This window comes from Canis lupus, chromosome 27 (genome assembly GCF_048164855.1).
Source record: "Canis lupus baileyi chromosome 27, mCanLup2.hap1, whole genome shotgun sequence".
Taxonomy (NCBI): domain Eukaryota; kingdom Metazoa; phylum Chordata; class Mammalia; order Carnivora; family Canidae; genus Canis; species Canis lupus.
Window position 1 is genome coordinate 39,070,524 of NC_132864.1, and position 68,039 is coordinate 39,138,562.

Below are 68,039 nucleotides of genomic sequence, written 5' to 3' on the forward strand. Positions count from 1 at the left end.
CCCTGGGGTGGGCAGGGCTGCGGAGAGGACGCCGAGGAGTCTCTGAGACACCATTTTTTCATTTGAGTACTGGTTACAGGAATGTGATCTGTTTGTAAAATTCATTTGTAAAATAAATTTTAGGCTGTACGCTTGCGATGCATATGATTTTCTGTAGGTTTATGTAAATAAAAGCTATTTTAAAAATAAAAGTCCACACATGCTTTTTCCCTGCCATCGCAGTAAACAGTAAACTGCGGGCTGCCAAGACGGTCTGGGTTTGATCTTGCTCAGAGAATGAGCCCTGATCCTTAGAAAAGAGTCCTGGCCAGATCCCATAGCCCTTTAACCAAGTAGAACCAAATAGACCAAAGAGATTATTTGAAATGTAATCAGTGGATTTTTTTCAGATTTCTAAAATGTTTGGGTTAAAATAAATAAACAGGATTTTCAACTAGAAAGCTTGTCCTGCCCTGACCTTTGTATTAATTTTCTGGTTAGCTGGATTTGGAGTTTCAAAATGTTGATGGGTTCCTCTGGGGGAAAATGTGTTTCTCTCCTGCGATGGTGTTTCGAGCTGCATAATGTGGAGCTTGCATCTTTTCTCAAATAAATAATGGATGCTTAGTTTCGTAAAATCCTAGAGCACTTGGGTCTTTTTCCAACCAAGAGAAGCATCACATGTTACTAAATAGCCCAGATGTCCTGTTCTCTTAGTTTCGTGACTCGCAGGCAACATTGCCACCAATGCTCAAGATGCAATGTCTCTTGCGAATTCAGATCCAAGCATCGGCTATTGGAAACGTCCTTTGCACAAGGTGCCATTTTGGATATTTCATGCCCCTCGTGTACATAATTGTAGCAACTAGGCCACATGGACGTTTATCCCCATTCTACAGAGAAGGAGCTGAGGCCATTGAGAGCGACTTGTCCAGCTGGAAGTCTGACTCCAGATCTAGGAACTCTCCATCACCTGGGGACCCCCAGAGACAGTCGTCCTCCAGGGACTGGAGACGCCAGGGAGGAGCCCCATGCTGTGCTCACCAGGGTACCGTAGGGTAGGCGTTAGGCTGGAAGAAGTGGGTGTAGTGAGGAGCTATGGGCTCAGGAAGGCCATGGACACTCAGAGAATGTTCCCGAAGCATTTCCATTCCCTTCTAATGAGGATGAGGGCGAGGCACACAAAATCCGGTCGAAATTTCTCTTTTTTTATTTTCCCCAAATCAGACTCAATCTTGACTACCTTAATAGAGGGAAACTTAACAACCCTTTTTCATCCACACAAAATGTTGATAAGAAGGAACAAACCACGGGGACCTTTTGTTCTATGATCTTGACCTCGGAACTGCTAAAGAATGCGTCCGTATTTCTCTGTCAGAAAGTCCGCAGGAACCGAAGGGAGAAGAAACTGAAGTCTGTAAACAAAGTTCAGAAAGACGCACTTCGGTTCCAGGAAAAGATTCTCTTTGGCTCTGTGCTCAATCTGGGTTGAATTGGCAGCTTGAGCGTCTCTGGGAAGCCCCTAAGTAGCTTGGAGAACTCGTGTTGCATCAAAGGGTAATTGCTGTCGTTTGAAAGGATTGATGTTTGGGTTCTTCGGGTGATATTGTGAGAAGAAAAATATTTATTAAAGACTGGCCTGTGCATGTATGGTAAAAACCGGACCCCAGAGACAATAACAAAAAGAATGGTGACCTCAACCGTCCTCCCATTAGGAAGGGGAAGGCGCTGTTGGCATGACCCACATCTTGTTTTCATTGGACCTTTCCCTTCAAAACACTCGGGGGAGCGGGACCCCTCCCCTCGGGCAGGTATGACGTCCCGCCCTCGGATCTCTCTTTGGCTCTTAGAACCTGCTGTTCTCACCTCCAAACTCCTTCCGCACAGGTCCCTCTTACTTAACCATTTGTGTCTAGTGCGCCTCCTCTCCATCCCGTTTCTCTATCTTGTATTTGGATTGAGCAATGGCAGGGTCGGAAGGTCAGCCTTCAGGGGCCTCTGGTTTCCTTCTGGACTCCACGACTGGCCCCTGGATGATCACCATGAAGGCTGATGCCAAGGAGTTTTCCCAGAGGGGGTCACGGTTCCTGAACCTTAAGTCCAGGCCTATCCTCCAACCAAAAGCTTCCTCGGTTTATGGGTTTGCTTGCATTCGGGGGTCCGTTGTTTGAAGTTAATTAAGTAAATCTAATCAGACCACGTTGACCCAAATTACATGTGGGGAGCAACTGCCCGGTGAATGTCCGTCGGGTGGACAACAAATTGGCTTCCCTTCCTCAATCCAGGCTCTGTCTCCGAAGCTGGGAAAAGTAGCTGACACTGTCCCTTCCTTGGTTGGTCCAAAGCGTGCACGCAGCCCCAGGGCTCTGGTTATTTCCATTGTAATGTTTCTCTAGAGTTTCTCTAAGGAGGGGATGAACTTGGTGAATAGGAGGGGCTGCAGACTGATGCTCCGTGGGCCAAATCCAGCAGCAAGCACTTTTGATCTGACTTTCGCGGTCTTTTACATTCTTTTAAATTAGAATTTACGAATCAGAAGATTTTAACCTAAAAATACCGGATCTCTCTCCCCGTACACCAGGTCTACATTTCTCCACAGCATCACGCGGGTGGACCAGAGTCTGCCTCTCGTAGAGGAGCGTGAGCCCGACTCCCCTACAGTGCATGTCTGCCCCAAGGGGCATTGCCATGAATGATTTTGTGGGCATGGCTCCCCCCCCATATGTAGAGTAAGTACATGTTTCCCTGTTTCTCAAATTTAGAGGGACAGTTGCATAATTTTAGAAAAAAATGGATGAGAACATATGTTTTTTTTCAATAGGAAACAATTTCAACATTTTTCATCTGCCTGGCCTCTTTGGACATTTCGGTGTTCAACTCTTGCCCTCCTACTGTCTTCTTTTATGTGATGGAGATCGTACACTTTTCATTTCTGGGAGGTTCACAAAGGCCAGATGGAAAGAGGAAATGGTTGTCTGCAAAATAAATCTTTTTTAAGAGTTTTAATTGGGGGGCTCCTGGGTGGTTCAGTCGGTGAAGCGTCTGCCTTCGGCTCAGGTCATGATCTTGGGGTCCTGGGATCGAGCCCTGCTCAGCAGGGAGTCTGCTTCTCCTGTTCCCTCTGTCCCTGCCCCATCCCTTGTGCTTGCGCTCTCTTTCTCTTTCTCTCCAATAAATAAATAAAATATTTTTTTTAAAAAAAGAGTTTTAATTTTCAGGGTTTATCTGGGTAGGGATTTTTTTCAACTCAGGCCGTAAATTATCAGAGTCAGCTGATACGAGGCACAAATGGAGGAGATGAAGTCATAGACTCAACACATAGCCAGTCCATGGGATGGGGATCTGGGGTCGGGCATGAGCTGGAGCCGAGCTGCAGTCGGGCAGGAAGCTGAGGACGGGAGCACCAAGATCAGAACCAAAGGAAGCCAAGTCAAGAACTTACTGGAAGAGCCAAATCAGAGCTCAGGAAACTAGAAGAGGAAAACATGTTTGGAATCCATGTCCTGCCTGGGTTTCAGGACTTCTACACACATAGAAGCTTAAGGCCAACTTGGGTTTTTTTGGCAACTAAGTTGACCCGTAATCTTTGTTTAAAAAATTACATTCTCACTCACCCTTCCACCAGAGAACTTACTATGACACACAAATGGTTTCTTTGTTTGGTTTAACTCTCCTTAAAACATACACTTTATCAAAATGTATCAAAGTGTATTAAAGTGTAACACATATATGTGTCCGATTTTGTTTTGTGTTTTTACAAGTGAATATACCAAGTAACCAGCACCCAAATAAAAAAATAAAACAAAATATCAGAAAGGGAGACAGACCAACTCTGGGAAACGAACTAGGGGTGGTGGAAGGGGAGGAGGGCGGGGGGTGGGGGTGACTGGGTGATGGGCACTGAGGGGGGCACTTGATGGGATGAGCACTGGGTGTTACTCTGTATGTTGGCAAATTGAACACCAATAAAAAATAAATTTATAAAAAAATTAAATAAAACATTACTCACATCTTTATCCTCATTATCAGGCATTTCCCTTCTAGGAATAAGCGCTATCCTGATACATCCCAGAGAGATTACTTTTTCTTGCATTTTTTTTTAACTTTACAGAAATGGAATAATACAGTCTTACGTTGGCTCTTTTTGTTCGGGACTATGTTTTTGAAAACCCCATACTTTGTTGCACACAGCGTTGTTTTGCTTACGTTGGATGAAAACGCTGTGCATCTCTCCATTCTACTCCTGACACACGTGTGAGTGGGTGGCCGCGTGGGGCTCTCTCGATAATTGTGTCACACACATTTCTGTATGTATTTCACGGTGACTCTGCGTGTGTTTCTTCTGGGAGTATTTTCACGAAAGAAAGCTCTGGGTCGTGGAGAAGGCTCCTGCCCTCGTCCGGGGCCCGAGCTGCTAACCCAACATCCGCCGCCTGTGGGTGGGGCTCCCGGGGGCCTCCCATCACCAGCCTGGGAACCGCTCGTCCCTGTCCCTGTCCCTGTCCCAGTCCCGGGAGGGGCATCCGATGCGTCCTGTGAGCGGCTCCCCAGCAACGCCCAAGGCCGAGAGCTTTCCTGTGACAACCGCTCATCTGAACGCTTCCTTCTGAAAAGGGTCTTTTCATGTCTTTCACTCACTTTTTTCTATTGTGTTCTCGGACTTTTTCTCCTTTCATGTCTATGAGCTTTCCACATATATGAATGAATACATATATTCTGCATATGAATGCTTTTGAGGTACCTGCTTTGCAAGTATTTTCTCCCATGCTATAGCTCGTTTTGATGAACTGATATTCTTTTTTTTTTTTTTAAAGATGTATTTACTTATTTGAGAGAGAAGGAGGGAGGGAGCAGGGGCGGGAGGGGCAGGGGGACCGAGAGCGATGCCCCAGCAGATTCCCCAGGCCGTGAGCCCGGTGCCCGGTGCAGGGCCAGACCCCAGGGCCCCGAGATCGTGACCTGAGCTGACATCGGGCATCGCCCGTCTAGTGGCCCGAGCCCTCCAGGCGCCCCGGTGAGCGGATAGTACAATGCAGGCCAAGGTATCTTTTCTTTCTTTCTTTCTTTCTTTCTTTCTTTCTTTCTTTCTTCTTTCTTTCTTTCATCTTCTTTCTTTTTTTTTTAAGATTTTATTTATTTATTCATGATAGACATAGAGGGAGAGAGAGAGGCAGAGACCTAGGCAGAGGGAGAAGCAGGCTCCATGCAGGGACCCGATGTGGGACTCGATCCCAGGACCCCGGGGTCATGCCCTGGGCTGAAGGCGGCGCCAAACCGCTGAGCCCCCCAGGGATCCCCCTAAGGTATCTTTTCTGTAGTTGCTGCTTGTCCACGGGCTTCATCGAGGATGTTTTTGCCTACGTCAAAGTCACAAAGACATTCTTCTATATTTTACCTTAGAAGCATTATTTTATCATCCCTCTGGGCATCTGGAGGCAGCGTGGCTTGCAGCGAGGCTGGGAGCGGGCCTCTGTGCCCGGGTAGGCCCTCGACGGCGGCACCCGAGAAGACAGCCCCTCCCGCTCCGCTTCCCGGCACTGCGGTCACCATGTGGCCACCCACGACGGCCGGAGGCTGGGGCTCCTCTCCGTGCCCCTGGCCTTGGCCCGGTTGCTCCGATGCGGCTCAGCCGCTCCGTAAGGGATCTTCACATCGGGGTGTACAACTGTCGCGCTTGTGCTTAGACGCCAATACTGTCTTAGTTACTCTTGGATCTTTGCATTTCTCACGGAAATGAAAGAAGCCTCTTGTTAAGCTCTACGTGGACACATGCACACAACATGCTCAGAACCTAACATGCTCGGGTTTGCATTGAGGTTACAGGTCAATTTGAGAAGTGAAATGTTTATGATTTACAGTATTGAGTCTTTTTGGCCGCTAGCATGGTTTTAGCACCTGCTTTATTAGGCTTTCAGCTTTCTCTCAAACTTGCTCTCATTTCTCAAAAGGCCCTCACCACCCTTCCCAGGAGATTTTTCCTAAAAATAATCACTATTTTATTAATTCACTCATTTTCTGATTGCACCAGTAATAATTATTTAATATACAAAAACCTTTTAATTATAAAAAGAGGAGATAAAAAATCAATAATTCATTCATGATCTTAACCATCTAAATATCATCCTTATATGTCATAAAATAGAGATGTCACATACATTCTTTGGTATCTTACATTGTCTCTTAATATTTCAATGAGATATTTTCTCACTTGAATAAATTTCCATTTGAATGTGATTTTTAAAATACCCAAGTAGTATTATTCCAACATATTGACATCAAATCAACTATTTAACAAAGCCCCTGTCATCGGTAATTCACACTTTTTGCAGATTATTTTTCATTCTGAGTCATACTGGAGCAAACTTTCTTGTAAATAAATATTTGCTTTTGTGCCTGATTTGCAAGATTCTCTGAAAAATATTGGGGTTCCTCTTGCCAGCTGTCCTCTTGGCAAGGACGTCATCTTTAAACCCTACGTGGCAACTCCTGATGTATCCCCAGGATGCCCAGGGAAGACACGCGACCTGGAGGTCCAGCCACTTCACCAGGGTCACAGCCTCTCGGGTGATTATCCAAAGTGCCTCCTTCTGGGTGAGGACAGGGCAGGTTCTGAGCAGACGCAGCAGGTCTACACCGCCCTCCATGGGAAGCCTGCCATTCCCGCCTGCGCCTGCGAGAACACCGAGCCGTACCGGGCCGGTGAGGTCATCTGGGAAACCCCAGCTCCCCATTTCTCCCGTCTGCACCAGCACCAGATGGTGGGACGGCCACTCGAAGTTTCCCCGGGAATATGCAGTGCACCCCCCCCCCCCAAGGCTCCTGGAAGCCTCAGGCGTCGTGTACACTGTTCCAGGGGGGCTTCTAGGGGGTAGCGCTTTACAGTAAGTTCTCTAGAGGGTCTCTCACATTATAGGAACACCCCTCCCCTTCTTTCTGCTTCTCCTCCTTTTTCAGTGAGGAGAAAGCACTGAAGGATCAGAGGGACTGGATGAACCGGAGACGTAGGGCAGCTGAGGTGAAGTGTGTCTGACTTTGGCATAGAATCTGGAGCTCAGCTCTGGGGGAGTTTGAGTCTTGATTTTAAAAGTTACAGTCTAAATAAATAAATAAATAAATAAATGTAACAGTCTGGTGGGGATCTGGGGGGCTCAGGGGTTCAGCGCCTGCCTGTGGCTCAGGGTGTGACCCCAGATCCAGGGATCGAATCCCCACAGGGAGCCTGCTTCTCCCTCTGCCTGGGTCTCTGCCTTTCTCTGTGTCTCATGAATAAATTTATAAAATCTTGAAAAAACGTTTTAAAAATAAAAGTTACAGTCTGGGGCGCCTGGGTGGCTCAGTTGGTTAAGTGTCTGACACTTGATTTCCAACCAGGTCACCATCTCAGGGTCCTGGGATCGAGACCCAAGCCAGGCTCCCTGCCCACTGGGGAGTCCATTTGAGGACGCTCCCTCTTCCTCTGCCCCTCCTCCTGCTCTCTCTCTCTCTCTTTCTCTCTTTAAAATACATAAATAATTTTTTTAAAAAGTTACTGTCTGAGTGCTCTTCTGCAGGGCCCCGTGAGTAGGCTTATCATCCATTTGGGGCTAGTCTTGGCGAGGGGACTCATCATTTATTTATATCTCATTCCAAAAAAGCTAATCCAGAAGGATTTGTCTGCAGTGATAACACCCGTAGCAACGTGCCTTGGTTGGTGATGGGCAACTAGAGGACTGGGTGCAGAAGCCACCACCTGGCTTGGAAGGGAAGAGAGGGAGGATATTTGATCAGTATCCATTAGGGATGTGTGTCGAGGGAAGCATATTCCTGATTTTGGGTCAAATGTTCTTTTTTTTTTTTTTTCTGGGGCGGGGGGGGGGGCGGGGGTCAAATGTTCTTATTGCTCCTGGAGCTAAGTTAGAGAAGACAAGGGAGGCTGATGATAATGACTGTTACGAGACGTCCAGAGGTGAAAGGCAGTTGGTGGATACGGGCAGGGAGTCCCGACGGGTGCTTGGGCTGGGCGGACCTAATAACGTTCCCTTGAACCACAAGGTCTCAGGCGGCAAGGGACAGACCTCTCTCCCAGCCCTAGATGCGCGTCCCTAAATGGCCGTTGATGTTTTCATGGCTTCACCCTCACCTTTTACCCTCCTGTTCTTTTCCCCTTGAAGATGTTTGCTTCCAACAAGGACGTGTGTGGGGGGGGGGAATTGCAAACAACAATACTCTGACCCCATGCCACTCGCTGAGCACTCAACTCAGTTCAGTTGAAGTCAACCAGATCCCTCTAATCATAAATTTTTAAATTTACGAACTGGCACGGAGTCACACAAGGCACATGCCCTAGAGAAGCCACATTAACTCTTCCCACCACGAACGGGCTGCCTGCCCTGCCAGCTAGGGTCACTTTAACTCTGCAGCTTGTACGCGAGCCTCTGAAGACTTCTGCAAGGAGAAGGCTTTGCCGTGCGCTGGGTCCTGGAAAAGCAAAGAGGAGTAGGGCACAGTCACGTCTCTTGAGGCCGATTATTTCAAAATAGGCAACGGGTAACACTCATAAAAGCCGTCAGTGGGGGCAGCTGATGGAGAACTGTGGGGGCCTGAGCTGTTGCCCTTCTTGCACGTGAACAAATAGCCCAACACAGTCTCATGGAAGCTTCCAGAAGACACCAGCCGCATGGGTCAGAGATAAGGGACCCTACACACATGCACAGCCATGAACGTCACGTCTGCCACGTTTCCCTCCGTCCAGCTATTATCTGGGCACGGCTGGGGTCCTTGAATTTAGGGCACCTAAACCCTTCCTACTTCACAGGAAGCAGTAAGCTCTGCAGGTGGATGCATTGTGTCCGTCTCCCAAGGCTGCTCACCGCACGTCTTTTTTTTTTTTAATAAAATTATTTTTTATTGGTGTTCAATTTGCCAGCATATAGAATAGCACCCAGTGCTCATCCCGTCAAGTCTTTGAAAAGTCAGCCAGAGACCAAAGGACAGTTGGTGCCTCCCTCACAGGACACGTGGAACCTCGTAGAGAATTAGCCCTGCTGGGAGATCAAGGAGGACTTCCCGGAGGAGTTGTCTAGCGTAGAGACTAAATCGGAGGCGACCAGGTGGAGACGTGGAAGGGAAGACGCTTGAGTGAGTGGAAACTGAGTAAAGACCTGGAGACGGAGGGAAGAGAGGTCAATAATTCGCAATTTCTCGGGAGGAAAGTATTATTCTCGGCTTCAATGATTTCAACACATTTTGATCATTTAAATGGATTGCTTCATGGGGCTGACCTGATGGTCGCAGTGATGTTTGTGACGGCTCAGGGAGCTGCGGGCCGCGGAGAAATGCATTTTGCCTTCTGGAGCCACATGGGACGGATCCCCGTCCACCCACCGAGTCATGAGGGAAGCACAGTGGCTCACGGGGGGGACACCCCCTTCCCGCGGCCCCAGGGCCTCGGGTCCTGGTTTCTAGGCCCTTCACCATCTGGAGCTGCTCGTCTCTGGGCCACCCCCCGGAACACTGAACCAGCGTCCTGCGGCACGGGTCGGAGTTCTGGGGCCTCGAGTGCACCCTGTGAGCTCCGAAGGGTCGAACTCACCGAGTCTACTGATCGCTTCTGGGTCTGCGAGAATTAGTGTCGCCGGAGCAGCCAGCTGAGCTGGGGAGCCTCAGCCCCAGCCCGACTGGGATTCGTGTGGCCCTCGGAGTGGCCCTCGGGGTGGCCCTTGGGGCCCAGGGAGGCGCTCCAGTGCGGAGACAAGAGCCCTTGGGGGCCTGAAGCTCTCCCCGCCTTGGGGCCAGAGGACAGGCTGCATCAACAGAATGGGGAGGGGGAGACTCAGGACAGGGAAATGCAGATTCCTGAGTCCCCCAGCCAGGAAATCACTGTCCCAGCAAGAAATCTGCATTTGTAACAGACCCCTTCTGTGAGTTTCTGCCCTCAAATACTCCTATGTGCTCAAATATTAGCACCCTCCTGCTTAAGAAGGTCCTTTAAGGGGCCCCCGGGGGGCTCCGTGCTTGAGCAGCTGAATTTGGCCCAGGGTTAGACCCCGGGGTCCCGGAATCGAGTCCCGCGTCGGGCTCCCTGCATGGAGCCTGCTTCTCCCTCTGCCTGTGTCCCTGCCTCTCTCTCTGTGTCTCTCATGAATAAATACATAAAATCTTACAAAAGAAACAGTGCTTTAGGAATGTGCTCTGTCCCAAAGGAGTTACTCGCTCTCCCCAGGCGCCAGCGCACTCTCTGCTTCCCGGGAGGAATTTCCCCCGTATTGTTGCCAGGGTCCCTTTAACACTGTGGTGGTGGTGGGGGGGGAGTCAATCTCCTTATCAGCATTACAAGGGCAGTGGGGGCAGGTGCATCCCTTTGTCCCCAGGGGGACTCACACAGGGGACTCAGGAGCCCAGCCTGCGCGTGCAGCTCCCATAGGCTAATTCTCAGAAAGGGCTGCAAAAGGGGTGCTGGGCTCCTGCGGGTGAACGATGGTCACGCTGACAATACACAGATGTGCCTGAGCGTCTAGGGGAGCAGAGCACCGGGCGGGGGGTGCACAAAAAAGTGGGTATCACGGTAAGAACCACGCAGGGAATACATGGCGTTGGGGGAAAGAGGGAGTAAGGACTGGACTGGGGGTTTTCTACCTTCAGAGGCAGAGAGAAACTGTCCCGGGAGAGCCCAGGCAATCCGCGGCAGATGGAAAGGCTGGCCAAGGCCAACAATGTGCCCTGGAATAGACATTTTGTATTATATACGATTGCATTTTTTAAATTTTATTTATTTATTCATGAGAGACACCGAGAGGGAGAGAGAGGCAGAGACACAGGCAGACGGAAAAGCAGGCCCCATGCAGGGAGCCTGACGCAGGACTCGATCTCGGGACCCCAGCATCACGCCCTGGGCCAAAGGCAGATGCTCCACCCCTGAGCCCCCGGGGGCCCCTTTCCAGTGCAATTTAAATGTAAGTGCAATGCACTCCATAAACCAGAATAGGACTTATCCCCCCAAAAGTCCCTGGTGAATTGGAAAAGTCCCAAATGAACTGTAGGGATTAGAACTGACAACGTCTATGGTTTGGAAGGTCAGAAAAGGCCTCTTTCAGAATAGAGGCTTCAGATGGACTTTTTTTTTTTTTTTAAGATTTTATTTATTTATTCATGAGAGACGGAGAGAGAGAGAGGGAGAGACACAGGCAGAGGGAGAAGCAGGCTCCATGCAGGGAGCCCGACGCGAGGGAGAAGGCGCTGACCAGTTAGACAGGGGAGCCTGCGGGTCGCCACAGGCCGGTCCGACCTCGGGGTGATTTGGGAGGTTCCAGGGAGTCCAGGCTGGGGCGGCCCGCGGGTGTGCAGGTGGGCTCCTCCAGGGGAGGGGTCCCGGGCCGCCTGCCGTCCTCCCTGCTCTCTGTGCTCACTGCCCCCTGAAGCTCACAGGGGACTGTCCCTGACACTCATCCCCGCTTTTACAGGTACAGATTGCTGTTAATTTTTTATGTCTCAGAGCCTTGCACTAGAATTTTCCGGTCTCTTTTCCTGTGCATCTTAACTTCCTACTGGATTCAAGGTACAGTGAAAAATTCTTAGAATGGAATTTTCTGTGTGTATGAGTATTTTTATAGCGGTCCCTGCCCCACCGGGCCTGTATTTTTAATTTTTTTTTCTTTTATTGAAATCTCTGAAACACTCATGACAAACCCTGGTATTTGCTACTCGGGTCACAGGCACACGAAGGCTCCATCACTGTGTCCTGTCATAGGTGCGGTACCCGCGTAGTGACGGCTATGGAATAATCTGTAGGGCGCTGTGTTGTATTTACAGTTTTCAAAATAGAAATAAACTTGGTGCCCGGTTACAGCACTCTCAGTTCTTGGCCCAGGAACCCTGCTCAGAACTACAATCTGGAATCCAGCATCAAAAAGTGAGGCTGGGGGGATGCCCGGGGGGCTCAGGGGTGGAGCATATGCCTTCGGCCCAGGGTGTGACTCCAGGGTCCTGGGTTCGAGTCCCGCATCAGGCTCCCTGCATGGAGCCTGCTTCTCCCTCTGCCTGTGTCTCTGCCTCTCTCTCTGGGTCTCTCATGAATAAATAAATAAAACCTTTAAAAATAAAAATAAAAATAAAATTTTTCATGTGTTTGGATCATACATGTAATATATACTTATGAGAGATAATCTCCATGATAACACAAAAGGCATAAGAAGCTAAAATCATGTAAAATGTACTGCTCAGGCTCGACACGTTAGCTTGATGCTTTCTACTTTTTACAAGTGTATTTAGAGATCATGCTGAGGATTTAAGCCGAACACATCGTCTGGTCTTCAAAAGAACACGATATGGAAAGGGTCTTGATAAAGCGGAATATTTATCTCCGAATGGCTTGTTAGTTTTTTTCCAATTAAAAAAGGAAGCAAAGGGATCCCTGGGTGGCTCAGCGGTTTAGCGCCTGCCTTTGGCCCAGGGCGCGATCCTGGAGACCCGGGATCGAATCCCACGTCGGGCTCCCGGTGCATGGAGCCTGCTTCTCCCTCTGCCTGTGTCTCTGCCTCTCTCTCTCTCTCTCTCTCTCTTTCTCTGTGACTATCATAAAAAAAAGGAAGCAAAAAATTTTTTAGAAATTTAAAAATAAAAATAAATAAATAAATAAATAAGGAAGCAGAGTGATCAACGACTCAAATTGATATAACTTTTTTGTCATGCAAAAAAATTCGCAGGGTGTTTGACAGCAGAAATTCGGACTCTCTTCTTTGTGACTCCTACAGACCAGTACCGGGGGGTTACATGGGCCGCTGTCGAGGTAGAGCTACTCACCAGGAAATTCTAGTAGGATTATTTTAAAACATTTTTTTTCATTTATTTATGATAGTCACACAGAGAGAGAGAGAGAGAGAGAGAGGCAGAGACACAGGCAGAGGGAGAAGCAGGCTCCATGCACCAGGAACCCGATGTGGGATTCGATCCTGGGTCTCCAGGATCGCGCCCTGGGCCAAAGGCAGGCGCCAAACCACTGCGCCACCCAGGGTTCCCTAGTAGGATTATTTTAATAGGGATAAAATAATCCCTATTATTAGTAGGATTATTCGTCAGAAAATGGTGTAGGATTTCAACCACTTAAAGGAATGAAGAATAATGGTTCCAGAATGACATTTTCAGTACTGACGAGAAAGTAGAACTAGAAGGCACAGCTCTGGTCCCCGCTAGTCCTACATATTAGCTACTTACTCAACTCAGGAAAGTTTACTTCTGTTACATGTGAGGTTACTTTGATTCCAGGTGTGATGGTTTCCAACTTGGAATCCCCTATATCCTTATTAAGTTGGAAACTTACTGTCTGACCTCCAGATTATCAATGTCAATTTTGTCTTCATGGAGGAGCGCTCAAGTTTAAATAAACTACTTAAAGCTACTTGGGTCTTAATATTGTAATCAAAATTTGGAAACTTAGTTTTCTTTGAGCCTTTATGTTTTGTCAATATTTTTACCAATTGGGTACATGTTATATAAACTGTTAAGTAACAAACTGTTATTTCTGAGGGAGGCTTTGGTTAATATTTAATAACCTCAATTCAAACATATTGAACTATTTACATACTTAGTAAATTAGGTCTTTTAAATACGGTATTTTTAAACGTTTAAAAAATTATATTTATTTATTCATGAGAAACACAGAGAGAGAGGCAGAGACACAGGCAGAAGGAGAAGCAGGCTCCATGCAGGGAGCCCGACGCGGGACTCGATCCCGGGACTCTGGGGTCACGTCCTGGGCCAAAGGTAGATGCTCAACCGCTGAGCCACCCGGGTGTCCAACTCGTAAAAGTTTTAAATTTATTTATAATCACTGTATTCAAATCTCTTGGTAAATACTTTAAATTTTGCAACCTCATATCAAGGGTTTCCCCAATACTTAGACAATATATACCTAATGAATTCACGTGGAAATATAGTTAATCCTAAATTGCCTTAAACATTCCAATACAGTTTATGTATTTTGGCAAATTATTTTATAAGATTCAGCTTAAATTCAAAGCTCACTCATACAGTTTATTAGGGATCTATGTAGGTTCATAGGTCGGAGTCTCCTGAACACAGCAAACCCTTCAAATTCAAATACTGAGAAGCTAGTCCACTGATTGCAAGACTTAGTCTTGAGCCTAACTCACAAATGGTAAATCCACATTTTCTATTTATGCTTCAGTATTGATTTTCTAGGGTTGAAAATTGTTTATCCATACAGAGGCCGCAGAGGAGCCGCCTGAAGAAGACACGGCCCAACGACGCCTGCCGAGGCCGCGGAACTCACAGGCCCGAGGGGTCAAGCCCATGCACAAGCGCTGTCACGCCCACCGCGGGTGCAGGCTCACGATGCTCGTGCCCACAGGTCATCTTGATGACAAATATGTGTCAGCTCCCTTTAACTTTTCCTGATTATTTTTCCCTTTGCCTCTATACTCTGTAAGAATTTAACTTTGTTTCCCATGAAACAAAGTTGGGTTTGATTTTTTCATCATATTTGGAGTATCTTAAATTAAATGAAATGTGCATTATAAACGTCCCCCGTTCCAACCGCTCTATGAAATTTTTTTTTTTTGGAAAAATAGCCACTTTTCATTAATACCCGTGAACAGATTACCTTTTTTAAAGCTTTATTTATTTATTTATTTATTTATTTATTTATTTATTTATTTATTTTTTACTTATTATTCTAAAGAGAGAGAGAGAGAGAGCTTGTGCGAGTGAGCATGGGTGGGAGGGGCAGAGGGAGAGGGAGAGAGTCTCAAGCAGACGCAGAAAGCGCTTCAAGGAGGAGTTGGCTCTCATCTCGCAAAGGGTGACGCCGGCAGGTGTGACATCTGCGGGTCAGGAGGCTTCTCTGTTGATCCGAGTCTACAAGGCTCCGGGGACAGAACCGTGTCAGATTCGAGTCAATCCCCCAGAAGGAATCCTGCCTTTACATGAATTGTCTTCTCTGGAGAACCCGGACTCATAGGTTTGCTCTTGTTTCCGGAGTCGTGTATCCTACACAAGTGACTCTCTATGACCTCTGGGCCAGGTGGGTTCACGGGGCTCAAGCTTCTGCTTGCCCCTCTTGGGGTGCTCGTGGTGCACCCGCCCTGGGCTGGGAGTATGCTGAAGGGCAGCTGGAATCAGCTGCATGCTGGCGCCGCGGCCCCCGTCCAGCTGAGACGCGGGACCGCGGCCTCGGGCACAGGCCTGCGAGTGGGGGGCCGGGTCTGCTCGGCCCGCGGCTGCCCAGCTGCCTCTCTGCTCCAGAGAGGGGCCACTCCCGAGTCCTCCGAACTCCAGACCCTGGGGTGCACGTCCACAGAGACCGAGAACCGGAGCCTCGGAAAGGACAGGTGTGGGCCTGCCAGTGCGACGCGGCGACGGGCCACCCAGGCTGCAGAGACCTCGGTGGTGGGGTTCTCGTCTCTGCCCAGTCCCGGTGCACCCTGGGGCCTGCACTTGGACTCCACGGGCTCTCTGTTCCGGACTCAGACCAGGGCCCCAGAACGGGCCAAGTGATCATCTGGTCTACCAGGGGGAACCATCTATCTGGCACCGGGAGCAAACGCTCGATGCCTGTGCTCCCTCTGGGTCTCACGTCAGAAGAGACCAGGCTCAGCTGTCAGTGTGGCCCACATCCTCGCTGGAGTGTGACGCGCCCACCCCGGTCTCTGGTCCCTCCTTGGCCTTTGTCCCTCAGCTTTGCAGTTACTCTGCCGCTGGAGGGGGCGGCGCGGGCGATCACAGAATAGATCGTAGACGCGAGTGGGTTTAACCTGGAGGTTGCCCCTAAAAGACATCGAGGAGCTCTTGAGGCTTCGCGAGCACAGTCAAAGGCCAGCTGTCTAATGGACAGATCTGAAAGCAATCTGGAGACTGGGTTCAAGTAGGGCAACCTCGGAGGCCAGCTGTCCGGCATCTTGGAGGAGTTTGTCTAGAAGGATAGACCAGAGTCTGAGGTGGATAAGCCACAAAAAGCGAGGAAGTGGACTTAAACAGTGACTAGGCTGCACAGACGAGCCCGAGGACAGTGGGGTGAGGGCCGGGAGGACCAGCGCGGGACGCCCGGAGGCTGCAGCTGGACGCACTGCTCGGCAGAGCACAGCTGGGACGTCTCCGGTCGTCTGAGCATCTCCAGCTTTCCAGAAAGCCTCCTATGAAAAGAAGTGTCTCAGAGCATCTGGTGGATGCTCAAGGGGTGAGTCGTCTGTCCGCTTACCACCACCGCCTGGGTCATTGGTCTGGCAATTTCTTACCCCAAATCCCCACGATAAAGGTCTTAGACCAAAAAAGGCGGTAAGGGCAAGGGAATTTCTCCGTGACCTCAGCCCACGCGCGTCTGTGGGGCCCCCGGCAAGGACGGAGGCGAGGCCTCCCGAGCTGCTGCTGCGCTCCGCCCAGGACGAGGGGCCCGGAGCCGCCAGGGGCATGTCCGCTCGGGCCAGGGAAACGGTGTTTCCGAGGAAAGAGGAAGGAGAGGACTCACCACCCAGAGTCCTCCCATGACCACGGGCGTCCGGTTCGCTCCCGTTACACCCCCAGCCATGGCACAGGGCCTGCCCTGCTGCCTGGAATTAATGGTCCGACTCAAAGGAATTTAGGACATAGATGCCCCATTAGCAGGAAAACGGGGTTACATGTGCGATCCCTCCTTCTCAACTTCCTGTTGTGTAATTATTCAAGATCTCAGGGCTCAGGATGCTGTTGAAAGTGGAGAAATATAGTTTAAAAGAAAAAAAAAGGGGGTCCCTGGGTGGCTCAGTGGTTGAGCATCTGCCTTCGGTTCAGGGCGTGACCCGGGGTCCCGGGATTGAGTCCCACGTCAGACTCCCTGTATGGAGCCTGCTTCTCCCTCTGGCTGGGTCTCTGCCTCTCTCTCTGTGTGTGTCTTTTCATGAATAAATAAAATCTTAAAAAAAATAAATAAAAGAAAAAAAATGAGCCTCAGTCATGTAACTTGATTTTTCATTGGCAGGAATACTCCTCTCATCCAAATGTGTTATTTATGAAGAAATGCTCGCCAGAAGCAAAATCTCATGAGTTAATCAGTTACATTTTAAGAATTAAACAGCTGGCTTTCTTATCTGAAATGTTAGCCTCTAAGCAAGCAACCTTAGGCCTCATGCAGTCATCAGTCACCAGGATAGAAGACAAGACTTCGGAATATCGCACTTAGTAAGCTACTAAGCTCCAACCAATAGCTTCGAAAATCTAAACTCACAGATATTTAGTTTTTCCTTCTTGGACTGCTATAGTTGGGTTTTTGTGTCAGTGGTGACTCGGTGAAAATTGACCGTGGGAACATCATCCAAGAACACAGCAGCCTGGATAACAGATATGCCTGCCAACGACCTATATACTCTGAGTCTAATATCAAGCAAGAAAAGGAAGATAAAGAATACATTTGCTTGGCAGTTGCATGGCTTTTTTTTTTCCAGAAATTGACAAGCTGAAACTAACATTTATATGGAAATGCAAAACATCCCAGAGAGTCAAAGCCATCTTTAAAAAAGGGGGGGGGGGACAAAGTTAAGAACACGTATTTTCTTACTTCTTTTTTTTTTAAAGATTTTATTTATTTATTCATGAGAGACACAGAGAGAGAGAGAGAGAGGCAGAGACACAGGCAGAGGGAGAAGCAGGCTCCATGCAGGGAGCCCGATGCGGGACTGGATCCCAGGTCTCCAGGATCAGGCCCTGGGCTGAAGGTGGTGCTAAACCGCTGAGCCACCAGGGCTGCCCCCTATTTCATTTTTTTTTTTTTAAAGATTTTATTTATTTATTCATGAGCGACACAGAGAGAGGGGCAGAGGGAGAAGCAGGTTCCGTGATAAAGGTTGTGGCATAAGGATGGGTACATAGGTCGAGGGAAGAGAATTAAGAGCTCGTACGGACATCCTTGCATTTATCATCAATCGATTTTTGACAAAGGAGCCGAGGCAACTCAGAGAGGAAAGAGTCGTTTTCTCAACAAACGGTACCAAGACCACTGGCTCTCCAGGGCAGATGTATCAATTGCACTCCCATGTCACAGCATATACATCCCAAAATTAACTCAAAGTAGCACACAGGCCTACGTGCATGACACGAAACTGTGATATCCGTAGAGGAAAGCACAGAAACAAGTCTCCGTGACTTTGGGTGAAACAATGGGTGGTTAGATAAAATACCAAAAGCACAAATGACAAGAGAAGGAAAAAAAGTGACCTGCATTACAGTTGAAAATTTTCATGCTCAGCTCTTTTTGCCCACAGGTCCTGTAAAAAAATAAAAATAAATTAAAAAATAAAAATAAATTAAAAAATAAAAATAAATTAAAAAATAAAAATAAAAATAAATAAATAAATAAAAGTAAATAAATAAATAAAAATAAGTAAAAAATAAAAATAAATAAATAATAATAAGTAAAAAATAAAAATAAATAAATTAAAAAATAAAAAATAAAAATAAATAAAAAATAAATAAATAAAAAATAAAAATAAATAAATTAAAAAATAAAAAATAAAAATAAATAAAAATAAAAGTAAATAAATAAATAAAAATAAGTAAAAATAAAATAAATTAATTAATTAAAATAAATTAATTAATTAAAATAAATAAAAAATAAAAATAAATAAAATAAAAAATAAAAAATAAAAATAAATAAAAGAATAAAAATAAACAAAAAATAAAAATAAATAAAAAATAAAAATAAATAAAAGAATAAAAATAAATATAAAATAAATTAAAATAAATAAATTAATTAAAATAAATTAAAATAAGTTAGAAAATAAAAATAAATTAAAAAATTAAAAAAGAGAAAACTTTCATGCTGCAAACAATATTGCTAAGAAAGTGAGAAGACAGCCTGCAGAATAGGAGAAGTGTCATAGATCATATACCTGATAAATAAGTCACAGCCACGGTATGTAAAGAGCTCTTACAATTCAATAATAAAAAAGCAGATTTGGTAGCGGATTTGCGTAGACATCTCTCAAAAGGAGATGTACAGAGAGGAGACACATTCATAAAACGTTTTCAACATTCTTTGTCCTCGGGGAACCACCAATCACAACCGCAGTGAGATGCCACGTCACACCCGCCTGGACTGCTCTGGTCAGGACAGGCAGCGGCCGGCGTCGGGGGTGCTCGGGGGACGCTGGGCTGCGCCCTCTGCTGTGAAGTGTGTGCAGTCACTGTGCAGACAAGTTCGACAGTTTATCGAAATCTGAGACACCGTCAGCTACCGTAGAAGCCGGCCGCTCTGCGCCCTCCCAGGTGTCGCCCCGAGAGAGAGGTATTGATGCATGTGTCTGCAGAAGATGCCCCGGGGGCCCCCAGGGCACATTCATAATCACTGCACGGTGGGAACGGCCACACGTCCGCCCACCAGTACATCGTCCGCACGGGGCCATCCCGCATCCCCAAGAGCGGGTGACGTGTCGATGCACAGATGCCCGGGCAAACCCTGGAGACATCACGCCGGGGGACACAGCCATCATGGGAGGCACCTGCCCACGAGCGCGCTGATGGACAAGGTCCGGGGTGCAGGAGGGTCCATCGGCCTGGATCCTTGGGTGCCGGGGGAGCAAGCGGGGACATGGCTCTTGGGTACGGGGTTTGGGCGGGAGGTGATGGAAGGCTCCAGATTTGGATGGTGGTGACAGACTGAAAAAAATGGAACCAGACGCGTCAAGCGTATGTGAATTGTCCGGGGGCTTTGCAAGGAGGAGGGCAGATGTGGTTTCTCAGCCTCAGGCCCGTGATCTGTAGAATACTCAGTTTACAGGGTTTTGTTGGAATTAAAGACCGTAGGGAGTGAGCCCAGGCGAGGACGGGGCACTGGGGAAGCGCAGCAATCTCTACTGTCCAAGGAGGTAACTGTTAACACATTTTCAACGTGGATTTTAAAAGATTGATTGATTGATTGATTGATTGACTTCAGAGGAAGAGAGCGTGGGTGCTCTGGGGAAGAGCCGGGCTGCTGCTGGGACAGGCTTCAATTAGTGTCCAGCGGACACTGTCCATTTTTGAGCCGGTGATGGGTATTTTGTGATCCATTTCTCAGAAAAACAAAATTTTTCAGATTTCCTAAATTCCTCTGTGAATATCAAATAGGTCTCTACTCATTCAAAGCTGCAGAGCCACGGGTACGACACCAGCACCGTGTAACCCCGCGATGGATTTGCTTGGATTTTCCTTGACTGTAACTCCGCGCAAACGTGCAGGAACCTTATTTGCATAGGAAGCACCTATTTTTATATATATAAAAAATATACGTTTTGCGGAAGAAAAAGAATGATCCCACATAATCCCAAAGCCCATTGCCAGGAGATGATCCTCTTTCAGTTTTTGTGGATGTGTGTTCACATCTATGGAGAGATCCGTCCAGATACGGGAGGACACACGCTGGTGCCGCTCCCCCGTCACCCAGCCCCACGTCGCTCAGTAGGTTTCTCCGTTACCCCAGGTCGCAGCACGCGGGCTCCTCGATGCCCCTTATTAGAGAATATGGGATTCGGTTAATCACAGCAGATGGCGAACTCAGGGGTCCACCCTACGCGCACGGTGACCCTACAAGTGAGACGGGTGCCCGGGAGATCACTAGGCACCTGCTCAGCCAGCACCTCGTCCTGAGTTAACTAGCGGCGTGTGCGGACGGGCACGAGCGTCTAAAGCCAGTGGGCCGCCACCCCGGGCCCCGCATCAAGGGCAGTCACGAAGGAATGGGGCGGGCTCAACGACAGCCACGTTAGCTGCCACCAGGGACCACGGCGTTTGTCAGTCTGAGACAGCGCAGAGAACTCCCACGTGCACAGGCGCGGTCGGGGAAGGAGGCAGCGGGCAGAGGTTCTGGCCCACTCACCTGCTGCCCCACCTGCTGCCCCCGCCAGGCCTCCCTGGCTCCCGGGGGGCGTGTGGCTCAGTGTTCCCACAAACCACCCTGCGCAGTGCTGAGGAGTCCCCCCAGGGCACAAAGCCTGAGCGGCCAGCAGGGAGCTGCAGGATGTGCCCCAGCGTCGTCCTCCGGGGACCGGCGTGTCTTCTTTAAACCGGGAGGACGGTGCCTGCGTGGCTCCGTTGGTTACACCTGCGACTCCTGATTTCAGCTTAGGTCGCGGTCTGGGGGTTCTGGGATCGAGGCCCACAGCGGGCTCCACGTTCGGGGGGTCTGCTTGAGGGTCTCTCTCCCTCTGCCCCTCCTCGCGCTCGTGCTCTCTCTCTCTTTTTAAAGATTTTATTTAATTATTCCTGAGAGACACACAGAGAGAGAGAGGCGGAGACCCAGGCAGAGGGAGAAGCAGGCTCCATGCAGGGAGCCCGACGCGGGACTCGATCCCAGGACCCTGGGGTCACGCCCTGGGCCAAAGGCAGATGCTCAACCCCTGAGCCCCCCAGGGGGCTCCTCCCACACTCCCCGTCTTTAAAATAAATTAATAAATCTTAAAAAATAAAATTGGGGGATCCCTGGGTGGCGCAGCGGTTTGGTGCCTGCCTTTGGCCCAGGGCACGATCCTGGAAACCCGGGATCGAATCCCACGTCAGGCTCCCGGTGCATGGAGCCTGCTTCTCCCTCTGCCTGTGTCTCTGCCTCTCTGTCTCTCTCTGTGTGACCATCATGAATAAATAAATAAAATCTTTAAAAAAAATAAAAAAATAAAAAAATAAAAATAAAAATAAAATTGGAGCAATAACACCTGCCTGAAAGTCAGAGAATAAATACAAAGAAAATAATAAATACAAGATAAAGTTTTGTTTTTTTGTGAAAACAGGAGTAGAAAGTGTCCTTGCAGGAACCAGCATTAGCACTGCATAGACGGAAGCAGGAGACCCCCTCGAGACTCTCACCTCGAGGCCCTCACCTGGAGACCCTCACCTCGAGGCCCTCACCTGGAGGCCTTCACCTGGAGACCCTCACCTGGAGGCCTTCACCTCGAGGCCCTCACCTGGAGACCCTCACCTGGAGACCCTCACCTCGAGGCCCTCACCTGGAGACCCTCACCTGGAGACCCTCACCTGGATGCCCTCACCTGGAGACCCTCACCTGGAGACCCTCACCTGGAGGCCCTCACCTGGAGACCCTCCGCCCCACCCCCATTCCCACCCGAGACCACCTTGGCAAACATCCCTGCTGGAGCCCGGCTGTCCCTCCAGGCAGGGACCACTGCTGCCGTCAGCTGGATGCCGGAGCTTCACCCGCAGCAGACCAGGTGCAGCAGGGACGTGCCCCCCGACCCTGAGGAGCTCGAGGCTTCACCAAGCTGCTGCTCCCCGCAATTGGGCTCTGGCCTGCGTGGCTCGAACCTGTGCCCGGCAGGTGGCAGGCAGCAGGCGGCAGGCACAGAGCACCCCACGCGATGCGACCCCGAGGCGGGGAGCACGCGGGGGTTTCCAGAGGCTGCGGGGGGCAGGGTGAGCCCCGGCTTCCGAGGTGGAAGGGGGTGAAAGGTTTGGGACGTAGACAGTGGCTGGTTACACCCGCGGAGGGAGCCGCCCGCGCCGAGCTGTGTGCCTCCTGGGGCTGGTCCTGGGCTGTGCGAGCGTCACCTCCATGGAGGCAGAAGGGGCGGCCGGGGTCGGGGGGGCGGGGACTTTCCAAATTCCAAGTTGTTAAGAAAGTCCTTTCTCAGTGAGAAGATGAGTAAGGAATGAGGCATAGGGAAGCCGGGGGCTGGAGGAGTCGAAGGGATGCTGAGTCCTTGGCAGGTGTAGACAGCGCCGCCCCAGGGCCTTCCTGGGTCCAGCCTTCCCCACAGTGGCGGTCCCTGGCCCCCCGCCCCCGATTGTCCCGCTGGGCCTCCTGGTGCTGGAACCCCAGCTCCACGGACACGGCCTCGGGCCACTTCAGGCCTGCAGCGAGGAGCCTGGGGGGGGGGCTGGCTCCGGGGGCGCAGCCGGGCAGCAGGTCCTCCCGGACCCAGGCCTCTGCTGGTGCTGGACCCTGTTCTCTGCCAGCGCGACGTCCCCGCGTGGCCCTGCTGCAGGCCTGTGCACTGTCCCCTGTGGTGACACGTGGAAGGAACTCCCGTGCCAAAGGCGGGGAATCCCGGCTCCTGCGGGGGAGGCCCACGCCCCCCTGCAGCTTCCCACTGTGCCCCATGTGGCTTCAGGCCTCCTGTGCTGGGCCTGGGGTGGGGGTGACCCTCCGAGGAGGATGGGGCCTGGGGCTCAGGAGATGCTCCGAAAACCTGGCCAGTACTGGCTGAAAGGCCCGGTGGCTGCACGTGGGGACGCGGGGGGGGGGGGGGTGGCGCGCAGAGACCGGGGGTCGTGCCAGGTCATTGCTCAGCCCCCTGCCCGCTCCCACGGGTGACCGAAGGCCCCGCTCAGCCGTGACCCGCAGGCTCCAGGCCTTTACTTGGAAGCAAAACGGAACCTGCGGAGCCGGCCGCAGAGCCCCAGCCCTACGGGCCGAAACAGGCGTGGGGGAAGCTCCCAGACGCTGTCCGGGCCGCGGGCCTGCTGGTCACAGGGAAAGCGCCCAAAGCCTGGCTCTGCCGCCCAAGGGACGAACTAGGTCGGCATTCCTGCCTCCCCGAGGCATCCCGAGGGGCGCAACCCGGCTGTGCATTTGCAGACGTTCTGGGGTGGGGCTCGGGGGTCGGGGAGGGTGAAGCACCTGCGGGAGGTGCAGGTCGGGATCCCGGGATCCTGGGGTCGAGCCCGGCTTCCGAGTCCCTGCTCGGCGGGGAGCGTGCTTCTCCCTCCGTCCGGCCCCGCGCTCTCGATCCCAAATGAAAGGGTGAAGTCTTTAAAAATAAAAATTAAATCCAAATGCCCCGCCGGCGCTTCTTACGCACACGGCGAGGTGAGGTGAGTGCTTTCCTGGCCTGCACAGCGGCAGCCGTGGGTGAGACGCCACCGAGGAACCGAGGAACCGGTGACATGGGATCCAGGGCCCGACCTGCCCCTCCTGCAAGGGAGAGGGGACCGGACTGGGAAGTGACTGGGCCGCGCTTCACAGGGATCCGGAACCTTCCAGACCCGCGAGGCCCCTTGGGGCTGGAGAGGCCGCGCCCGCTGGTGGCCGCCGGGCAGGTCCATGGATGGATCCGAGCTGAGCCGTCCTCACTGGCGCGGAGCACCAGCCGGCGGGCTTCTAGCCGCGGTCCGGGTTCTCACGGGCCAGGAGGCCACGGAGCGACCAGGGGCCCCGGGGAAACCGTTCCGAGCCAACAAACCCTGTACCTCCAGAAGCTCAGTCTTCATTTTACAATTCCTATTTAAAATATTTTCTTTTTTTTTTTAAGCATCGCAACAAGATCTTTCTGCCAAACCAAGGTGCCGTCTGCGTGTTGAGAAACAGGACTGTCAGGGCGCTGCGGGGACACGGAGATGGGGGCCCGTCCCCTCCGCTCCGCGGGGACCTCTGCAGATGCCTGGGAGGGGCCCCGGGGTTGCCGGCAAGGCCCACGGCCCGTCACCCGGCCGCGTGCACAGGAAGCAGCTCACCTCCGAGGCAACGAGAATAAGGTCTGTGCGACTCTTGGTCTTGGGCCTGGAAACCCTCTGAGGCTGTGTGGCTGTGGGGGGGCTGCAGCCCCCGCCCCCCCGGCTCCCCGCCTCGCCCGCACACCGGGCCTCTCCCCCCGTCGAGCTGCCCTCCTCTTTCTCCTAACGGCATCTGTCCAGGTCATGACTGAAGGAACACCTGGCTGTGTCACCGCCCCCGGGATGTCCTCCACATGGGAGATAATTCCAGGAGAAAAGCAGTCCAAGAAGAGGTCACGGGAGGGCACCCGTTAGGACAGAGCTGCCCGGCTGGGGACTTTGTTGGGGGGACTTCCAACTGCAACCAGCTGGGAGCAGACTGGGGACCTAGGCGCCGGGTTTCAGAGACAGATCTGAAGGTCCTGCCGTCTGGGGGCCCCTGGCCCGCTCAGTGGGGAGATCATGCAGCTCTCGGTCTCCGGGTCGTGAGTTCGAGTCCCACACTGGGTGTAGATGTTGTTTAAATTAAATAGAATTAGATCTAAAAAGGTTCCTGGTGTCCAGAGTGGGAGCTGCTGCTCAGACAGCGGGCGGCGGCCGCGGAGGATGCCCCCGAGGACAGACATCCCGGGCTGCGGCTCGAGCCCCAGCGTCCTTACCCGGTGGCTAGGACAGGTGCCCGCACTGAGGGCTCCGCAGCAGCAAGGACAGGAGCCCGCAAGGGAGGCGCATCTTTACCGCCCACCGCCGGCCTGGCCGTATTCCCTGACTGCCGCCTAGTGGCCGCCTCGCCGCTGTCCCCTGCAGGCCTGTGTCCTAGCTCCCTGAGCCTCGGTCCCTCTCGGGGACAGCGGTGGACGCACCCCAAACACCGCCAGTTTCGAATGTGGTCTCCTGGAGCAGCCACTTTGGGGGCCACTTGGGGGCATGAGTCATGGTGGGGCATGGCCACCCCAGAGCCGGAGGTCCTCCAGGGGAGCCCGAGGTGTTCCAGGAGAGCACGAGTTCCTCCAAGGAGCCTGAGGTCCTCCAGGGGAGCTCAACATCCTGCAGGGGAGCCCGAGGTCCTCCAGGAGAGCCCAAGGTCCTCAAGGAGAGCCCGAGGTGTTCCAGGAGAGCACAGGGTCCTCCAGGGGAGCACAAGGTCCTCCAGGAGAGCCCGAGGTGTTCCAGGAGAGCACGGGGTCCTCCAGGGGAGCACAAGGTCCTCCAGGGGAGCGCAGGGTCCTCCAGGGGAGTGCAGGGTCCTCCAGGGGAGCCTGAGGTCCTCCAGGGGAGCGCGAGGTTCTCCAGGAGAGCACGGGGTTCTCCAGGGGAGCGTGGGGTCTTCCAGGGGAGCGAGGGGTCCTCCAGGGGAACCTGAGGTGTTCCAGGAGAGCCTGAGGTTCTCCAGGAGAGCACAGGGTCCTCCAGGGGAGCACGAGGTCCCCCAGGGGAGCGTGGGGTCCTCCAAGGGAGCGCAAGTTCCTCCAGGAAAGCTGGGGTGTGCTCCCCAGGTGCCGCCCCACCCTGTGCCCAGGTGCAGCATCCAGCCTGCCTCAGCCTGCCTCGGAGCCGGCATGGGGAGACCTGCCCTTCCAGGGGGGACCCTGCGGCCTGGGGCGGCGCCCGGGCTAGTCCCAGGTGGCGGGTCCGAGGCTGCAGTGGCAGAGATGCTCATGCGCTGGCCCCGAGCCTGCTCCCCGAAGCACCTGAAGCACCTGACACGTGGGTGCACATTTGCACCAAGTCCACTATTTGGGGGCATCTGCTGCGATGGCAGGGGGGGTCCTGGAGGCAGTCACTGTGACTTCAGGAGACCCGAGGCTTTGGGGGAGTTGGTGAGCGCTCCTCAGGGGAGCTCGGCGTCCCTGGCCCCTTGAGGAGGGTGGGGCTTGGCGAGATGCTTCTGGGAGGCAGGGGCAGAGCCGGTGCCAGACAGGCAGGGGCAGCCTACGACCCAGCGGTGCTGAGCAGCGTTTGGGGCATTGAGGAGCCAGTGGGGTCCAGGGGCTGATGTAAGGACGTGGTCAGTTTTTAAGAAGAAAGGTCGGCCTCCCTGTGGAGCGGTGATTTTTCTACCGGAGGCAGCTGCCAACCAACACAAATGACTAGATCTGCATTTACTCCTTCGTTCACGGATTCAGCCAAAAAAATATCGATTGAATGAATATCTACTTTGCGTCGATTGTGATTTTTATTATTTTATTTTATTTTATTTTATTTTATTTTATTTTATTTTATTTTATTTATTTTATTGATGAGAGGCACAGAGAGAGGCAGAGACCCAGGCAGAGGGAGAAGCAGGTGGGAATCCATCCTGACCCCAGGGTCATGGCCTGAGGGGTCCGCAGCCAGAGAGGTAAGGGGACTCATGCTGGTGGCAGGCCGGGCAGTGGAGGGGGGGCGGCCTCCAGGCCACTCCAGGCACCGGGAGGGGACCAGGCAGGCGCAGCAGGGTGGGGTGATCAGAGTCGAGGCGTCACCCCGTGCTCAGCAACAAGGCCCAGGGGTGTGCACACAGAGTGGTCGGGGCTCAGGTGAGACCCGGGGGAGAAGCCAGCACCCCAACAGCCGACTGCTTTCCCGCCCTGTGTCTGCAGGAGCCCCCAGCTGTCGGCGGGGATGCACCCGGGGCCGCGCGGTTCTCTGCAGGTCCACGGAGGCTGCGCTGGTCCACTTGGCTTCTGCCTCTGTAAGCAGGACACTGGGGGCCGGTGGCGCAGCCTAGGGTGGCTCAGGGAGGGGAAGTGGGGACCGGAGCCCTGGGAGCTCCTGCAGGGGGGTGGGGGGGCAGAGCCTGGGCCGGGTCAAGGGCTGGGAGGAGGGGGCCCTCGGGGAAGAGGCCAGTGATTGCCACACACACGCAGGGCGATGTCCCTGAGGGCCAGGCACTGCGAGCGGGAACCTGCAGCTGCCGCAGGGACGGGAGACGCCGAGGGGCCGGGGCCTGGGTGACCAGACCCGGGAGGTGGCGGGGCTAAGGACCATGGGGTCCGGGAGGGGCCTGCCCCACGGGACCAGCCCGGCCTGACACTGCAGCCCCAGCCCTCTGCGGCCCCGACGGCCCGCGCTCAGCATCAGCAGGACACACGCCAGCTCCCGAAGGCTTGTCTGCAAAACAGCAGCAGCCGCCTCCCGGGACTCCACACCACACGGGAACACTTCGGGATCACGGGTTAGATAGGACATATTACTAAAGTCAACGCTGGGGCCCCGGGCGGCTCCGCAGCAAAGCCTCTGCCTTGGGCTCAGGGCGTGACCCCAGGGTCCCGGGATCGAGTCCTGCATTGGGCTTCCCGCAGGGAGCCTGCTTCTCCCTCTGCCTGTGTCTCTGCCCCTCTCTCTGTGTGTCTCTCATGAATAAATAAAATCTTTAAATAAATAAATAAATAAATAAATAAATAAATAAATAAATAAATAAATAAAATCTTAGAAAATAAATAAAAAGGAAGTATTTTCTGAGACCCAAGAGAGAATTGGAGATACATAAACAGGTCACAGAAAAACAAAAACAAAATGTGAGGCCCCACCAAAAAAAAGACATCACCAGAAACGCCGAAAACATTATTTTAATTAAATATTTTCTATTTCCGAACATTAAGCTCTTTTGATGGTTGTAAATCCTACTTCGGTTTGTCTCCATTCTCGGTTCCCGTCTGTATAAATATAAATAGTATTTACTGATTCACATTCGACACAAAATTTCAGATGTGTTTAAATGGGAAAGTGAGGGGGGCGCAGTGGGAAGGGCCCCTGGCTGGGGCCGGGAGCTGCGGGCAGTCATCGGGGCCACCGCGAACCCTGGAGGGGAGTCCCCCTTGCCGGGGGGCAGCGAGCGAGGACACGAGGGGGCGGCTGAGCAGGCTCCCAGGACCAGGACACCCGGAGCGGCGGCGGCGTGAGCCCCGGTGGCTCCACGGCCCGACAGGCCCCGCTGCCTCCCCGAAGGGCCGCTTGCCTCCGAGCCCGCGGCACTTTCCCGGGGCGGCCCTGGCGGCCGGTGGGTCCCGCGTGCTTCTCAGGCAGCGCTTTGCAGGGGGCACGAGGGCTGCACCCCCGAGAGCGTTCCTCGTGGGAATGAAATGCTGCGACATCAGAGGGAAGCGGGTCAGCTTGGCCCGGGGCAGGGGCGAGCACGCGGAGGACACCCAAGCATCCCCTGTGCAAATTCCAGGCCGAAGCACGTCACGCCCAGATGCCCAGAATCTGCGCAGAGATCTTCGGGACAGAAGCTTAGCAGGTCGCCGCGAGCTGCGCACCGAGCTCCCCGGGGCTTCTCTTCCCCGAGGTGCCAAGGCCACAAATGTGCTCCCATCCCGAGGGTCGCGGGACCAGGCGGCACAGCAGGGACAGGCGAGGCTGCGGACGGCCAGGCGCAGCCGCTCTGGGTCGGGACGGAATCCACCCCACACCCTCGGGCACCAGAGCGTGTTCCTATCTTTTGTCCTTTGCACGCGTCCTTGCACACGCGATTCTGAGCCACGTCTTCCCCCGCAGCGCCAAGTCCGATCCACGCGACCCTCTGGACCTGCAAGCACATGAGCCCGAGAATCAACAGATGCAATGAAAACTCCAGGAATCCAGCAAACGCAGACCTTAGCTCCCCACGGAGGGAACGAAGGGCGCAGGGCGGCCCCGTGCACAGCGGAAGAAGCGGCCCGGACGCCGGGCTCTGCCCCCTCGGGCGCGTACCCGGGCCTCGGTGCCCGTTTTCCGCTTCTGGCCAGGCTGGCGCTTTTACCTTCACGCCCGAAGTCTCCGCTTTCAAGCTAACTGGCAACGTCCTTCTGGATCGTTTCCTGAATCCTCTCCGCCAGCGCGCGAAGATGGGCTTTTCTGAGGCCTCTGATTAAGGTGTGATACGCGCCCCTCCTCCCGTGCACCTGGTACCAGTGACGCAGCAGCTGCACCTTCTGCTCCGCTGTGTCCTGCAGGTTGTCGTTCTTGATCTCGTCTATCTTGGCTTCGTTGATCCCGTTCTTCCGAACGAATTCCCTGACCTGTTTTATTTTCATTTGTTCAGCGATGCCGATGATGTATTTGCTCAGGTCGATGTCTGAAAGGCAGGGGACGGTCTCTGACAACACGTCCTGCTGAATGCAATTGTCACCATTGAGAACTACGCGGATCCCTCTGCTCCTAGTGCTGGGGACACCAGTTAAGTCCCAGAAATGGGGAGCACTGGCCGGCGGGGGGGACGCAAAGCCAGAAACCCGCTTGAGCCCCCAGCCTGACCCCTCCTGGGCCCCCAGTAATTTGCTCACAACAGGGCAAGACGTAGGAGGGAAGAGGCCTGGAAGAGATGCCCGCTGACGTTCTTAGGATGTGCCGACCCGTGACCCAGAGACCGGGAGGCGGGCAACGACCCGGGGACCTTGTCTGTGACTCGCAGGCCAAGCAGCCCCGGGCGGAGCCCCGGACGCCGCGTCCCGCCCCTGAGCCTCAGGACCGTGTCCGCTGCACCCGATTCACTTCTAACTATGAGCATTAGTTACACGGCGGCGCCGAGCAGAAAGGCCTGTGAGCTCGAGGAAGGGCGGGAACACGTCCCGGAAGCAGCGGCGTCAGTCCACCCTGAAGTCAGCCCGTTACCTTCGAAGGAAGCGTCTCCATGCAATTACAGGACGGGAGCCTTACCTGCACAGTTTATTGGTATCACTTCCTGGGGGAGACAAAAAAAAAACGGAAAGAACATGATAAATAAGAATATATTTATAACAGTCTAAATCTGATTGTCTAATTCGTCCTTAACCCTGAAGGAAATACAGCCAGTAGCACGATGCACAGAATCAGCTAAACTGTGTCCTTAAAAAGGATTCTTTTCCCATTGAAATTTTTATTCTGCAAAGTCCCAGCTTTGCCAGAAACTAAGGCGTGTGAGCTTATCTTTTATGCAAAGAATCGAAGGGATTCATGGAATTTGCAGAGATGACTTTTCATACAGACTTGAGAAAATAACATAAGGGACATAATTCTCAAATTTTCTTTTTTTTTTCAAATTTTCTCTACAGCAACTATTCTTTTTTTTTTTTTTTTTTTTTTGACATGTCAAAATGGTTTAAGGTGGAGCAGTTCAAAGAGCCCTGGCCCCAAGCAGAAATCGTCGCTCATCGAGCGAACTGCTTTCTCTCCCAAACGTATCTTTCAAGATTTGAAACGCTTTGCTCTCACGCTGGAGAGAGAAGCGGCGACGCACGGTCCACAGGGCCCGGGTGACGCGCGCGTCCCTGCGGTGACACCAGCACAGGACACAGGCTCGGCCCCATCCCGCCGCCAGCTCCCACGGCGTGTGCGTCTCACGCCCGGTTAGTTCGTCCTCGAGTGAGCTGTGTGGGAGCCTCCTGTCAACCGGGCGCCGTTCCCCGCGGCCCGACCCGGGCCCACAAACTCTCGATAAATGCAAATCAAAAGCCAAGTGGCCTCTTTCCCTAGTTTCTTAAGCGCGTGTACGTTCCAACACCTACAGTAGGAGGGGACGGTGTGGGTCCCAGGGTGACATTCCCTTTTGTCCTGCGCCGTTTGAACAGCCCTGGAAGATCAAAGAAACTTCTATCAGGCTCCGGTCCCAGCCTTGGAGGAAGCCCCTAGGACACACCGTCCCACCAAGGAGAGGGTGACGCGGAAGGACGGAGGCACCGGCGCTCCAGGCTCCCACCCCACGAGGCCAAACGTTCTCGAGACACGTCACGTCCTAACTGAGCCGCCCCGTGAGCACACCGGCCTCGTCAGAATGACGCAGGGCACGGCCGCCGCTGCCCCCTTCACCGGGACGGACGTGGCAGGCGTGAGGCAGACGCGGGAGCCACAGGGCGTGAAACATTGGATTCCGCGGCCTGGAATCCAAGTCATTAAAACTTGTCACCTCTCCGTGCTTTATGAGTGATTCCGAGGGACCTTCGATGGCAATCACGATCATGCCCAGGCGGGGCTCGCCTGTTGGCTTTACTATAACCCTCGCGTTAACTCCATTGCCTTGGTGTCGTAAGTTAAGAGGCAAAAATAAATAAAAAGATCCCCAAAAAATAGAATAAATAAATAAATAAAACCCCAAAGACTGTGGCGTTTGACCCAGGGACAGGGGGCACAGAGCATAGAGGTGTCAGGTGTCCCCTGCCTCTTTCCCAGGAAGATCCTGCCTCCCGTGGGGCCCTCGGTGAGCATGCAGGGATCGCTTCTGATCCTCGGTCAACCCTCGTCCATAATGAGGATGGGACCTTCCACCCGCTCCGAGCTCCAGGGTAACCGCTCATACACAGCAGCTGGCGGATGGTACCACCTAGTTCTCAGCACCTGGCAGGGGTGCGGTTAGGGCCGGTGCTTAACGTGAGAGCTACCTGCCCGGTGGGAGCCGTCTCATGGGAAGGACGCGGGGGAATTCTGGTGAATTCTACTTCCCAAGTGATTTCAATGTGCGGTCTGAACAAAGTAAGCACTTACACCAGCACACGAGCACGGACGTCAGAATCGGGATGAGGATGCAAAACCACAGGTATCTGGAGCTGGATCCTGTAGGAGCCACATTGAAGAGCGAACGTGAGCACAGGCAACCCGGGAGACCGAGCGCGGGACTCCCGAAGAGTAAAATTTCTTCATATTTTTGACAGCAGGGATGAGAGAAAGGAGGACATAGTCATAAAGAGAAATCATGACCTTCTTCACATTTGGTGTCGCTGGTCGGTGTGCACCTCTCAAGGATTCCATGTTCACACCTAAAAAAAACAACAAATAAAGGAACAGGGAAGCCTGGGTGGTGCGGCCGCTTGTGTCCCACTCTTGATTTTGGCTCAAGTCATGATCACTGGGTCACAGATCGAGCCCCACATCGGGGTCCCACACTCAGCTCGGAGGCTGTTGGGGTTCTCTCTATCTCAGCCCCTGCCCCCCACCACGTGCACATGTGCATACACCCACACACACACTCTCTCTCTCTCAAAATGAATAAATAAAAAAAAAAAAAAAAAAAAGAGGAAATTTTAAAAAGCCTGGTGGGCAGACTCCTTGACCACCTGCAAGGACACCACACTGTAAATCCTGGGCCATTTTAGTCATCTTTGCATCTCCTGCAAACAAACCCCTCCCCCCGGGTATTGCTAGATTAGCATCTAAAGCTGGCACAAATAAAAAATAAAAAATAAATAAACAAATAAATAAAGCTGGTACAAATTCATAACATAATTTGGATGTTTGGACAAGAAATATCCTAGAGTGACTGTGCTTGTTGTTAAGATATCAAGAGTTAAAGGAAGGTATGAAAATATTGATAAATTGGAAAAAGGATGAAACAGACAAAGATTTAAAATTGGTAGTAAATGGGGCTCCTGGGGGGCTCAGCGGTGGAGCATCTACCTTCGGCCCAGGGCGTGACCCCGGGGTCCCGGGATTGAGTCCCACGTCGGGGTCCCCGCAGGGAGCCTGCTTCTCCCTCTGCCTCTCTCTCTGTCTCTCATGAATAAATAAATAAAATCTTTAAAAAATAAAATAAAATTGGGAGTAAAAAATTATTTAAAAAGTAATAAACTTGGAGTAAAATAAAAAATAAAATTGGGAGTAAAGCAATGTTCTTAAAGTCATAAACTGCAAAAAGCTATTTCAGAACAGTCCCACTGAACAATAAAACGACGGGTCGACAGCCCCGCCCTCGACCCTGCTCAGCAAGCCTACCCAGCCTGCGCTCCGGCGTCCCGTGGTGGGCAGGACGCGCGGGAGGAAACCATCGGTGTCGGTATCTGAGCACGACGGTCAGACTGGCTCAGCCCTGCCCCAACTCCACGCGCCTGGCGAGTCACCTAATCCCTGTGAGCCTGTTTGCTCACCGATGACAAGGAGTCAACATGACAACAAGGAGGTTCCGGTGATTGAGATTACGAAGGACTTAGAACTATTACTACAGCCGACCCTTGAACCACGTGGGGGTCGGGGCCCTGACCCTCCCCTCTGTCCCCACATAGTTGATGATCCTCAAGTAGCTGCTGACGCCCCCGAAGCGGAAGCTCTAATACCCTACTGTCAGCCGGAAGCAGTTTGGCGCCTGCCTTTGGCCCAGGGCGCGATCCTGGAGACCCGGGATTGAATCCCACGTCGGGCTCCCGGTGCATGGAGCCTGCTTCTCCCTCTGCCTGTGTCTCTGTCTCTCTCTCTCTCTCTGTGTGTGTGACTATCATAAATAAATAAAAATTAAAAAAAAAAGAAAGATGAAAACTTACGTGCTACACGGGTTGCAGTGTTCGCACGGAGAGACGTCACAGTAGAAGTTTGGTTTACATCTGCACTTGGTATTCCGGGTCTGAGTACAGTTTCTTTCCACTTCTAAGCCTAGAAAGCCAGTTTGCAGACTATTAGTTACAACAGCTGATGAGCAAGGGCCGCAAGAGAAGATTCGCGATCTACCCTTACATCAGCACACCTCCTGCAACACACAGGTAGCGTTCACCTGCAAAAGAGGCAACCCCAGGTGAAGCAGTTGAAATCACTGGGCAGGGTTTGAAAAGGACAGACAGTCCAGCAACCAACATAGCCCCACTTTTGCTGGAAGGGTTGCCCCGTTCCTATACAGCCTGGCTACTTAGGGCATGGCTTGTGCACCCACCTTGGGGGGTGGGGTCGTGATCTCAGGGTCCCGGAATCGAGCCCCATGTCATGCTTCCAGCTTGGGGGCGGCGGGGAGTCTGCTTCTCCCTCTCCCTCTGCCCCTCCCCTACTCATGCTTGCTCGCTCTCTCTTGCAAATAAATACATAAAATCTTAAAAAAAAGGAAATGCAGAGTATCAGGCCCTCATCAACACTTAGTGAGACCAATGCCAAAGCCCTTGCTTAGAGATTCTGATTTAATTGCTCTGAGGTGGGACCTAAATGTGAACATTTTTCATAGTTCCCTGCGTGATCCTAACATACAGCCAGGGTGGAGAAACATTGCTTTAGGGCCCAAAAAGGGACAAGAAAAGCTTTATGTCCTGGGATTTCTTGATATGAAATGAAACTGGGGAGTTTTTCTGTTACATCTGGATCCGGGCTCTCATGATAGGTTGAGGCATCCATAGAAATTCCGGTCCTCAGTTAGAATTAATCAAGACAAAACAGATCTCCAAAGGGGAGGGGGCCTCCCGCCTCCCACCCACCTCTTGGATTCCTCTGTCCTTGTATCAGAAGGCTCCTGAGCTCTTGCCGGCTATACCAAGAACGCAAATCAAGGCAGGAAAACAAAATTTACGCACCTGTTCACCAGGTTCATATTTCGTCATTCTGGGAAAATTGCCTAGATTTGACCCGCAAATGTCTAGACTAGTGATTAGCTCAGTACCTGGCGCTGCTTCACTCCAGCCAGCTCCATCCTGCCCGCCCCCGTACGCCAATCCGGCACCGGAGTAGGTCCCAACCTCAAAACCTCAAAGTGCATTATACATGGCTCTACATGGAGTGGCACTACTGGCCTTTCTGATGGCTTCAAAGACACTTACCATGCTCTCCATCGCAGATTCCACATCTCCTGCATTTAGGAGACAAATGCGTCTTGTCTGTGTACTCCTCCCCTTCTTGGCAGGGCACACAGTGTGATTTACCCGCATAAGACGTGCAGTCACTTTCCTTCCGTGTGCCTGCCCAAGAGAAAAATGGAGGCAGCGTTGGAACACAAGGTGGACGTGCAACAGCGTGGGAGATATGCAGGGGTGACGAGGAGCGGGAGTCAGGGTCGTCAGACTAATGGTATAGAAACACAGTGGCGGGGGGGGGCGGTCATCATAAAAATCATGTCAACACACGGGAAGTCTCCCAAGACGAAAGCCCAAAGAGTCACCCAACAACTGTGCCTACAGACACCGGAGGATGAGCTACACTATTTTTAATGCACGGAATGACCACATGCACAGAAGCCTATAGCAACTTTCTTGCAAAGAGGGCAGAGGTTCACATCCATTCCTCTTTCTATATTTTTTTGCCATTAAGGCACAGAGTGTGTTTTAATGGGAAGGCATGAGCATATCTATAACAAAATTTGCTATGAGGTTTGTTGTCTTAATTCACACGATTATAAGTAATACATTTTTTTTTATAAGTAATACATTTGCTTTACTTTTCAAATAAAGCGAGTCATTGTATTGGTGTCGGGAAGCCTTGGATGACAATGCTTTATGCTGAAAATTCACTTAATTGGCAAGTGTCTATTAAATGCCTATTGTGGGTCAGGCCCTTTCAGGAGCCAGAGATCCTGCAGGAAATATGACAACGTCTAGGTCTCCGAGGGCTTCGCGTTTCCAGGGAGGACGCAGGCAATGCCTGGACCAATCTATGATGTCAAGTGGTGGTATGTGCCTTGGGGATTAGGGCCAGGAGACGGAGGGTGAAGAAGAAAGAGACAGAAAGCGTGAAGGAAAATCTAAGAGGAAAGCATGGCTAGTGGCTCTGATTATTCTTGGTGTAACTAATTAAAAAGAATAGGCCGAGTGTGATCGGCCCCACACGTTTGCTCCTTCCTGGGCACACGACGTTCTCAATAACCTCACAGCATTCTTTTGAAGAAAACAAAATACTACATAAGCAAATCATGAGATGGAGACAGGTGTGATATTGTGTAGTCAACAAAGAAAACAAAATGAATTCCGAAAACCCGGCACCAAATTCAAATACCATGCGTTGGGGCTGTGGAACATCATGGCAATGCCTGAGAGCGCTGAGCCAAAGAACAGTTTTGTCGAATTTTGCTGGTTTGCCAGTGGTATTATTGTGGTTTCTAGACGAATTGGCCCCTTTAAATAATTACCCTGCAGAACACGCCTAGCACAATGCCTACCGCACGACCGTAAACACGGGGTTTTCTCTCTTCCAACATACACAACCCAAATTTATCAAAATATAAAAAATGAGTGGTTGTTTTGGGTTTCTTTAGTAAATTTGTTTTAGTTAGAGAGAGAAAGCATGAGCGAGCGGGGTGGGGGCAGGAGAGAGACTCTCAAGCAGACTCCTCGCTGAGTGCGGAGCCCAGCGCGGGGCTCGATCTCACGACCCTGAGATCACGACCTGAGCCGAAATCAAGAGTTGCTGCTTCACCCACTGAGCCACCCAGGCGCTCCTATTGTCTTGAAAAATGAGATTTTAAAATACATTTGTTTCTAAAATAAAAAATAATAAAAAGTAAAAAAATATAAATAAATAAATACAATAAAATAAATAAAAAATAAAAATAAAAAATAAAATAAAATAAAAATAATAAATAATAAATAATAAAAAATAAATAAAAAATAAAATAAAAAATAATAAAAATAAAAAATAAAAATAAATAAAAAATAATAAAAATAAAAAATAAAATAAATAAAAATAAATAATAAAAATAATTAAATTAAATTAAATTAAAAAATAAAAAAAATAAAAAATACATTTGTTTCTGAGCGTAATAGAACCTGGAAAAGTTGGGGGAGGGTAGGAGGAATTCCATGTCAACCGCTGCGGGAGCGTCACGGTTATCTTGGTGCATCCACGCGGGGACCCCGTACACGTGGGAGTATACGCAGGTGTGCCACGCGTGCCGTGTGCCCCAGAATCCTTCTTATTGGGTAAGGTGGGTGATGAGCAGTTGTCGATCAGGTAATCAGAACTGTCGGTTCACCTAGGGTATCATCGAAAACCATACTGTGAATATTTTAATCAGTGAAATATAACTGAGTGATTATCGGCCAGCCTTGCGGCGAAAGAGAGAGTAATACGCATTCCAGATTCTTCCTCATGTAGGTGACCTTCAAAACGCCTCCTTCCTGTTTTTCTTTGTCTTCCCTCCTCCCTGCATCCTTCTTTGTCTCCCTCTCTCCCTTCTTTCCTTGCTTCCTCTCTTTCTGATGGAAAAATCCCTTCCAGGTACCAATAATTTATATGAAAGGCTTTCAAGGGGTCTGTGATTTTTTTTTCCCATTGATTCCGACCTCCTCTCATTCACCAACAACTCCGTTAGCAGCTCATCCCGAATAAAATCCTCCAAACATGCAAATGAGTTTTCACAGAAGTAGGAATCTGTCTTTTCTCTGTATTTGTACAGCATTGGCTCATATAATAGTTTGTTAAATTATGTATTAATTCCACAACACCAACGAGCATAAAGACCTGGAAGCAGCTGGAAGAGGGACGAGCCTACAGCCCCACAAGAGGGACCAGGAGCAGGAAGCGGGTTAGTGTGTGCCGAGCACCCCAGGGCGCTGGGGCATGGAGCAGGGTCGTGAATCCAGCAGGTAGGTGGGCCAGCGACCCCTTCGGGGGGCTCTGGGGCGCTCCCATCAGGGAGCGTCCGACTCCTGGTTTTGGCTCAGGTCGAGAGCTCAGGGCTGTGGGATCGAGCCCCGCGTTGGGCTCCACACTGGGCGTGGCACCTGCTCTGGATTCTCTCTCCCCCTCACCTGCCCCCACCCCAGAAAAGAAATTCCTTCGGGGAATTTATACATTGAGGCTACGTCAGAAAACATGACATAGTTGATGGATGGAGACATTCCAACTCTTGAAGACTCCAATTCCCCCAAAACAATCCGAATCCCTGGGTATCACAACGGAACGTCACACGTACATTTTCCTTGACTTCTGACTACTTTTGAATACGTGTCCCCCATAACCCTGCTGCATCAGTAGGCATGAACGGTTTCAAGTCTTGGGCCCACCTATCCGAATTTCTTTCTTAAAGGGTTCCAACGACTTACATTCCCATCGTGGTTTATGAGGGTTCTTATCTCAAAGGCAAACCCACCAGGGCTGAAGGCATGTCTTAAGTGAAAATTTTTTAAAAATGCAAAATAAAAGAAAAGCAAACAGACACAAATCCTTGGCAGCTTGATGGGCAAAGCAGATTGATTTTGTTTGAACCTGCATTTTAAGTTCTAAAAATATGAAGGAGGGCAGCCCGGGTGGCTCAGCGGTTAAGCGCCTGCCTTTGGCCCAGGGCATGACCCCGGGGTCCTGGGATCGAGTCCCGCGTCGGGCTCCCTGCAGGGAGCCTGCTTCTCCCTCTGCCTGCATCTCTGCCTCTCTCTCTCTCTGTGTCTCAAATAAATAAATAAATAAATAAATAAATAAATAAATAAATAAAAATATGAAGGAGGATCTTAGCTCCTGGACAAATAGATGGTGCCTGGCAAGTTATAAGAAAGCCAGGGAGCCGTTCCGGATTCCTCTCCGGAGGAGAGTACACGTGAATAGGCTTAAGTATGAATGGGCTGGATGGCAAGGCAGAGCTTCCCTGAGGGTCACTAACAACTGGACGGGGGGCCTTGCAAGGGGGCCGGTAGGATCTCCGCACGCAGGCCCTGAGCCGTTCGGCTGCTGGGGGCCCCACAACCTGCTGCCCACGGCCCCGCGGCGGCTCCCACGGGCCTTCCCCGGACGCCCCCGTCCCACTTCACAGCGCAGCCGAGACGCTGACGCCGCAAGCTGGTGCCAGCTCGGCTCCAGATGCAGGAAAGGGCCGCTCGACGACACTTTGAAACGTCCCATCTGCTCCTGTTCGAAGGATTTCCGATCTGAGATTGGTTTGCATTTCAAACCGCTGGGGTTAAAAGACCGTTGGGTTTGCACCCATTGCTCCTCTAGCTCGTCTAGTTTCAGCTGCAAAAAATGCAAATGTATTTTGCAGGCTTCAGAGAACTCCTGATTGAGGGGAATTGCCAGATCCACCTCCTGAGGGCGGGCGGGCGGGGGGGGGGGGGGGGTCCCTCGCTGTCAGAGATCCACCTCCTGAGGGTGGGGGTCCCTCGTTGTCCGAGCTCCAGCTGTGAGGATACATTTAATCAGTTCTGTTGTGAGAAGCTTGAAATTCCGACCGTCTTTTCTCGCCACTGAAAAGTGGAGCTAAAGAGAGAGATATTTAAAAAAAAAAAAAAAAAAAGGGACGCCTGGGTGGCTCAGCGGTTGAGCGTCTGCCTTAGGCCCAGAGCATGATCCTGGAGTCCAGGGATCAAGTCCCATGTCGGGCTCCCTGCATGGAGCCTGCTTCTCCCTCTGCCTGTGTCTCTGCCTCTCTCTCTCTCAATCTCATGAATAAATAAATACATAAAATATTTTTAACAAAAAATAAAGAGAGAGAAAGCCTCTCCCTCCAGGGGCACCCGTCACCTGTGAATGCCCTGTCCTCGCGTCCACGGCAGCCACGCAGGAAAGAGGTGAACAACAACCTAGTTGTTGTTTCTTTCCCCCGATAATGTCCTAACGCAGGAGGACCAAGCGCCGGAGGAGCAGCGACCCCTCCTGAGCCCGACGCTCAAGCTGCCTCGGGGGTCTGCGGACTCACCGGGAGGACACGCGTCACAGCACAGGCTGTTCCCGTGAAGCGGGTCTTCCCAGCACCTGACGTCTCCCATGGTGACGTTCCTACCCGATCTCAACACTTTGTAGCTGAGGCTGGTCACTTGAGCCTTCACCCCCCTGGGCCACGGTCCAGCGATGGAGGCGAGCGTCTGCCAAGGAAAAGCAGGAGAGCTGCAGTGAGCGGGGGAGGCCGCCGGGGAGCAGGTGTAGGGCCGCACCTGCGGCTGCACCTGCCGACGCCCACGGCCCCACGCGCCCAAGCACCCTAGGAAGAGCATCGCGGATGGGAGGGCCGGGCCCTGGGCTCCAAGGGGACCCTGGCTGCCACCCGTGCGTCGCTGTGGGCAGAGGCACCCGGACTCCCCAAGTCTCTGTTCCCTCATCTCTTTTTTTTTTTTAAGATTTTTTTTTTTTAATTTATTTACTCATGAGACACACACACACACAGAGAGAGAGAGAGAGAGGCAGAGACACAGGCAGAGGGAGAAGCAGGCTCCACGCAAGGAGCCTGATGTGGGACTCAATCCCGGGTCTCCAGGGTCACGCCCTGGGCTGAAGGCAGCACTAAACCACTGAGCCACCGGGGCTGCCCTATTTTTTTTTTTTTTTATTTTTTTTTACTGGAGTTCAATTTGCCAACAGAGCATGACACCCAGTGCGCATCCCGCCAAGTGCCCCCCTCAGTGCCCGTCACCCTGTTCCCTCATCTCTAAAGCGGAGATGGAAAATAAATAAATAAATAAAATAAAATAAAGCGGAAACGGTCGCCTCCTCGTGGGTCCGCTGGGATCATAAAAGCCCTGCAGCTCCGCGCAGCAGACGCAGGCGCCCGGGGCAGGCACCGCATGGTTATTATGTTGTTATTATCACTGTCACCGCCATGAAGCTCTAGCGAGGAACAAGAGAAGAAGGAAAAACCGAGAAAGTTCAAAACGACTTCAGGGAGGTCATGGAACCAGCTGATCCTCGACTGCGACCCGCAAGTGGCCAGAGCGTCTTGAAGGGTTATTATGAGGATAAAAAGTGAGTGATAATTTCTCCCAAACCCGGTGCTTGGGTTTTTATCTCTTCTTGTTTCATGATGTGACATGTTTTATCTCTTCCCATTTTATAAAGCGACCACAGAATACGCAATTGGGTTGCAAGCCTGTCTGGTTAACCAACCCCACAATGACTCAGCTGGGATTTTCTTCATGTTTTGCTCAGAAAAAAAGGTGAACTTCTTTCAGGGGGGAAACCAAGCTGTATCTATTTTGGGTCCCTTTCTTCCACAGATAAAAGCTTATCAGTCTAAGCGATACTGCGTCAGAATTATCTGAGTTATTGACTAGAATTTCTTAGAAAAATGAGCCCTTTAAGACGTATGGAAGCATTTGGGGGCGGTCTCTGATGGGTTCTTCTCTCTGGTTTCCTAAATTGCTTTTTTTTTCCTTTGGTCTAACCATAAACATAAATAATCTCTCGTTTTAGGTGGAATATGTAAAGTCTATTGCCAAGCATCACAAATAATTTTAAGTATTAGTTCTGAGGATTTTTGTTAAGATCCTTGTTCACGGTTTTTATGGCACATATTATTTTTTCCCCTATTTTAAGGTACAGTAATAATACTAGCATCTTCCAAGTCGAGAGAACTAAATGTTCTTCATGTAGAAACCACTGCCACGGGTGCTCCTGCCTCTTCCCTCCGAGCCCTTCCCCCTCTGTCACTAAGGCCTGTATCCCCTTCAGGTCACAGGTGTCACGGGACCCCCGAGGATGGAGGGGCGAGGGAGATGTGGTTGCCTGCCTCTATTCCGGATGGATGTCTGTAAAAATGCATTCCTAGGGCCCCCCGGGGGGCTCAGCAGTGGAGCGCCTGCCTTCGGCCCAGAGCGTGACCCCGGGGTCCCGGGATCGAATCCTGCATCAGGTTCCCTGTATGGAGCCTGCTTCTCCCTCTGCCTCTCTCTCTCTCTCTCTCTGTGTGTCTCTCATGAATAGATAAATAAAATCTTAAGAAAAAAAAAACATTCCTAACATTCAGTCTTCCGAGAGGGAAAGCGATACCAAAGTATCAAGAAAATATGTCCTTGACCAGGGACACTGTCCAGCAAAAGGCAGAGCTAGGACTGGCCCGAGTTCCCCAGCAGCGTTCACAGTCTCTCCTTCCCTGCACCCGAGGGACCAGACGCCTGAGCCCGGGCCCCAGCTTGCCCTCCTGTGCGTGAGCAACTGTGTGTACAGGACGAGCGAGCCCGGCGCCCCGGTCACAGGGACACTGCCGAGCACACTAGCTTCCCTGCCTCTTCAGTCCAAGAGACATTTCTTGAGCATCTACTATGTGCCAGGTTCTGCGACTACAAGGCAAGGAACACACTGGCTGTAAGAGAAAGTGGGTATGAAGTCTCCAAAAGCAGATTCACCCACGGGCAGGTTACCTGTAGTGCACTGATGGGGTCGGGGGCAGTTACGCTTTATATCTGCGCGACTCTTATTTTTTAAAACAAGTTTGCGGCGCTGGGGGCGGCTCAGTCGGTTCAGGCTCCGACTCTTGATTTCAGCTCAGGCCAGGATGGCAGGTTCCTGGGGTTGAGCTCCGGGCTCCGGGCTCGGCGGGCGGCGGCGGGGCTGGGGTCTGCTTGGGATCCTCTCCCCCTCCCTCTGCTCCTCCCCTCACTCGTGCTCACATGCTTGTTCTCTCTCTCTCTCTCTCTCTCTCTAATAAATCTTAAAAAACACGTCTGAATCTATGACCTTTGTCCAAGGCATGACACGCAACTTGGAGCAAAAGATCTTTATCAGCATCAGTCTCTCTCTGGCGGCGACGGTTCCCCACTTCTTGCTTTATCTGTGGGTCATTCGATCATCCCATTAATATCAGCTCCTCTTCTAGATCAGAGAAGGATCGCCAATGCGTAGCAACTGCATCGGGCGTGCTAGGAAATAAAGACGTGATGGCATATTTCTCTAATAAAATAAATTTGCTTAAAAAAAAAAATCTAGGCAGCCCCGGTGGCGCAGCAGTTTTAGCGTGGCCTTCGGCTGGGGGTTTGATCCTGGAGATCCGGGATCGAGTCCCATGTTAGGCTCCCTGCACGGAGCCTGCTGCTCCCACTGCCTGTCTTTCTCTCACTCTCTCTCTCTGTCATGAATAAATAAATAAAATCTTTTTAAAAAAATAATAAAATAAAATAAAAAATTAAAAAAAATCTGTCCATACCTGGAAGAGACCCGTTAGTCCTGTTTGCAACAGATAATGGAACACGAAGCCTCAGCACCCAAACTGAGTAGAAGCGACTCCTGCCTGGGGTCCGCGACCCCACTGCCGCGAAGAGGGGGTTTACAGGGACATAATAATGTTCCCCTCGTTCGACTCTGACGTCTCACCAGAAACTGAAGAAAATGGTACAGATTCAACCGCTGAAAAGCACGGAAAGCCGGAACCCGATGCTGTGGGTGCGGCTCCTGCGACCCGGGGCCCCTCTCCTGCTTGGCACCCTGATTCCACCCCGGATTCCTGAGACCCTATTAACTCCTGGTTTAGGTGACAAGTCAGATGTATACTCTCCCTCGTTTTGAGGTTTTTCATTGGAAACCAAAATCCAGCCGGCGTTTGAGGGACGCGAAGCCCGGGGCAGAAACCTGGAGGACGTGGGTATCACTGGCCGAGGGGCAGTGACTTCAGCACCAACTCCTCTCACATCTGATCACATCCGCTTCACAGAGCTGAAATTCTGGAAACATTTCTTACTTAGTTCAGCATAAAAAAAAAAAAAAAAAAACGACATTAAGTATGAAAAAGGAAGATGGCCTGAAGAGCACAGAGTGGCTGCTGCATGATGTGATGCAGCCAGTGGCCCACAGAGCTTGTGTTTGCTTTTCAATTGCTGCATTAACTCAAGTTTGCACTATGCAAAGATTTAACCCAAACTGCTCAGGCAGGAACTGGGGCATTTTGACTCTGACAAAGCAGGAAACCCACAGAGAATGAAGTGATCCGAGTGCTCAAAACCCTTGTTTTCAGAAGAGCTGAAAAGGACAGAAAATGGATGAAATGAAAGGTCTGAAAAATGCAAATAAACGAAACAGAGGATAACCAACTGGGGGAAAAAATGAGGAATAAGAATAGTTTTACACGTCCCTCATCCTGGAGATGAAACAGGGAGAGCAACCCCGACTGTCCATTCTGCTGGGATGTCCGCTAATCCGTTAGTCGGATAATGAACCGAGCCGACGCCCTGCTGGGCGCCCCCCATGTGCCAGACGGGCGCCTGGGAACCGACCGTGGGCCAGAGCAAGGCGGCTCCCACTGTCTGTGCAAGCGAGGCACGACAGGGTTCTCTGGGGAAACAGAAACAGGATGGGGTGGGGGGCAGAGAGAGAGGAGGGGCAGGCAGGGCACGGCCAAACCCCGGCAGGACCCCAGGCTGCAGTCGCGGGGGGGGGGGGTGCAGCTCACGTCCAGGGGCAGCCTCGCTCGCGGCCGAATTTCTTCCTCCTCCGGGGCCCGCGGTCTGTGTGGTTGAGGGCTGGAGCGGCCCGAGGAAGCCCACCCGCGTCGGGGATCCCACCTGCTTTACTCGGGGGCCACCCCCCGAAACGCCGTCTCACCAAGAAGCAACAGCAGCAGAAAACCAAGACCAGAAACACCCTCACAAAGTCGTCCCGGGGAAGGAGTGAGCAGTCTGAGCTCCGGGGCCCAGTCACCGTGACACACGCAAGGAAGCACCAGGGAGATGCTCGGACACACACGGGGAGATGCACGGGGAGAGACGCGAGCGCTGGAGGCCTGCAGAGGGGCAAGCCGCTGGGATCGGGGTCTGGGATCGGGGTCTGGGACGGGGGTCCGGGGTGGTGGGAAGGCCCCGACAGACAGGGCGTGTGCGCACAGCGGGGGAAGCCACCGGGGAGGAGCTGCTGGGTGGCTTTCGAGAAGGGGTGTCCAGGCAGGTCACCCCCAGGGGACCCTGGAAGGCCCTCAGGTCCTCGGCTAAGCTACGGAGACACAGAGATCACCGTCCTGGGCCACGCGGGTCAGCAGCGTGGTGGCGGCGGGAGACCCGGGGACGCTGGACGCCGCAGGGACGGAGGGAATGGCCCAGCCAGGAGGGACCCCGCACTCCTGTTCGGCCTGGAGACGGGATTTCAACAAATGGACCGTCTGGAGTCTTTCGTTATCTACAGGATTTGATGCTTTCTGCAAATCTGAGACTGCGCTTCCCTGTGACTCACCCACGGGAATGTGGAGCGGGGCTCAGCCCACCCGCCGACTCTGCCTGGTGGGGGACACGGGGCCCTGGTGAGCCCCACGGGGGTCGGGGACACGGGGCCCTGGGTGAGCCCCATGGCGGTCGGGGGCACAGTGTCTGGGGTGAGCCCCACGGGGTCAGGGGCACGGGGCCCAGTGACTGAGGCCAGTCTCCTCAGCATTTCCGTCCCCCCTGGAGCATGAGCCACTCACTCTGTTTCCAGTTAGCAGGACCGGAAGCCCGGGTGTTGATTACACGGAGAACCTTCCAGCAAGTGCACGGTGGGGGTGCGGGGCAGGTGCGATGGGAGCTCCCCGAGGGCGAGGCCACGTCCCCAGGGTCCGAAAGCGGGGGCAGGACAGCCCTCCCCAGGCAGACCCATCGCCCTGGGCTGCAGCTCAGGAAGGAGTGGGGTGCACCCGGCCGTCTCCCGAGGGTGCGGACTTGCCCAGAGCAGCCACGACGCCCACGGGACTGCACTCTTCCACGAGGCAGCCCCCCGACTAGAAGCCTCGCACCGGCCCTGAGCCTTCAGGGCCCGCGGGTCTCGCTCATTCCGCACGAGGCATGAAGCAGGCAGAGCCGGCCGGAGGACAGCCCCCAGGGACGGCCAACACGGGACATCTGACACGCCAGCGAGGGTGACACCCCGGGCTGGATGAAGCCACCGGCTGGAAAAAATTGGGACTACCCTTTGGGTTGCACCAAAGAATCAGATGCCCTGAGATGAGCTAGGATTTGAAAAGGAAGTAAAAAAAAAAAAAAAAAAAAAATCATCACCTTTTTTTTTTTCTGTTCTTAGTGAAGCTCAAAGCAAACAGGAAAATAATTTTTTAAAGCAGCAAATTTAAAAAAAAGAAAAAAGACACAAGGCAGCGAAACAGGTTAGCTCTTTAACGGCAAGAATGACTAACAGGCGCCTCGAAGAGTCGGTGAAGTTTTTCTAGATTGAGCCCCGTCCTGTAAACGGCACAAGAAACGGAGCTGCGCTGACTAATTCCGCTTGCTGGCTGGCTGACGTTTAGTTATTTAGAACCTGTGACGAAAAAGAAATTCTAACAGGACCAGTAACCAAGTCTGGGAGGCATCTCTAGTCTATTAGTGTAAAAAATAAGGAAAGAGCAGTGACATTCTGTAGCAGGTGCATCAGTGAAATACAGAGAAATGAAATATGTTTTTCCACAGGAAGCGAGGAGTGAAGATCCACTCTTTCTTATTTTTTTTTCTTATTTTTTTTTTAAATGTGTACATAAAAATACAGAAGAAGATGCCAGGAGCATCTTCTTTCTTCCTTAAGGCCAGTTTCTGGGGAAACCAGGAGAGAGCGAGCGAGTCGAGGCAGTGGGCATAAGGGACGGGACTGGCTAGACTTCTGAGTGATCAAGCAACAATAAAGGAAAATGAGGGAATCTAGAAAATTCTACCTGGGATTAGATTTTGATTTTAGTGCTACAGTTTGCAAAATAGTCTTCGGAACTGTGATAAACCTCAGAATCACAAAAAAATAGTCTTCAAAACTGTGACAGACCTCAGAATCACAGGGAGTGATGCCCTGAAAAAAAACAAAAAACAAAAAACAAGAAAAACCCAAAAATGGTGCAGGTCCCACCACGGACATAAAGAATCAGGGTCCCTGAGATCATCCCTGGCAAGTTCCCAGTTCGGGGGATGCTCACCGCAGCCCGAGGACAGACAGGGGAAGACCTAGGGCAGCCGCCACCACAGTCACAGGGGAGAAGCTGCGGAGGTTTACAGACCAACAGCCTCTACGCTCCGCGTTTGCAAATCGCCAAGGCTTCTTGGGGAGAAATAAGGATTCCAAAAATTGGCCTGAAGGAAGAGGAGTCATCCTGGTGGAGAAAACATAATGGGAGGGCCGCAGAGTCACTGCCCAGGGGCCGGGGGCGGAGACGCAGCACAGACCAGGCGGCTCCTGGAAACGGGGAGGTGAGGGGAGTGGGGGCCACGCGGCGGGTGGGCCCAGGTCTTCCATTTTTCAGGAGCAACCAAAATCCTCCAACGTTCAGGGGGCAACCAATATTCAAAATAGGTACTTGTGTGCATTTACTGCACGTATCAATCCCGCGTGGGCTAAACAGACAAAAAACCATAGTCTGGGGCAATGGCTGCTCAATTTCGGGAATCAGGCCTAAATCCAATCAGACACCCATGGGAAGTCTACTTTGATCAAGGATTCTTTTGGGGGGGGGGGTGGCTGGAAACCGAAGCTCGGTCACCAGCAAGGGGCAAGGGCACAAGCCACGTGCTCTGAGCCCTCGCGGTCTGTCTCTCTCTCTCTCTCTCTTCCAAGGCCTCTGCCCTCAGAAATCAAAAGTATCGATGTTTCTCACGTCCTGCATTTGTACTGCTTCCCAGAACGCAGACGTGAGTAAATCTGGGACCTGGCATCACTGGACAGGAGGACAGTCCGTCATTCACGGCTCCGTGGCCACGTTCATTCCGATCCTGCAAGTTTACCCCAGTGGGCAGCTGAGCAACACCTGCGGCACAGGCTTGCTTGCCTCGGGGGCTGCGTACAGCCGTCCAGTGAGCTGTAGTCCGATTTGGTAATTTATAAGTTACAAGGCCGGCCTTGCTCAAAATGCCCCGATTCCACACTAAATTCACGGTCATCCTTACATCCTTGGTGGAACTCGGGTCAGTCGTCCAACAGAGGCGGCTGTTTCTAAATGCCCAGGGATGGGAGCGGCGTGGCTGCACGAAGCGCGTTCCAAAACCAGAAGCAAGCAGAGCTCAAAGGGCAGAACCAGCTCATTTCCTCCTGGTGAAGGCGGAGCTGCCAATCTCACGGGGATCCGTCTTTCTGTCTTGTTAGAGCTCCACTACTTCTACCTCACTTCAAAGAAAATAAAGGCTGGCAAGTAGATGGAATTATTTGTTCCTCTTTAAGAGGCTTCACTGGGGGCAGCAGTCCAGCCATTTAAGAAGTGACGGGTGCTTTATTTTTCTTTTTAAAAGAAGGGTCTTCCAAAAAAAAAAAAAAAGGGTCTTCCAGAAAACCAAAAGGATTTTCTAGCTGGTTAAATGCTGTTTTCCAACTTTGGTGAAGATACACACAGATAAGCAAAAACAACGCAATAAATACTAAGCACTACGATACAGACACTGGTCCTACAAATAATTTTTTTTTTCAGGAATAAAATACAGATAGACTCCACTACTAGAAATGGTTTTGTTACGACAGTAGATCACCCAAAAATTAATAAATAATAAATGATAAGAATTCTAGAAATTCAGGTTCACTGAATAAAAGCCTTCACTGTACATGCATCCACTACAAACTGTAAGATTAAAGTTGTGTGTCCAAAACTATGGACAGGTGTGGACAAAACTGAAAGGCCATAAGTAAAACGTAAAAAAAAAAAAAAAAAATCTTGTTTTAGGTGATATACAATAAAGAATGACTCTATTTTTTCAAAAGTCACTGTTTGGCATCATCTGGCCAATTTCTCTACCTGTATCTACTGAAGGAGAAGAAAGAGATCCACTGTCCTCAACTTGCTTTTTATTTCTGGATCCACTTTTTTAGTACAGGCCCCTTTATTGGTTTTCATCACAAGGTGACAGTCTTTAGTACCTATTACAAAACATGTGCTTATTGAGGGACTTTTGGGACCTGAGATAATTTACCAAAAGACAGTTTGCTCACTAGGGGTTTTCGAGTGGGGGATTTCCTTACTCAGGTTTTTAAACATCTCTTAAGTGTTGGCTATTTTCTCCAACTGCCAGTTGTACCACAGTCATTGGCTCCCCCTCCCCCCCAGCACCCCGGCTGCCTTCCCTGCAGATGCTGAGGGTCCCACCAAGGGGGTCCTTTAGAAGTAAATGACTCCTCAGTGTCCCAAAGAGACTTGCATCCAAATCCTTGGTCTCCTTTGCCTCTCACTTACTTTGCTTTCCCCCCCTCTAAACTTAGGGCAAGAAATAAAATTTATTTCCTCTAGAATAAACTCTAATCCGCCAGAGGAGACTTCCTTCATCTCACTGGAGCCGATATGGTGGCTCGATGGGCTCCTTGTATCAATCTCATTTCTGCCTCCCAATCCTGACATCATTCACGAGTTTGTGTCTTTCCATCCAGGTTGGTACTGTTTTAAATTACAGTTTCGTAAACTTGCTTCATTTTAAAAACTTTTCAACTCCTCTGTGACCTAAGTAATACCTACTTTAAAAAAATACTCATTTCATCTTTCTGAGGCTGGTTTAAGGAAAATGATTACATGATATAAATTAAACAACTGTTCTTTATTTTTTCCACTGAAAATCTTTCATATGATTCTTTATAAATACGTTGATTTTTTTTCCCCAAATGTCCTCTCCTTTCCCTTCAGCATAATTTTAAGACAAGTGTTCTAAGAAACGTAGAAGAAATTGGGCATCTAGTAACTTAACTGCCTGACCACAGACCTCAACAGTACATGACAAAACCTACCAGAGCCATGTGGTTAGAAAGAAAGAAAAAAAGAAAAGAAAAGAAAGAAAAGAAGGTAGGAAGAGAGAAAGCACTGCCCACAGCTATTTCTCACACAAATTTCTAAATTACGTGATGCTTTTTCGAAAATCTCCGTTAGACATTTGTAAATTCTTTGGGGATTTCAAACTGATTTCTTGTAGGTGCCGTGGATACAACAGCTAGAAACTAGAAGAGGGAAAACAAACTCCAGGAAGGTGGGAAGAAGAGAAGCACAGAGTAAGGGACAGGGGACAGCAACAGAGGCAGGAGGACCAGGCAGAGAAGGCGGAAAGGGAAAATGAGGGAGCTCCGTCCCATCTACCCCCAGCCCCCCAACATGCTACCCATCTGCTTCTGGGTTCCATGTGATTGGCAGGCCCACCCTCATTTTATTAACCTTGCGACTATTAAGTGCAAAGGTGCAAAAGCCAGTGTTTGCTGGACACCCACGAGATGACATGACAGCGTGGAAACTTCTTTAATAATAATAGGGGTGAGGGGATCCCTGGGTGGCGCAGCGGTTTAGCGCCTGCCTTTGGCCCAGGGTGTGATCCTGGAGACCCGGGATCGTGTCCCACGTCGGGCTCCCTGCATGGAGCCTGCTTCTCCCTCTGCCTGTGTCTCTCTCTCTCTCTCTGTGTCTTTCATGAATAAATAAATAAAATCTTAAATAATAATAATAATAATAATAATAATAATAATAATAGGGGTGAGCTACTGGGCATGTGGCGGGTGCGAGGAAGGATTCTGTGTAACTACACTTAAGGGTCACGTCAGGGGGGCAAAGTGGAGCAGAGTTTACAAAATGTAGACAGTGATTATCTAAATGATAGGGTTGTGTCAGATTTTTTTCAGGAGAAAGAATTATTTGTCTGCCTTTATAAATGTCATCTAATAAAACTTAAAATTCTTCAGCTCCTAGGCCATTTATTATGTAATCATAAATAAACACACATTACAGACACCATCATATTCGGTACATACAAAGTGTCCCTGGTGTTTTAAATACAGGCCTAGCAGAAAAGTTGAACAAGGGTAGCTCCCTCTGGGCTTTGATAATTCTGCTACACTTACCATATTGCTGTCCCCAGAGCTGAGATTTTTCAAAGTAACCAACACCCAGTACAGGGGGGTTAAGCACAGGAAGCAAAGAGCGAGTCTGCGCTGTACAAATAGCTCAGTTTTGAATCTTGAGATTTCTCTAAGGGTTTCAAAAGGGACCCAAATATTGCATATGACTCCCAAAGGAGCCCGCCAGTTTTTCTTTTTTCCCCAATCCTTTTTTTTTTTTTTCAAATATTTAATTTATTTATTCGTGAAAGACCTAAAGAGGCAGAGACCCAGGCAGAGGGAGAAGCAGGCTCCACGCAGGGAGCCCGACATGGGACTCGATCCAGGGTCTCCAGGATCACGCCCTGGGCCAAAGGCGGTGCTAAACCGCTGAGCCACTCCTTTTCCCCCAATCCTAAGACCGTTCCAGGCATCACCATCTCTTTCCCTTCGCCTCGGGCGCAGGCTGGTGCACTTGGGAGCCGGGTCTGAATCAACCCCAGCGCTGCCCCTCCCGGCAGCTGTGTGATCTCGGCTCAACCCCGGGCTCTCTGGCCTCCATTTCGGCCCCTGGAAGATGCAGATGAAGCCCCCCCCCCCCCCCCAGGGGGCTGGGACACTGGCCTCAGGTGGCTCCTGTGCACCGTCCTGCGCCCTGCTGGGAACTTGGGTGGATCCCAATAAAGTGAGGACCCGCGATGCTCAGGGCCTCCGCACCCCCAGGAGGGGTCTGGGGCCCGGGGGCTCCCCGCGGAGCATCTGCCTCGGGCCCAGGGCGTGACCCCGGGTCGGGGATCGAGTCCCACGGCAGGTCCCCGCAGGGAGCCCGCTTCTCCCTCTGCCTGGGTCCCCGCCTCTGTGTGTGTCTCGTGAATAAATAAAATATTCTCTACAAAGATGAACCAAGTGTCTTCCACGGGCCACCGAGACGCCGTCGGGGCAGCGGCTCCCGGGGTGGCGGAGGCGGAGCTGCGGGGGGAGAGGACGGACCGAGGGACGCCCCGGCCTGAGGGCGGCTCACGGGCCGCGGGGGCAGGATTCCCGGAAGGGAAACAACAGCAGTTTCTTTTTCTGCGCGGTGATAGGAAGGTAAACAGGCCTCCAAGGCTCTGCGGCCCCAGGATGACTGCCCGGAGAAGTCAGGTCTGGAGCTTCGAGTTTCCCCGCTGCCCCCGGGGGCGCTTTCCTCCTTACACCTTTGAGCCGGTGGGAAACGTGCGCCCGCGGCCCGCGGTGCCCTCCCCGGAGTCGGTCCCCTCCCCCAGAGTCGATCCCCCTCCCCCAGAGTGGGTCCCCTCCCCGGGCTCGATCCCCTCCAGGGCTCCGTCCCCTCCCCGGAGTCGGTCCCCTCCCCCAGAGTCGATCCCCTCCCCGGGCTCGATCCTCTCCCGGGACTCGATCCCCTCCCCGGACTCGGTCCCCTCCCAGGACTCGGTCCCCTCCCAGGACTGATCCCCTCCCCGGGCTCGGTATCCTCCCGGGACTCGGTCCCCTCCCAGGGCTCGATCCCCTCCCCGGAGTCAGTCCCCTCCCCCAGAGTCGATCCCCTCCCCGGGCTCGATCCCCTCCAGGGCTCGGTCCCCTCCTCGGACTCGGTCCCCTCCCCGGGCTCGATCCCCTCCCAGGACTCGACCCCCCTCCCCGGACTCGATCCCCTCCCCGGACACGATCCTCTCCCGGGACTCGATCCCCTCCCCGGGCTCGATCCCCTCCCCGGACACGATCCTCTCCCGGGACTCGATCCCCTCCCCGGGCTCGGTCCCCTCCCCGGAGTCAGTCCCCTCCCCCAGAGTCGATCCCCTCCCCGGGCTCGATCCCCTCCCAGGACTCGACCCCCCTCCTCGGACTCGGTCCCCTCCCCGGGCTCGATCCCCTCCCCGGGCTCGGTCCCCTCCCGGGACTCGATCCCCTCCCCGGGCTCGGTCCCCTCCCGGGACTCGGTCCCCTCCCGGGACTCGATCCCCTCCCCGGGCTCGGTCCCCTCCCGGCGCGCACACCCCCCGACCCGAACCCGCGCGCGGCGGGACACAGCGCGCCTAGAGAACAGCCGGGCCGCCGGTCCCCGCCAAGCGCAGCCGCCCCCGGGGCAGGAGACCGAGCAGCCCGCGCCCCCCGCGCCCCCCGCGCCCCCCGCCCCGCGGGAGCCACTCACCAGACAGCGGACGGCCCAGGCCCCCCACATGGTCGCGGGCGCTCCCGCCCGACCGCCGCAGCCTCCGCGTCCCCGCCGCGCGCCGGAGGGACCGCCTCGTGGCCCCGCCCCGCCCGCCCGAGCCCCGCCCCTCCCGCCCGAGCCCCGCCCATTTCCCGCCCTAGCCCCGCCCCTTTCCCCGCCCCCGCCCGTCCCGGAAGTCTCGAGCACCTGCGCGGGCGGGGCGGGGGGGGAACCCCGGGGGGGAGGGGGAGGGGAGGGGAGGGGGGAGGGGGAGGGGAGGGGCGGGGCGGGGCGGGCGTCCCCGCGCGGAGCGTTTCCGCAGCTGCGGGCGGGCGGCGGGTCGAGGTGCGGCCCCGAGGCCTTGCGCGCCGCGTCCAGGCGGCTCCCCGGGCCCGCGGGCGCTCAGCTGGGTCGCGGCCTCCCGGGCGCGGGGCAGGACGCGGGGGCCGCGGGCGCCAGGAGCTGCGGAGCTCGGGACCGCGCCTCCCCGCCGCCCAGGTCCTGGCGACCTCCTGAGGACGGGCTGGGTGGGGGCTGCTGCGCGCCCGGGTCGCCGCGGGTCTGGTCTGCGAAAACAGCTCGCGGGGTCCTTTTTTTTTTTTTTTTTTAATTTATTTATTTATGATAGTCACAGAGAGAGAGAGAGAGAGGCAGAGACACAGGCAGAGGGAGAAGCAGGCTCCATGCAGGGAGCCCGACGTGGGATTCGATCCGGGGTCTCCAGGATCACGCCCTGGGCCAAAGGCAGGCGCCAAACCGCTGCGCCACCCAGGGATCCCAGCTCGCGGGGTCCTGCAAGGATTTCACGCAGGGACGTGTGAGCAGTGACACGGGGGACCCCGAAGCCGGGCGCAGGCAGGAGGCAGGGGCAGGGGCAGGGCCTCGGGCGCTCAGGGCCGCGCCCGGGTCAAGGCCAGACCCTCTTGTCCCCCCCCCCCGCAGGGCCCGCCCCTGGCCCACTCTCTGCTCTCGGGGCCTCGGCCTTGGTGACACTTGGGTGACCCGAGGCCTGGGCCAGGGGACCCCTGCGCCCTCCGTCCCCTTAGGGCTTGCCCGGCACAGGGTCTCGGGGCCCAGACCTGCAGGTGGGACCCGCTTGCCTCTGCCGCAGCTTCCACTGCACCGTCTCCGAGGAGCCCCCGCCCCCAGGACCCCGGCGGGCCACTGTCGGGCACAGAACAGACACAGAAGAAGCAAACAAACGGGGAGCGGGTGGGAGGTGGCACCAGGGACCCCAATGATCTTCGCAACCTTCCTGCACATACAAAACATCCTCAAATACAAAGTTCATGGGAATAGAAAAATACCATAAGAGGGAGAGAGGGAAAGAGGAAGCAGAGGGGACGACTGACGAAACCAGGCTTCTTGGGTGTGAATTATGACGCAGCAACTTTCCCAAACCTTTCTTCCTTACTCGATATTTATCATTTTAGTCCCAGGCACGAGGGTGCTGATTAAACTGGCTTTTCAAGTAAAGAACTGAAGCCAAAAACGTGTCAGCATCATCGGCAAAGTTGGTTAGTTAATCAGTACCAGAGCCAGGAGTTCAACTTTGGTATTTTTGCTCCCGGGCCCTGGTCTTTCGATCCCCCCCCTCCCCCCCGCCCCAACAACACACGGTGAGCCTCAGGTTCAATGACATAGTAACAGGTGCTTTGCGGGGAGACACGTGTTTCGTGGTGAAATGATCTTAGAATATTCTAGATTTAAAAAATTTAAACAGGCCTCGTATCCAAGACCTCTCAGAACCTTACTATGCTGGTGTGCACTGTCTAAGGGGGGGGGTGATATATACTGTTGCCCACACTTGTTTGTCTTTTTCATGTCCCATGGAGAACACCTGCTGAATGAACACCTCATGAACGCTGATGTTCTAGGAAAAAAAGAGTTTGGAAATGTCTAAAAGCTATTTTTATTTTAACAGCACATTCCTAAGGGCCTCCAAGCCCTCAAGGGCAAAAAAAAAATATGCAATTTTAATAATAGAACTTCAGGCAGTCTACCAGACGTGGGAGATATTTTGGACAATCGTCATGGTTCTGCTCAAACCACGCCATATATGTCGAGGCGTTTCTCTTCTAAAGTCGGCCCTGCCGCTCAGCATCGCATTCGGAACAACGTTTAAACACACATCTGACTATAGAAAAGGTTGGGGGGTGGGGAGAAACTTCAAAACACCTTTTCACCCCCAAAACTACTTGTATTCTTTCTCCCCGTGGACCCAATGTTTTAAAAACTATTGTCAACCAAAGTGCTCTTACTAAATAGCAAAACTAGGCTTTAATAATTCCCACCTAGAGCGAGCATCCCTGATTCTTTTTTTTTTTAAGATTTTATTTATTTATTCATGATAGACCTAGAGAGAGAGAGAGAGGCAGAGACACAGGCAGAGAGAAGCAGGCTCCATGCAGGGAACCCGATGCGGGACTCGATCCCGGGACTCCAGGGTCGAACCCTGGGCCAAAGGCAGGTGCTCAACCGCTGGGCCCCCCAGGGATCCCCCCTGATTCTTTATCCTACGCGTTTTCTCCCACTTCCCAGTAACAGCACGTCCAAGTTGCCCTTAGAAAACCTGCCGCTCCCCGTTGTTTTGGACTCTTTGATGTGGTGACTGTATTAGTCAGAGTTCTCAAGAAAAACAGAACCAACCGGAGATAGCGGTCTCTCTGGTGAGAGAGAGCTGTAGTTTGAGGAACTGGTTTCTGTACCTATAAAGCCTGGCAAATCCAAACTCTGCAAGCTACGCTGGTGGGCTGGGCCCAGGGGAGAAGGGCAGAGGTCCCCCTCTCTCGGGGCAAGACCTTCAACGGATTGGGTGAGGCCCACCCACGTGGTGGAGAGCACGGCTTGACTCGCACCTAAAGTACCTTCCCAGAAACATCTAGAAAGGCACCAAGTGGCGGGGTACTGTAGCCTCTGCAGGTTGGTGCATAAAATCCACCCTCGCGGGGCCCGCGTCGGTGAAGGTCGGGGAGGGAGCGGGAGGGAACAACATCTGGTTGGGGCAGGAGCCCCTCGCATTCTGTTGGCATGAGCCTTGGGACCTTTGTGGGGAACAGTGGGACACAAACACCTTTTCTTCTTCCCTGAATGTGACGAGGGAAAGAGTATGCGGGGTGCGGCCCCATGGGGGGGCCGTGCGAGCTTGTGGACCCGCCATTGTCCAAGGCACGGCCACTGCAGGCTGAGCAGGAACCCGCCGCCAGGTAGAGCCTGCGAGTGTCACCTGAGTCCTGGCTGACTGGGCCCCAGGATGGGCCGTGGAGCGTCCGGATGCCCAGGGTCACCTGAGTCCTGGCTGACCGGGCCCGGGGATGGGGCCGTGGAGCATCCAGATGCCCACTGGGTGCGCTCCCACTGGCCGCCTTTTGCCAGCGCTTAGGGTCAGCAGAAGTCGCCCGGTGCCAAGGCCACCTGTGGCAGGGTGACTGTCACGCCTGCAGGTACCAGGAGGATGAGGCCTGCCGGGCAGCCCAAGGGCTGGGCCCTGGGGACCCGAAGGGCCGCCGAGCTCCACCCACCAGCCGGGGGGACAGATGGGACGTGCCGCTCGTGCCCCAAAGGGACAATGATGAGTGTGCACCTGTGAACTGCCACCGGCCAGTTCCTCTCCCGGGAGCACGTGACGTCTCCCAGGGTCAAAGAACGGCAGGTGCGCGGCCCCTGGAGGCCCCGCGGGCCCTGCCCCGCTGCTGCGCTGCCCGTCCTCTGCAAGGTGCCAGGGGGCGTGGGGGGGGAGAGTGGGGTCAGCGAGGAGGCCAGGCTGGGACCGAGTTCTCCGTGCGCGGCCTGACACTGAACCTCTCTCGGCCCCCATGTCTCAGACAATTTTCCGGGGAATCGGTCTTGCGTTTCCTGACTTCATTTCATGTTCACGATTTGCAGATGGTCCACGCCAGACCCTGTGGGGCACCGATGCCTTTTATAGGCGACGCCGTAGGTGGGCCCTGCCCCAGTAAACCAGCGTCAGCGCCTTTCGCCTCCAGAACTTTCTCAGGGACAAGAGAAAGCAGCACTGCCTGCGGCCTAGCAGCGTGGCTTCCCCACGGCGAAGATGATACTCTCAGCTTTTTTTCCAGGAAAGAACTAGAAAGGGATCAAGGGATCAGACTGTGTCCGTGATGCTCTGCGTTGAGCCCCGTTTGATGGCTCCTCTGCTTTTGGACAAATCGCAATAAGCTTGTGGGATTGTAAAGAGCGGGAGGGCCCGACGGCGCGTGGACCAAGGGGACAGTGGAGCCCAGAGAGCCGGGTGCATGGTGGAGGGAGGCCCGGCGCGGAGGACGCGGCCGCATCTGCCTTTGGAAGCCCTTCCCGCGCGTTACAGCCACGCGGAAACCTGCATAGACCCCGAAGTGGGTTGGTGGAAACCGAGGGGGACGCTGAGCGTTGAGGCTTCCGTGGGGAGCTCAGCTGAGCTGCCGTCCAGACGCCAAGGCGAGGCCCTTCCTGGCTGTGAGCGTGGGCAGTTGCAGGCCCCTGCGGCAGCCCCAGGACGTCAGGGGGGGCACCCGGGCTGCAGCGGCCGCCCTGGGTCAGCCCAGCCCGCCGGGGAGCTGCCTCCTCCAGGCCGCCCGCCGGGCTCAGTCCACGCGGGGACACTGTCCGGTGGTTAGAAGTTCTCCGTTCCGCGACACGCTCCTGCAGTTTGTGGGCTCAGCAGCTTCACCCGGAGAGCACTGCTCGGGGTCGGGTCGAAGGAGCCCCTGGAGAGGCCGGAAAGGCCGGTGGTAGGAACCGGCTCGGACTCGGGCTGGAGGAGGCGTCGGGCCACTGAAACCTCCCCCCAGCCCTTCTCAAACCTGCGTCCTGAGAGTGTTTCGTCATCCGGGCCACGAGGAGAGCCGGTCAGCCTGACGCCCCGACATCGGGCCCGCGGCCTCTGCGGGGCGGGTATCCCGGCTTTGAGCTCCCCCTGGAATCCTCAGGTCATCGCAGGGGGATAGGGGGGAGGTTATCGATCGACGTTCTTTCAAGTGCTTCTTTAGGTTTACTTGTCCTTACACCAGGAAAATGGGAGGAGGGGAGCAGCTGTTTGGGGAGGTTATCCTGACCCCGAACAAAACGTCCCGTATCGCTCACAGCGCGTCCGAGACCCGCGGTGCCGGGGACCACGCGCACCTGTTCACTCAGGTCTGCAAAGAGCCGTGCTTCGCGTGGCCCTCCCGGGAGCCGGGTCCCTCGCGTGGACCCCGCACTCGGTCCCGGGCGCCTCCAACTAGGCCCTGTGACCCTCGCTGTCCACACGGGCAACTCGCAGCAGCAGCTCGCCCGGCTCACGTGGTTACTTACCCTGCTGAATCCGCTTCTTCTCCAAAAAGTCCCATCAAGGGCCTCACGCCTGAGACGGAAGCCCCGCGAGGCCGCGTGCCACCTCGTGCCGCTGCCCCGTCGAGCACAGGCTTTCCCGTTGCTTAAGGCCCCGCGTCTGTCCTTGTTTTGCTTACATTCCCGGCGCTCTTTGCCAAGAAAATGATTCCGTGAGCTAAGGGAGCCCCGCTGTGCCGACAGCTCACGAGCGACGCGTTTTGCTGCTTGAGCCCGTCTTCCCCTCCAATGACCACGCTGTCGCCCGAGCGAGCTGCGCTGTGCTCGGCTCGGGGCCTGGGCCTTGTCCAGAGGGGGGCAGCCGGTCACGCGCAGCCAGGCGGGCCGTGCTGTTATTCGAGCCCCCCGTTAGGGCATGGGAGGGGGGCCCTAGGAAACCAGCCAACCAGATGGACGTAATGAACCACCGGGCGCATTTTGTACCCCTTTCCATTTACCTTCACGTTACGCCGCCCGGACCAAGTCCTACCTGAGCAGGTGCGAGCGTGCCCTGACCACACGCCCTCTCAGCAGCAAAGGGCCGAGCCTCGTTGGCTCTCAAGCCGCAGAGCTGCCACCACGGCCACGGCCAGAAACCCGGCTGGAGCTGCCCCCGTGCCTGAGTGTGCGCTCACCCCTCGGTGAGCCCCGGCCGTCTCTATCTGTGTCGCGGGGACACGCGCTTTACAGCCCCACGCACACGCACAGCCCAGCACGGGACACTAGGCTCCGCGGCTCGCTCGCCCGAAGTCCGTGGTCTTGGATGCTGAAGGGTGCTCACGGCCTGCAGCTTCTGCTCGCCCGGTGCTGGTGTCTAATGGCTGCGAGCACGGACGACGCCTCGGGTTCTGTATGAACGTGCTCCCGTGTGGCGCTCGGGCGGGTCCCCGCGGCCGGAAGAGGGGACAGGGGCCGCGGTCGGGCGTGGGCACGCCGGAGAGCGGGGGCTGCACCCGGACACTGGGCCGCTGCTCGCCCTGGGACACAGGCCGCCCCTTCCTGAGCCTGCACGCTCGCCTGCACCCACTTCCACGGGCTGGTCCGCGGGCGTGACTCCCTCGCTTCTCATATCCACGCCCAGAGGGAAGGTTGACTTTTCTTTTCCGCAGGAACAGGTAATGGGATCAGGTTCCCGAGGGAAGGAAGGGACTCAGGTCTGCGTGTCTCTGAAGCTGCGTTCTCGGCTAGCCCCTGGGCATCGCCTCCCTTCTTCGTGATCGAGACGGTTGGCCTCTTTTTTTGAAAAACAAAATTTTTATTTATTTATTTATTTATTTATTTATTTATTTATGACAGAGAGCGAGCAAGAGAGCGAGCAGAGGGAGAAGCACCGTCTCCTGGGGCCCACATGTTACCGGCGCATGTGATGTCCTCGTCATATTACAGATTAGGACCCGGGCCGACGTGCCCAAGGCCCCCCGGCAGCAGGCGGTGGCGCTGGGCTGGGGCACAGGCCCGTGTCCCCTCACTGGCCCCTCCGCCAGCCGGTCCCGCACCCTGTTGGGCCGTGTGCGCTCTTGCCCTTGGCTCGCGCTGACCTCCTCCCAGAGGCCTCCCCCACCCTGGCCCCACCCTGTGGCCCCAACGGCCCCTCGGGACGGACCCGCTCTCTCCACCTGGAAAATCCAGCTCCCACTTTTCACATAAAGCAGCAGTAAGCCCTTGGAGCCTTCCTGGCTCGCTCCCCCCTGTGGCCTTTCCAAACTCAGTGCTCTGGCAGTGAGCGACACTGGTTTTTCTATTTGGAGTCTCCCTGAAATTAGCTTTCTTTTTAAAAATTTCAACTTCAGGGCAGCCCAGGTGGCCCAGGGGTTGAGCGTCTGTCTTCGGCCCAGGGCGTGACCCCGGGGTCCCGGGATCGAGTCCCACACTGAGGTCCCCGCAGGGAGCCTGCTTCTCCCTCTGCCTGTGTCTCTGCCTCTCTCTCTGTGTCTCTCATGAATAAATACATAGAATATTTTTAAAATAGATAAATAGATAAATAAAATAAATAAATACTCCCACTTCAGACAAAGCCACATGGACGTGGAGCTGAACCACGCCCCAGCCCCAACGACACGAGACTTTGGACACTAATCGGGGAGCGAGTTGCTTGGGATGAGGCGGTATTTCCCCGACCGCACTGACGTCTCTCATCTTCCGCGTGGCCCCTCGGCTCCTCGTGCGTGTGCACGCGAGCCCTTCACTGTCCGTTGTCGACCCAACGGGAGGACAAACAGGAAGTCGTGAACCCAATTGACGAGACAGTAAAATTTCCAGTGGAAAGAGGGTCCCGTGGGTGTCGGGCCCCCGCCGCCTCCCGAGCCACAGGCTGTGCCAGCGGCGCTGCTGCATGTGTGAGGGTGGGAGCCCCCGTCCCGCGACCCCGGGGCTGCTGCAGCCTTGCACGCGCGTGGGCAGGTGACCAGGACGTGGGGCTGGACGGGGCCTTCGCGGCCTCGGTAGGGACACACCGGACACGGGACGCGCAGGCAGGACCCGGCAGCCACGAACCGCAAGGCCGGACCCCGGTAACCTCCCGCCGCGTGGGCTTCGCATCACTCCTGAGTTTGGACACAAAGGGTTTGGTCCAAACGGTGACATCCGTGCTGTCCTTCCCCGTGTCTCAGGGACGGCAGGCGTGCCCGCAGGACCCACAGTGTCGTTATCAACGGCAGGGAGACAGAGACAGAGAGACGGAGACAGACATGGAGAGACAGAGAGAGACAGAGACAGAGACAGAGACAGAGACATAGAGACAGAGACAGACACAGAGAGAGACAGACACAGAGATGGAGAGATGGAGAGAGAGAGACAGAGACATAGAGACAGAGACAGAGATGGAGAGATGGAGACAGAGACAGAGAGAGACAGACACAAAAAGGCACAGAGATGGAGAGATGGAGAGAGACAGAAACAGAGGGAGACAAAGAAAGAAACACGGAGAGACAGAGGTAGAGAGACAGAGACAGAGAGATATAGAGACAGAAGCAGGGAGACAGAGACAGAGACCAGGAGAGACAGAGACAGAGAGACCGTGATAGAGAGACATTAGTCTCAGCGTGGGAGCATCATGCTCCCTTCCCTACATTTTCCGGAGCCACCGCCACCTACACTAAGCAGAGCCTGAATCCGTCCCAAGATGAGTAGCCTGCACTTGAAGGTTCTTGAGGATTATTTAGGCGGCCTGTCGTCTCCTCTGAGCGCTGGCACGTTCAGCCGACGTCTCTCTCTGGAGCCAGCGGCATCCGGTGGGGGATGAATCACGAGGCCTGGCGTCGGCAGGAGACGGGCTGCCAAGCCTCTGGGCTGCGGGGCCTGGAGCACCCCCCCCACCCCGCCCCGGCCCTCCCTACAACCAGCCTCGGAGCCGCCAGAGGATCTCTGGCTTGAGTCGCGCTGGGGCCCCACGTGCGGCAGCGGACCGGGCTCCTGCCCCTGGGACTGCGCGGGATCCTCGGTGCCTCTCCCCGGTGCCCGGGTTTTGAGGGACGTCGGTTCTTCTTTTTTCTCTCTGCCTCCGGTCATGCTGCTTCTTCCTTCAGCAAACAGAGTAGACAGGGGACAAGTGGCCTCGCGAGCCTGTGGATGAGGACAAGGGGAGCCCTGTGTCCGCGCGTGTGCTCCAGGACGTTGTCAGGGGCTGCACCCGCGAAGGACGGCGACCCTGCCTGTAGAGCCACGTCTCCCCGCTCTGCCCGCACTCCGGTGCCACCTTACGGGGGAGGTAGGGGCCTGGGTACAGGCCCCGGGTGGCCAGTGACACCCGAGCTGGGGGGGAGACGCTCTCCGGGTCACCCCGAAAACCAGCCGCACTTCGGTTGTCCCTTGGCCTGTGACTCTGGTGGTTTGTGCTGTAAGGTCACGGCCTCACCCCAACTCGCCCCCAACGGCTCAGGCCACCCGCACAGCAGAGAGACTTAGGGCACAGAGACGCGGGGGAAGTGGTCCCATCCCCCAGAAGAGCGGAGGTGGGCGGGGGCTGTAGGTGCAGGGCGGGGGGGGGGGGGCGCGCGGGGTCGGCTCCGGCTGCAGACACAGGAGATCTGTGGACACGGAGCAGCTCCCTATGCTTCTGGTTTCCTGTCCGTGACGGTGCTAACAGCAGGTCAGCGTAGACGCTCAGATGGGGGTGTCGGTCAGCCGTGGGAACCTGCCCACCGTATCCGACACGGTTCCTGGTGAGCATTGGCTCCTACGCGTGTTCTTGTCACCGCAAGTGACGTGAAGTTGCCAAGAGAGCCAAGAGCCAAGAGCGAGACGGTGGCCTCCCGCTCCGGGTGCCCGGCCGGCTTCACGGAGGAGGCGTGCCGTCTGTGCGGTGGGAAGGGGCCCACTGACCAACAGGCCCCCCGGACGATGCTGGGCCCCCCCGACTGCGTGGGTCCCTGGTGTTCTACTGCACCAGACCAAGCGTGGCCAGCCCCAGGCCTCCGCAGGAGCCTGCCCGGCGTCACCTCTTCCCTCCGGGCTGGGGTCCCCGTAGAGCTGAATCCTCTCTCTCTCCCACGGCTGCGGGCAGGCTGACCAGCGGGAGCGGATGGCACAGGCCCTCCCGGTGCCACGGGAAGCAGGACCGCAGCCAATGCAGGGCCTGACAAGCGTATTGGCGGTTATGCTTCTTCAGCTTCCCCAATTTAGCCGAAAGGGGGGGTAGAGGCTTCTTTTAGCTTTTCAATGATCACAAAAGTATCAATCCGTTAGGGACCAAACGTGCAAGGAATAGATCTTCTCCTTCGGGGTCCATGGGAGTACATTCCACGACTCATCCAGAGGAATCTGGGCAAAATTCCCTAAAGCACAGGAAAGCATCTCAAATAAGGTAATCGTGTTCCACAAGCTACAGTAGCGGTTAAAGCCTTTGAGAGGGGCCGATGTTTAACAAAAGAAGTAATTGGGATGCTGGGGGTGGGGTGGCTCAGTGGTTGAGCGTCTGCTTTTGGCCCAGGGCATGACCCCAGGGTCCCGGGATCGAGTCCCACATCGGGCTCCCTGCATGGAGCCTGCTTCTCCCTCTGCCTGGGTCTCTGCCTCTCTCTCGGTGTCTCTCATGAATAAGCAAATAAAATCTTAAAAAAAAAAAAAAAAGAATTGTTCAATATTCAAACCTCAACTCATATCTTAGTGGCTGGAGAGTTGCGTGTTGCTTTATTCTGTGAAACATTTTCACAGATTCGGTTCAAAATCTTCTTTGTATCATAGCTTCTTAATTAAGAATACGCATTTTGAAATGTCAATAGACTGTAATTCCATCAGTGGAAAGGATATTTAAATGTGATTAATATACCGTCTTTCTCCATTTCGTGTAACTCTCAGAATGAACCACTATCTCAACCCTATCAACCGTTGTTTGGGACTGAATACTGCCCCCTCCCTTTACTTGGCATCGCTTATTAATAATATCACTTATTGATATATTAGTTATATATTATCTGTAATAGGTCATATAATCATTATATTTAATTTATAATCATCATCATCATCATAATCATCTGTGACAGAGTCTTAACCTAGAAAGGACATAATGTGGCTGAGCCATTTGGCCCCGGCCCCAAGCGTGAGAGAGATCTCAGGTTTTGGCCGCAATGAATTTGAGAGTCTGATGAAGAGGAGCCAGATTTAAAAAAAAAAAAAAAAAGAGGAGCCAGATAAACATGGACTCTGAGCGGAGCTCACCGAGCCACGTCTGTCTAGCAGCGTGGTGGGCACCGCGGGTTGCACCCTGATGCCGCAGCCAACACTCCCCACCTCCAAGGGGCGACGGCGGATGGATCCAAGGAAGCTGAGCCTCAAAAGCTGCAGGTGGCCACAGCCTCGCTGGGGCTCCCGCTGCCTCGTTACTGTAGGGTGCCGTGCCCCCCTTTCGGGCCTTGTTTTTGTTCTAGGATACCCACCAAGAGCCCGCATGGCCGGGCACCTTCTCGGCATGCAGTCGGAACAGAACTGAGAAACGGCACCAAGTGTCCTGCAGCTCAGGACCCAAGGGAGGAGCAGGCCTGGCCGGGATTTGGGATTTACGGAGCCTGAACCCCCGCTGGCCTTCCGCAGGCTGCCTCCTCTCGCCCTGTGTCCCCCCCACACTCGCCTGCGACCCCGAGACCCTTGACCCACCAAAGGTCTGGGAGGTCAGGGGTGACGGGAAAGTTTTGTCACGTCTCCTCTGTAAGGAGCCCAACGCGGAAACTACAGACCTCTGGTATTTTTAGTTTCCTAAAAAAAAAAAAAAAAGAAAGAAGAGAAGAGAAGAGAAGAGAAAAGAAAAAGAACACATCGCAGAGCTGATGGCTTTCTCGTCTCCTCCGGATAGGCGTCTTCTCCTGCCTCTGATTTGTCACCTCCCTTCTCGTAAATTTAGCAGCTTTCTTCACAAACCTTACAATACCCAAAGTTCAAAGATTTAAACAATGAAGAGGGAGTACAACTGTTTACTCTCGCTTGATAGTTTTTTTTTTTTTTAACATTTTTATTTCTTTGTTCATGAGAGACACACAGAGAGAGGCAGAGACACAGGCAGAGGGAGAAGCAGGCTCCATGCAGGGAGCTCGATGCGGGACTCGATCCCGGGACCCCGGGGTCACGCCCTGGGCCACAGGCAGGTGTCAAACTGCTGAACCACCCAGGGATCCTCATTCTTTTTCTTTTTTTAGACTGATGACTAAAAATGTCATGTTATGTTGAATTTCAGTTGGTAATTTAATGGGATACAAACACAATCCATAATAGTAGTCAGACGCCTTGTGCGCTGATTCCACGTAGACACTGCACTAAACAATTCGCATTATCTCATTTAATCACAAAACAACCTTGTCGTTCTCCCCACTTTAAAGATGCAATTCTGGGGGCAGCCCCGGTGGCCCAGCAGTTTAGCGCTGACTTTGGCCCAGGGCGTGATCCTGGAGTCCCGGGATCGGGTCCCACATCGGGCTCCCTGCATGGAGCCTGCTTCTCCCTCTGCCTGGGTCTCTGCCTCTCTCTGTGTGTCTCTCATGAATAAATAAATAAAATCTTAATAAATAAATAAATAAATAAATAAATAAATAAATAAATAAATAAATAAAAAGACACAATTCTGAGAGGTGAAGTAAATAGTCCGGGGGTCACGAGGCCAGCAGGTTGCTGACCCGGGGTCTGGAATGAGCTCAGCTGACTCCCGAGGCTGAGCCCTGAACCACACACAGCCCTCTCCGCTTTCTCTCCTGGAAAGTTACCCGGCTCCCGGCCATCACTAGGAATATTATTTCAAAGGGGGGCAACATTCCACATAGTTTTCACCCCACCGCGTTAGAGCCCTGGTCAGCTTCCCAAAAATGCTTCCTAATTAGAAGGAGACAGATTCGTTTTACCAAATAGAGTCTTAAGTGGGCTACGAATGCCAAGATCAGGTGGGATTCATGAACGCATGTTTGTTACTTAATGAGCACTAACTGGTCCTGCTGGCCCAGAGGAATCCGTTTTTGCCAAAGGCCACCACCGTGTAATAAGCCGTATGCTATGGCGGTTGCTTTTTCCGTATTTTCTAGTAAGTTGGGCAGGGCGTTCGTTTTCATCTGGCTTTTATTTATTTATTTATTTATTTATTTATTTATTTATTTATTTATTCATAGAGACACGGGGCGGGGGGCAGAGGCACAGGCAGAGGGAGAAGCAGGCTCCATGCAGGGAGCCCGAGGCGGGACTCGATCCCGGGACCCCAGGATCACACCCCAGGCTGCAGGTGGCACTAAACCGCTGTGCCACCAGGGCTGCCCTTTCATCTGGCTTTTAATCCATGAAGCCTAAGGCAAGGATGGAGTTCAAAGTGCAGATTCTTTGGACATGTGTTTTGGGGAAAGATGCCAAGAACATTTTTCTCTCTGCTGAGTGTCTCCTCCACGAGGGTCTTGAGAGGCTGTTTCCTTATCGAAGCCCGAAGCCCAGGGAAGTCTCACTGCAGGGCGACTTATTCACAGTTCACCGCAGCACCGGGCGGGCCCCCTGTGAACATCTAACAGATATTATAGCTCAAAGGTCGCTGTTTATGTGACTATGCACGTATGCACGTGTGTTCTTGCTCACGTGTGGCCTGACGGAAACTAATCCGCCAGGTGACTTGGGTTCAGTGGGAAAAATGAGCACAGACTTTATTCAAATGGCTGCAAATTAATGGAGGCCTCTTGAGGTTCATGCAGGTCAAGAGCTTTCTTTCTTTTTTCTTTTTTTAAAGATTTTATTTATTTATTCATGAGACGCAGAGAGAGAGACAGAGACACAGGCAGAGGGAGAAGCAGGCTCCCTGCAGGGAGCCCGACGCGGCACTCGATCCCGGGACCCCGGGGGCACGCCCTGGGCCCAAGGCAGATGCTCAACCGCGGAGCCACCCAGGTGCCCCCAGAGCTTCCTACCTGAAGAGAGAACAGCCCACGTTGATGAGGCTTTGGGGGCACAGAGGTTGGTGGACAAGCCTAGCAAGGACCCACAGGGCACATGAGTACCTGCCAAATCGATGCACCAGGATGACACAATCCATTTTTCTTTAGGAAGGGGAGAAGAAGACATCATTTCTAATAAGAAAGAAAGTCCGCACCACCCCCATCTCCGGGGCTGCCCTGTGAGCCCCCACTAGGACATCCCGCTTCCTGTTTCTCTTACCCCTGCTCAGAGGGCAATGACCTGGAGGACGCGGAGAGCGGGGCTCCAGTAGATCCAGGCAGGAATCTGCAGGGTCAATCCTTCTCGAGTCCACAGCAGTGCCAGAAATTATCCCGATGAGGAATTTTTTACTTCGGTGGGTCACACGGGGCCGAGGGGGTGGGGTTGGGGGTGGGGAGGGCGGGCGGGGGGGGGGGTCCTGGCAAGATGCAAATAGAAAAATGACACATAGACGTTGAATTTCATTTTTGGAAAAAACGAAGGACTTAGAAATTTAGCTTTTAAGGTAAACCGACCACAAACCCCGTACGGGTTTGCTCTCTTTGGTACCCTGTGTGGCACCTTGCGACAGCTCCGTGCACACACGGAGTGGGTATCAGCCATTTACACCTCGAATACTCCAAATGGAGTTTGGGTTAGGGTTCTCAGTTAAAATGGATATTGGGGGGCAGCCCCGGTGGGTCAGGGGTTTAGCGCCGCCTTCGGCCCAGGGCGTGATCCTGGAGACCCGGGATCGAGTCCCGCGTCGATTTGTCACATACGTTGTAACAGGATGAGGGGTGAATGCACGTAGACACCGGGAAGATTTTGACGCTTCCCACGCGGGTACAGCATCCACCCTACGTGGACGGAGGCAGTTTAGGGACGTATACTGTGAACCCCGAGGCCCCTGCTCACACAGAATGCAAACAAGACAGCACTGGGACAAAGACGGAGGCGGTAAGACGACGTTTAGAAAACATCCAGATCCCACAGGACAGGTCGGGGAGGAGAAAGCAAACCAAGGCGACAGACGGAGACGAGCCGTAGGACGGCAGGGTGGAATCCAACCGCACCAAATATGACATCAGAGGTTAATGAATTTGAAAAGTGGGGATTGACCGTCTTCCTAATCGCTCTGTCCCCCAGACTCCAGCACTCTGACGTCAGTCACTATTGGGATAATGGTAGCCGGTCTCTTACTTTTCTGCTGTTGAAGAACAGCTGCGCGGAGGCTCCTCTCCTCCTCCGATGACCCTGCGGCATCATCGCCCGCGGAGTGGACAACTATCAGGCGGTCCTGGGCAGCAGCCCCCCGGTGCCCCAGAAACTAGAAATCTGGCTTAAACCAAGTGCTGGAAAAGCCACAGGTGCGCCCGTCAGCTCCCCGGGACCAAGCACCCCGACCGCTCACCCTGCGCGGTTTTATGGTTTTATGGGGTCGGAGGCAGCGCGGGGGAGGGAAGAGGCCACGGAGTTGCCAAAGCCACGAAGCCACGACGGGCCGCGGCCCCCTGCGCTGTGGGCTTGACTCCCTGGGCCGGGTTGCTCCTCAGCGGCGTCTGTCTTCGTCCTCAGCTGTTCGGATTTCATCAGGTGAACGAGACGGGGAACAAATATGCCGCCTCTTACCCCACACGCTTGGGAGTCCCGCAGCTGAGGCCCTGAGCTGGAGGGAGAGGGAGGGGGACCGCCGTCCTCTCCAGCTCCGACAGTAGGGTTTTCTGCAGCTCCCTATTTACTCCCTAAGTTAGAGGTGAGGGGTGCACGTGTGGCCTGAGCCCGCAAACAACGCTCGGGTCTGAAGACTCCTCTAGGTTCATCTTTCTTTCTAGGGGTTGATGCA

General features: G+C 53.3%; 1 protein-coding gene and 2 long non-coding RNA genes across 6 annotated transcripts in view; 2 read left to right on the top strand and 1 right to left on the bottom strand.

Moving 5' to 3' along the window:
* Positions 1-27,893: 27,893 nt before the first annotated feature.
* On the bottom strand, positions 27,894-52,621 carry FAS (Fas cell surface death receptor). 3 transcript variants are annotated; one of them, XM_072803657.1, is made up of 11 exons: positions 42,346-42,499; positions 39,596-39,761; positions 34,797-34,934; positions 33,546-33,654; positions 32,689-32,778; positions 31,993-32,051; positions 31,780-31,848; positions 30,807-30,871; positions 29,980-30,004; positions 29,084-29,398; positions 27,894-28,870 (listed from the first exon to the last, which is right to left on the bottom strand). In XM_072803657.1, the coding sequence occupies exons 1-10, from the start codon at positions 42,394-42,396 to the stop codon at positions 29,112-29,114; spliced, it is 1,059 nt and encodes a 352-aa protein (XP_072659758.1). In that variant the 5' UTR covers positions 42,397-42,499; the 3' UTR covers positions 27,894-28,870; positions 29,084-29,111. The 3 variants fall into 3 exon arrangements, with proteins under 3 accessions (XP_072659758.1, XP_072659760.1, XP_072659759.1); XM_072803659.1 differs by lacking the exons at positions 32,689-32,778; positions 42,346-42,499 and adding an exon at positions 52,517-52,621; XM_072803658.1 differs by lacking the exon at positions 32,689-32,778 and having other exon boundaries at positions 42,346-42,490.
* Positions 40,386-41,581, top strand: LOC140619767 (uncharacterized). Its single transcript, XR_012019557.1, has 3 exons — positions 40,386-40,635; positions 40,729-40,826; positions 41,341-41,581. It is a non-coding gene; the product is annotated as an uncharacterized lncRNA (long non-coding RNA).
* Positions 52,622-61,828: 9,207 nt separating the features above from the next.
* Positions 61,829-68,039, top strand: part of LOC140619768 (uncharacterized) — a 6,559-nt gene continuing 348 nt past the window's right edge. Inside the window, exons 1-4 of one of the 2 annotated variants that reach the window (XR_012019559.1) lie at positions 61,829-62,627; positions 66,322-66,569; positions 67,343-67,563; positions 68,029-68,039. The exon at positions 68,029-68,039 is cut by the window's right edge and continues 348 nt beyond it. This is a non-coding gene — a long non-coding RNA (uncharacterized lncRNA). Of the gene's footprint in view, positions 62,628-66,321; positions 66,570-67,342 lie in introns of both variants that reach the window. The other variant, XR_012019558.1, reaches the window with a different exon arrangement.

What these genes read in the sequence shown, in the direction of transcription:
- FAS (XM_072803657.1), bottom strand. Translation starts at nt 42,396, where the DNA reads ATGCTGATAAAGATCTTTTGCTCCAAGTTGCGTGTCATGCCTTGGACA. An exon ending in GGTCACGCCCTGGGCCGAAG is followed by an intron (nt 32,052 to 32,688) that starts GTAGATGCTCCA and finishes TGTTTTTTTTAG; the next exon opens with GTGTGAACATGGAATCCTTG. An exon ending in CGACACCAAATGTGAAGAAG is followed by an intron (nt 31,849 to 31,992) that starts GTCATGATTTCT and finishes TGGCTCCTACAG; the next exon opens with GATCCAGCTCCAGATACCTG.